General features: G+C 34.6%; 2 protein-coding genes across 2 annotated transcripts; both read right to left on the reverse strand.

The window, feature by feature from the left end:
* Nucleotides 1-4: 4 nt before the first annotated feature.
* LOC128554001 (alpha-galactosidase A-like) lies at nucleotides 5-4,277 on the reverse strand (the record flags this gene model as incomplete). The annotated part of the gene is made up of 6 exons (XM_053535202.1): nucleotides 4,117-4,277; nucleotides 3,615-3,781; nucleotides 2,984-3,158; nucleotides 1,328-1,502; nucleotides 331-425; nucleotides 5-61 (listed from the first exon to the last, which is right to left on the reverse strand). Coding segments are annotated over exons 2-6 (654 nt in total), but the record flags the coding sequence as incomplete, so codon positions are not given.
* Nucleotides 4,278-13,004: 8,727 nt separating this feature from the next.
* LOC128554002 (CUB and sushi domain-containing protein 3-like) lies at nucleotides 13,005-53,201 on the reverse strand. The gene is made up of 24 exons (XM_053535203.1): nucleotides 53,005-53,201; nucleotides 38,916-39,151; nucleotides 38,214-38,395; nucleotides 37,696-37,796; nucleotides 36,163-36,422; nucleotides 35,277-35,444; nucleotides 34,901-34,941; nucleotides 34,011-34,084; nucleotides 33,344-33,527; nucleotides 32,675-32,752; nucleotides 32,008-32,181; nucleotides 24,810-24,983; nucleotides 24,398-24,574; nucleotides 23,991-24,164; nucleotides 22,694-22,867; nucleotides 22,351-22,524; nucleotides 21,817-21,990; nucleotides 19,553-19,726; nucleotides 19,124-19,297; nucleotides 18,563-18,736; nucleotides 17,821-17,956; nucleotides 17,121-17,185; nucleotides 16,660-16,715; nucleotides 13,005-15,066 (listed from the first exon to the last, which is right to left on the reverse strand). The coding sequence occupies exons 1-23, from the start codon at nucleotides 53,116-53,118 to the stop codon at nucleotides 16,678-16,680; spliced, it is 3,420 nt and encodes a 1,139-aa protein (XP_053391178.1). The 5' UTR covers nucleotides 53,119-53,201; the 3' UTR covers nucleotides 13,005-15,066; nucleotides 16,660-16,677.
* Nucleotides 53,202-62,422: the final 9,221 nt, after the last annotated feature.

The raw sequence follows: 62,422 nt of genomic DNA on the forward strand, positions 1-62,422 counted from the left end.
CTTGTATATCAGCGTAGTTTCGCCATATGTTACAGTAACTGGCAATTTTCTTATAATCTGGCTGAAAATTAGATAAAAATGCTATCTGTAAGAAAAAATATCTCAACGAGTAAAATTTTTTAAACTTGCAAGCCAACTTCCCAAGACGTTTTAGACATTTTTAGAAGAAACAAACGAACGGCGTTTGAAAGCTGCCTCTCAAATATGAAATTGAAACACCCTTATTAACTTCAAGATCACTAATAATCTACTGTTGTAAAATATCAAATTTTAGACGACATGACTGAAATTCTTTAATAGAAACAGATAACGAAATAGAAAGTGAATTACAATTTTTCCATAGAAGACAACGTATGCAGGCCAGCTGCAGGAATACAACATTGGTCGTCCAGTCTGGTTCAAGAAAAATGACATGGCTGGATAACCTGTAGCAGACAAAGGAAGATAATTTAGTTTCTATTTTTTTAAGTATAAAGCCTATAAGCTGTATCAAGATAGTCATGCTTAATATTTTGAATCAAAATTTAACAGGCGGTTAGTTTAACAGCCGATTAAAATTCGAACAACTGGGCCCAGCTGATCTCACGAGGCACGCAAGCGCCGGGCACGGTGTGAGTGTTACCCGTCCTTGTAAAATCCACGAGTGCCAAAAACAAAATCCCAGATCTAGCTACGGTGTTGTAATGACCTTTTTATTATATACATCCACCTTTGTGTTTGTTGTTTTGTTACTGAACTAAATTTAAATGTTTATCGATGTTAGAGGTTTTAGAGTGCGATATTTATAGAACTGTGTGAGGTCATGCAAATTAACTGAAAGTAGTCCGGCAACATACAATACAAAAGGTAAAATACGGACATTTTTCTGCCTGTTCATATTTACTTGTGAAATACACGCTGTTTTTTTCTGACAGCATTTATGTAGGTATATAATACAGGTATATAATAAATACTAGTATTATACTAGCATAACCGTATTCCATATCTTCAATGTATGAGTAACATCCATCTATTTTGCCATATCTATTCCCCATGAGGCAAACTTATCCTTTACTTTAAACCGTAACCGTATCCATATCTTCAATGTATGAGTAACAGTCATCTATTTTACTATACCTATTTCCTATGAGGCCAACTTTTCTTTTACACTTACCGTATTCCATATCTACAATGTATGAGTAACAGCCATCTCTTTTACCATATCTATTTCCAATGTGGCAAACTTATCTTTCACACTTACCGTATTCCATATCGTTAATGTATGAGTAACAGCCATCTATTTTACCATATCTAATTCCAATGAGGCAAACTTATTTTTTACACTTACCGTATTCCATATCGTCAATGCCTGAGTAACATCCGTCCAGTTTTAACATATCTACTCCCCATGAGGCAAACGTTTCGGCGTCTTCTTGGAGGTAAAACTTGCTACCAGGGTAACCGCCGCAAGTGAATGTTCCAAAGTCTTCATAGATACCAAGTTTTAACCCTTTTGAATGTACCTAAAGGTAAAAAAGTATTTAAACATTATACAGAGTTCACTAACGGACATATGATTATATACTTGCAATGCAATATTTGAACGTTAATGCAAGCTATAAAATGAAAGTATGACGAACTAAATGAGCAAACATGGGGCTAATATAGAAGAAGAAGAAGAATGTTTTATTTGACTTAAACTGTACACAGTTTCTCGTCGTACATGAAATATACAAACAATAAGTAATAAATTAAACATTGAATTAAACATTGAAAGATCAAAGCATATGATATCTACATAATAATAATGTCTGACATATAAATGTTATGAGGGTGGTCTTGTATAAATACATAATGTTACATGATGTAGTCCAGCTATCTATTCTTCATGCAGAAATATATACGCAAGTTAAATATAGATTCTACTGATCTGTATAATATCTATTTTTACAATAAATATGCTTAGAAAGTTGGCCAGTCATCCACTAAATACCAGTACAATATTAACGTTTCACAAATATGAAACTTATCCATTCGTAACAAATGTGGCTAGTTGCAAAATTCGTAGTAAGTTTTCATTGTAGTAATCAATGCCAAATAAGGATAACCGCAATTGACACCCACTAGTATCAACCAATCACATTCCACGTGTACGGATTAGTACATTACATGGTAATTTTGGTTACCAAATAAAGAAACCTGAAATTGATTGTCACACGATGTGTATTGACGAATGTGTAAATGGACAACACGCGTTACGTTGCACTGATTGTTTCGGATAACCGACCCAATTTCAGGAAAAACTAATTATTACAGGTAAGTATACAACTTCTATAAATGTATAATATGTACAGTAGGTACCAACATGATGATATTTTCTGCTGTAGTGACAGTCTTACTGCGACGACAGTCTAAATAAAGAACTATTAAAATGGTTAGGTATATGTCATGTCATAACTTTTACTTATAAATGCGCTGTCGCTATGGTTATGTTTATGCATTATCACGAATCTGTCAAAAGTGAAACATTACATTTGCATTTTTGATAAATGAGTTATAGATATGTAGATATATGCTTCGTCAATTTAAATGTGGGAAAAAAATCAGGGGTGTATCTGCCCATATCAACAGTCGCATTTTTTTTTTTAATATAACTTGTACAGTTAGCATTAAACAAAAGCTATTTAACATGACATATTTGTACACACTGGTTTATTTAATGTATGTATAAAATACTAACATTATAGGTCAATATAGGAATTATATTATATAATTGTACTATGTATTCCATATACGAGACACGAGTGTAATAATAGTTGACAAAACGATTTCTGTTACTAATCATGAATAAAAACATCTTGTCCACTAAAATAATTGACTTCAAATTCACTGATATCATTAAAATTATTTATAGATTCAAAGCTAATAGGGACGTAATGCGTTGTTGGTCTGCTGGTAAAACTGATACGCAGAAAGCGAATGCCCTCCTTTAAATAACACTTACATAATCAGCAAGCCATTTTATTCCGTGAGGAAATCTTTGTCTATCAGCCACCAAAGAGCCATTAGCATCCCGTTGTTTTTCCATCCAACAATCATCTATATTCACGTATTCATAACCTTTGTCTTTGTATCCTTCAGACACCAGCAAGTCCGCCATTGTCATGTACAATTGTTCACTTATAGATGTAAAGAAAAATAAAAGAAACAGTTTAAGAAGAATCACTGGAATCTTTGAACAGAAGCAAAAACTATTCGAATATATCCAGTATTAAATTATCCATCAATATAAACGTAACAGAGATTAATTATTAACAAAACGCAGTATAAAAGAGGACAGCAAAACACAGAGACTGTCACTATTCAACGGGTTCTAAATGTTTTTGCATCAACACTATGAATTTTAGGACTTTCAATTTTTACTTCAAGATACTTTCAGGAGTACAAATGCTTTCACAAAGTATTCTCTAAATAGAGAATAAGGAATTATAGAATCAGTCTACTCGTCATAAGTTACAGACATTTAAATTAGTTCTTACCCGCTTATATGATAGAAGAGAGATAACTTCTGGAAGCACAGTGAAAATAAGTTAGCAGTTATTTCCCTTAAAATATTAATTTGAGACAATTCATACCTGATACAGTTGTCTGGATCATTTTCACAGTCAATGTTACATCTGTATCGTTCCCATGACACCCAACCCATGGGTGGTGTCAGAGCCAAACCATTGTCAAGCCCTCGACTCATTACACACAATGAGGCAAACAGTAAAACTCTCACAATCATTGTTAAAGATTTGAGCTATAAATAGAACATTGTATATATGTACATGTATACCTTTTGAGGAAGTATTACAAACACTTCACGCATCATGATACACGTGAAATTCAAATACTGAATGTATTATTGTGAATGCAAGTTATAGCTGAAACGATACATAACTGTGATCTTGTATTTCTTGAATTGTTTTTCTTTTTAAGATATTTTTTTTCACCAAGAGCTATAATAATTGCAACTGTAAATTAAAATAATATTATGCTTGAATAATTTGTAATATTGTAACAAAAGGGTTATTAAAACGTGCAAGCATACTTAATTTTTACAGTAAATAACTAATTAATAAATATACCACTTACCTGTCTGAACTCCGTTTTATCAGAACAGTTGTCTCCTCACATGACTGATAGATTTGTGTAATCTTTAATAAAGTCACTTATCAGTGTGTTTATTTTCTATCCCAGTAGCAAGTTTGGACGGGCTCATAAAGTATGCATTATTTTACAATGAAGTTGTAAAATGTAAATTAACCAAAATAATGTGATCAAGTAGATAATTAATATAACTCAAACGATTTTAGTCATTAGCTACCTTCCAGCTGCTTAATATGGAACGCCGCCAGAGCTGTCTGACGTATCTTCTTTATTTAGAGTAGTATCTTCTTTTATGTCTTGTTAATTACTTTGGTGTTAACATGTTGACTTGCAACGCAATCATGTCTAACGTATGTACTTTTTTTGTCAGAGTGACGTACTATTTTATTAAACGACCATCCTATTTTCTCAAAGGAATATGCTATCATGTCCTGTGTACATAATATCTTGTCAGATTGACAGACTATTTTGTTTAAAGACCATCCTATGCTCTCATGGCCAGTGTATATACTATCTTGTCAGAGTGACGTACTATTTTGTTAAACGACCATCCTATCATCTCAAAGTAACATACTTTCTTGTTAGAGTGTTAGAGTGATGTACTATTTTGTTAAACAACCCTCCTGTTTTCTCAAAGTAACATGCTATCATGTCCAGTGAACATACTATTCTGTCAGAGTGACATAATATTTTGTTAAACGATCATTCTATTTCCTTAAAGAAACATCCTATCTTCTTAGGCTGACGGACTATTTTACCGAATGACCATCCTACTTTCTCAAGTAACATGTTATCATGTCCAGTGTATATACTGTCTTGTCAAAGTGACTTACTACACCGTATTTTGTTAAACGACCATGTAACATACTATCTTGTCAGAGTGACGTACTATTATTTTCTCAAAGTAAAATGTTATCATGTCTAATGTATATACTATCTTGTAAGAGTGATGTACTATTTTTTTTTAAACAACTATCCTAATTTCTCAAATAACATGCTATTATATCCAGTAAACATACTATCATGTCAGAGTGACGTACTATTTTGTTAAACGACCATCTTATTTTCTCAAAGTAAGATACTGTCTTGTCAGAGTGACGTAATATCTTATTAAAAACTGTACATCACTCTGACAAGATAGTATGCACACTGGACATGATATCATGTTACTTTGAGAAAATAGAATGGTCGTTTGACAAAATAGTATGTAAGATCGATAGTATGATCACTGGATATGATAGCACGTTATTTTGAGAAAATATGATAGTTGTTTGACATAACAGCGATGCATGTTTGATCCCTGTAAGTGCCAAACATTTTATTCTAGTTTATGCTCACTGTGTGTGTGTTACATGCCCGTGTGTTAGGATTTCGGGTATTGGATATAACTTGTAAATGAGGAGATTTAAACTTGGCACAAATATTCAAGCATATGGAGGTGATGTGCTTCGCATGTCTAGGGTCAATGTCAAGATCACACAATGATGTTAAAAGGTATGCCAGTTATCACAGCACGGCTTTGCCGAGTGGACTTGCGGTCTGAGGGTCGAAGGTCTGAACCCCAACTCGGAACCCGTCCATGATAAAAACTTGAAATTGTCATCTAAGTTTATGTCAAATATGTATTACTATAAAAGGGACCAATGTCATTGTTGTATCACTATAATAGGGACCGAAGTCCCTGTTGTGAGTGCCAAGAATACGAGTTCCATTTCAGACTAATAGATTGTCACAGGCAAAACATGTTTTCTTCTTTAAAGATGGATATTTACTGAGAAAACGTGCAGACAGCATGTCCCTGTCGTATCGGCTCAAGGTTACGGTCACGGTTAAGGGTCAAATTCCTAAATATTTCATGTCCGCTCCTAAACACCTTGAAGAATTTTCTCAAAACTGAATTTGAATCTTCACCTCATGAAGGCAACGAGCAGAATTCATGTTGCAGGACAGTCAACTCAATGTAAGGCTCGCGGCTGCAGGTCAAAGATTTGGTCTCCAGTTCGTATCTCTATAACTATACATGTAGGATTTCTATGATACTTGGTTCAAATATTCTCCTCATCACCAGAACTGGCGGCGTGAGTTCAAGGACAATGTTTATAGTTGACAGGCAAATATTCGAGACAAGGCTTAGTGACCGTTCTGCAACTAGGGATTTTAAAATAACTTGGCACGTATGTCCACCATATTGAGTCGACGTGCTTCGAACTGCATTAAAGAAAATGGTTAAAACACAGCAGTCCAAGTATTGACCCTTTATTCATACAACATGCGGTTTATACGTAAATAAATCTCTAATGTCTAAAAAGATAAGGATATATATGCCTAAAAGTAGTCAAGCATTTGAGACCAGTATTCAGTAGATTGTGTAACATCATTTCGCTAATGTTTGACTCTGGCGTGATTGACAACATATATTTAATATTACATAGAAGAATTTTGTCGTTTCGTGATTCCATTTAGATCTGGCGAATAGAAATAACTTTCAGAACACGTCATTTATTACTTCCCTTACATATAGAACATTAAATATTGTAATAAGTATTTCAGTCCATGTTGTTTATAGTTTCTTACCTTCTCTTCTGATTTCGGTTGAACAATGTATCGTAGGTAAAAATTCATGTAAGGAAGAACATCTGTATATATTCTTATATATCCTTTTCGCAGCGATAACGTAATAAAACGTATTAGCGTCTGATGGCCCTATCATGCTTCCGTAGAATCAACATTTATTACACGAAATTTATTTTGAAAATATTTCGGAAATGTCTAGGTCTGCAGCTCTCAAATACGGTTATATCTTACATCCGAGGCATATACTGACACTTTCAGACAACATCAAAAACGACCTTTTGAGCGATTTGATGAAGTTCCAAAATTATCAATGTACCCTTGGTCCGTTACGGACCCCTGTAGGATTTGTGCTTATCCCGAGCTCAAATATCTTTCTGTAGATGAAAAAATGACATGCCGTACTAAAGCCCAGGTAATTTCAATTCGTTAGAAAATGCTGAAAATTGACTCTCCAATAGCAAAAAAAAAAAAAAAAAAAAAAAAAAAAAAAAAATAAAGTTTCCTTTTAAAAAGGAAAGGCTTGGCTGGTTTTGGCATAGTCTCTACATAACTGGACAAGTGGGGGTAGGGGTCATTTCATAAGATTCTATGCAAAACATGATTGCGATTTTCTACTGCTGTTCCCATGGGAACGCCAGTCTTAACTTTATAGGCAAAGGTATTGAACAATTCTTGGCGTTTTGGGTTTTGAACTACTGGTGCCCAACCTCCATATAAAATTTTAAGACTCTAGCGCAAAGCGTTCTAGTTATTGGGAGGAAACCATTTTTCCTTTACTAGGTCCCTGTAACTTCGACCCAGTGACCGCAAAAACAATAGGGGTTCTCTATTCAATGAGACCAATTATCCTATGAAGTTTGAAGACTATGGGATAATGGTTCTATAGTTACCAGGCTGAAAAGTTATGGTATATGAACCGTCCGACTGTCCTACTGACATGTGCAAAGCAATATACCCCCTCATCTTTGATAGGGGGCATAATAAGAATACACAAAACTCTAAGCCTTATGGTTTTAAAGGTTTTTAAATTTTTTACTTTTGTGGAAGGAAATGTGGTTACCAATGTGTGGACAGTGCTACACACAAGATTTTCATTACGTATGTACGGACGGAGGGCACTAATGCAATATTTATAAGTGTGGGGGCAGAAAAAGACGACTTAACTGTTAGCTAGTTTCAACTGTTTTATTTAAATTTTCTATTCTATGGTAAACAATCGTGTGTTGAAGATGGTAATCATATTTGTTTATTTATCTATTGTAAAAGATGGCAATAGTTAGTAGGTAACAAAAGGGTGCACGTACGAAAAACAACCCAGATATGCCGTGGCATTCACCAGTAATTACAATACGAACACAGAAATATAAACACTGATATACAAAATACGGTGGTATTGTGAAAAAAATGGCTTAATTAATATACCTTGCAGAGCTACTTCCTTAACTTGTTTTAATAACACCCCTACAACAATAATCGAACCAACCATAAAATAGTCCTGTCAAAAATTGGCGGCAAAATGTCCTTTGAGACACCTTTTGGCAGGTTACATCCTTTCAGTGGGGTGTTCTCTAACAAATTTCACAATTGCCCGTTAAATCTTTTTAACAATTACTACAATGGATAAATGTAAACTCAATCATGAATGATGTAAACGTCAAAATTGAGAAGTTGTCAGTTTATCATACAGACTTACGTTTTATAGTTATATTCATATTGCTGTACACCGCCATTTTAATAACAAACACACAAAAGAGCAACTGCAATCGGAAAACTTCCAATATTTCCGCATTGCGCAGCTTACGTCAAAGGTCACTTGTTCCTGCAACCAATCACTGAATTCGTAACATATTGATCTCGGTTTGCGGCAGCTTCCCGGCTTTTCGTATCATACTAACACACACTTGGGTACCAAAAAACCAAAAACAATACATACTCCAAGCCAAAAAGAAGAGTTCACGCGCATACATTTAGACGGAGTGACCCCCGCGTGTGACCCCTGAATATCTACGAATCAAAATACGGCTTTCGTTTTAAAGTTTAGCATTTCTACTTTCATTTTCTTTACTTCCGGATATAGCTGAAGGTCGAGTGACGTCATTTTCTGTGTTGTCAAAAACATATGCCTGGCGAGATTGCATAAATATGTGCTGACTGTCCTAAGGATATAAAATATTGTAACTTAAAAGCCATATACGTATCAAATAGAAAACAAGTAGACGACTTGGGAAAACGCACTATAGCCTCTGCAAGCATTTCATTGCATTTTTATTTGCACATCAAATAAATGCCATAAGCGACTGACGTAAAATATCAAACGGAGTTTTGCTTAAAAATATTGAGTCTATTTACCAGTACAATACTTCTAACTGCAAAAATGCACTTATTTATGATAGGTCTGTCTATTATTTACATTAATCTGGGTGGGGGGGGGGGGGGGGAGCAAAATATGACTGGAAACTAACAGAAGATAAGTTCATATTGCAAATCAGATAAGCATGCAGGTATTTTAAAGAAACTGATGTTCGCGATTTTTTACAGTTTAACTTTTCAGTGATGCATAAGCGATTTAACTGAAAAATATAGTTCAAATACATGTTAAGCCACGTATTAGAAGAGAAAATATTGCGTAACTCTGTATTAAATATAATTGTATGCAACATTAGTGACTTCACATAATTGTAGACGAGAATGATCGCTGGGAATATTATACTGTTGGTTTTCTTAGAGATTTACACATTTTGCTGTGGAAAAAAGATTTCCGAATCGGCTAGTGCTTCACAATTATATCAAAATACCTGAGGCAGATATGTCCTTAATATGGATGATGACGATATAACAATTCCGTCGGCATTGGATAATGAAATCGGTAGCATTGATTTATCAACATATGATTTTGTGTGGAATTGCACGATGAATCTGTACGCCTGTTTTAAATAGTCGTGCAGCATGTAAAATTCGACTAATATTAGGAAAAAGTGATTTACATGCAAGAAAAAAATACTCAATTCACGCATGTTTTCGTTTCGGCCTGCCTCGGTGTCATTTAGCTACATTCTATTTCTTTTTCTCCGGTTCAGTTTTTGGTGCGTATGCGAAACAGCCATTACTAAGATACTCATACGCGCAACGTGCCAGACAGAATACACGTGCGAATGAAGGGCGGGATTATGGACGCTGACTGCAAATTCAGCGGGAACGAGACAAAAAAAAAAATTAAATGAACATAAATAAAAGGAAAGCTCATATTTGTTAGATCGGTGATGTCAAAATTACGTTCCGTGTATCGCGGTCAGTTAAGTAGTGACTTGTAGTTAAAAAGGAAGGAAAATGTCCTTGCGTGAAACCCAGATAGCTCGTAGTGCGTCAATATTAGAAAGACTGAGGCATATTAATTTATCAAAGTTGTTGGCTCATGAATACAGTTGAAATGGACCAAAGATATAACGCGCAACGATGCAAACAATAAGCAACGTCGATAAAACGTTGCGTTTTACGTCCAAAAATCGGAAGGACAGTTTGTCTTCAACACAATATTGTGAAAAACTGAAAACGTAAAGTTCCCTTTTTTATTTGACATTTCATTTTCAAATTGATCGCTTGTGCTGAAAATCAGACTTTTAATGGGCTTGTAGTTTTTTAAAGATGTCATTTTTGCGTATATTTGCCGATTTTTTGGTCAAAATTTTATATCAGAAGGAAATGGGTTGCTCAATAAAATTATAAATGTCCGTCGTAATGTGGTGCAATACCACTTAAAAACACACTAGTCCATGTGTGAATTAGATAAAGTATCATATTGTGAAGTTTCGCTTATTTTAAATCTTGATTAGATATTTTATAAGATCTATTACGGCGGATTTTGGGCATTTTGGCGCCCTACGTTGCGACGTTCGTGACGTCATCACATATTATTTATTGTTGCCAAGACGACTGAAAAACAAAAAAAGGAACTATAGCGCTATAGTTGGACCAAGTTTCATCAAAATCGGAAGGAATGTCATATTTGATGAATAAGGTTTCGACCCACCTTAAACAAAATTCGGTGTCTTTATATCGTCAATCATTTTTAACTTTTTAAGAAACCTTTAAAGGTACATCTCAAAAGATCAAAAGACTATCTGTTTCTGAAAATTAAGAAAAAGACATCTTAGCCAGAATTGTCTCGCTATTAACTGTTACATAGAGGATATTTGTTTGTTTGCAGTGTGATATTGAAATATATCTTCACCGATAAGGGAGAAAATTGTATATTTTCACGAAGGGTCTGCCTTCGTAAAAATATCAGAATTGTCTCCCTTATCGGTGAAGATATATTTCGATATCACACTGCAAACAAACAAATTTTCTTTTTATTTTATGCTAATTGGTGAAGATCAACGAATTTTCTGTTTATTACATCATAAGACCAATACTTCATGATGATATTAGGATTTATTTAGGCTACCGTGTTATATGATGTATTCGCTAAATTACCATGGACACTCAGGCACATTAATATCGAATATTGGTGATTAGATCCGTGGAATCAACACGACGCCATTTTGTTTTTGAAAACAAAAACTATATTTAAAATATTTTGTTAAAAAATGCATAATCCGCGGTCAACAGACAATAGTTAAGTAAGCATATTTAAAACTTTTCGGTCAATGCCGTCTGTTCGTTGAATAACCGGAAGCTTGCTTTGTTTACAAACGCTGAAGGTCAGATTAAAAACAACTCGAAAAACGTTAACCACTGGGGAATATCCGAAAGTCCTTGGAAAATCAAGCTGCAGAATTAAATGTCATCATGGATTTAATGGAAATATTGGTCTGGGAGTTGTACATATAGCATAACGAATTTGATGATATTGTTGTAATAACTATTATTTTTATCCCCCGACGAAAGTCGGAGGGATATAGTTTTGGCGTTGTCCGTCCGTCCGTCCTTCCGTCCGTCTTTCCGTCCGTCCGTCCGTCCGGAGCCATGTCTAGGAAATGGTTGGGAATATTTATTTAAAACTTCATATACATGTTCACCACAATGAGTTCTTGCGGCCCGTCAAGTTTCAGTCAGATTGCCCAAGTAACACCAGAGTTATGGCCCTTAGAAGTTTCTAGTGTTAACTATATAGGGTACTATAAATATGGCAATTTCTGCATCATAACTTTTGATATATTTGACCTAGAACTATGAAACTTAAACAGAATTTAGATCACCATAATGTGGTTGTGTACACACAATTTCATTTGGATTTATTTGTAAATTAAGAGTTATTGCCCTTTAATTGTATAAAAATCCACATATTTGTACATAACAAACTTACCATTTTGTAGAATTTCATTAAATTTCTTTCATTCTTTTCCATGAACATTTATTGTAAACATGTGAAGTTGTGTACCCACACCTGGTCGCCCCCTTACCTTGATCACACACCTCCCCCCCCATCCCCTGACCCCCCCGCCCCCCACCCCCCCCCCAAAAAAAAAATTCATTCCTTATTTTAGATTTTTTTTCAAACAAACTTCATATATATGTTCACCACTATGAGGTTATGGGGCCCATCAAGTTTCAGACAGATTGCCCAAGTAACACCAGGGTTATGGCCCTTAGAAGTTTCTAGTGTTAACTATATAGGGTACTATAGATCTATAGATATGCCAATTTCTGCATCATAACTTTTGATATATTTGACCTAGAACTATGAAACTTTAACAGAATTTAGAGCACTATAATGTGGTTGTGCACAGACAATTTTGTACGGATTTCTTTTTGTAAATTCAGAGTTATTGCCCTTTAATTGTCTAAAAATCCACATATTTGTACATAACAAACTTACCATTTGGCAGAATTTCATTAAATTTCTTTCATTCTTTTCTGTGAACATTTATTATAAACATGTGAAGTTGCGCACCCACACCTGGTCACCCACTTGCCTTGGTCACACCCCCTCCCCCTCCCAACCCCCCTCCCCACCACGACCCTCCCCAATTTTTTTTTTTTTTTTTTATTTATTTTAGATTTTTTTTCAAACCTTCCAGGTTGTACTATTCCCCCACCTCACTTCTTCACCCAGTCATGCCCACCACTGATCATGCATCCTCTGCCCCCCCCCCCCCCCTCCAACTTCACCCTTTTACCTTTTTTTGTTTCATTTTTAATTTTCAATCAATATTTATAATCCGCATGTGAAATTTTGTTTCCTCTCCCGTTCCCCTGCACCCCAGCCCCTAAAAAAATAAATATATACATATATCTATATATAGATATATATATTTCCATCCTTTTTTTTTTTTAAATGTTCAAACCTTCAACATGTAAAACAGCAACACCTGGTGCCAAACCACTCAAAGACAATATTTCATTCCAGTTAAACTTCAAGCTCACATTTCAATTAACTGCATTTAATTTTAAAAGCTAAGCTTATTACAGTAAGCATATCCCATTCAAAATAAATTCTTTAGTCCGGATCAAAGTATCATACATTTATTGTGTACTCTTTAATTAAACATTTGTTTTCTGTTAAATTGATTTTGACTAATGAAATTATTTGCTTCTTATTAACATCCTTAACTTTTTGCCGGATATATCTTTTTGCCATTCCTCACCACAAACCCTTTCGGCGGGGGATACCAATTCATCGAATTTGCTTGTTATTATTATGTACAACGTCATTGAATATATCATTTATGAAAAAGGCGTTTAATCAAATTGTTCAGTTTCAGTTTTGTGATTGCATATGTCATGTTTTGTTATTTTCCTACATATCTGCGATATGTCACATGTTTAATTGTAAAGCGCCTTTGAACGTATATTCCAGATGAAAAGGGCGCTCAACAAATCTGGTCTAATAATATAACACAACTGGCTGGGTAGGGAAGAATTTCGACGAAAATGCTGGCATATTACGTAAGGTTGAGTTGATGTCTTATGATAATAAACTAAGACAACAACCAAATAAATGTGCTGTCGCCAGTAAAATCTACCATACGATAGTGAGGAACCGACGAAAAGTGGAGGAAAGGCGTACCTATATAGCTACATTAACGGAAAGGCCAAGCAAGCAAGGTAGCATAATTTTCTAGAGCATTAGATCTACTGTTCTTTCTTTTGCAAATTTTATTATAGCTAGCTTGTCCTATATAGGATTATCTAGCTGTACATGTCTCCTGTATGGCTTGAATGTTATGAATTGCAGACTCGGTTTGATTGGGTCTGTTCATGAGCAGTAATGGAAAATGCAACACTGACCACACCCCCTGGCACCGGCTTAAGCAGTATTCAATCTTCAAATCTAAATGAGTTGAAATCAATGATCCCGAAGACTAGAAAATACACCACCACTGAGATGAAGTCGGGGCGACTTTTTACGGCCGCCACACAGCACTTGACACCCGCTGTAAAGATATATCACTTTTGAGACAAGGCCACAATGTTAGATGTAACGCATACGAGATGAAGATGTGAAAAGTAACTTTTTTCATTATGTAATGCCAAATCTGCTCATTATGTACAATAGTGTATAGTTTTAATGAAAGTGAATGGCACAGTAACAGATTTTATCAAACATATAGGATGTATTTGAAAATTTAACAGTTTTGATTCGTCACGCCCCCACCCACTAGATGTTGAAAGTGACACCTTAAGTAATAACAATTTGGATAATTGAACATGTAAAAATAGTTTAAAAATCAATTTTAGATATTTTGAAAAGAAAGAATTACTCAAATTACCCACTAGTAATAAATGAAGAATGTGATATTCAATCAAATATATAAATCTCATCAAAAGTTCAAGGGAGGTAATAACATTTAAAAATATAACTGAAATGTAAAAAATGAGCTAAAAATGAAATTCAAAGCAATGGTTGTATCAAAATTACTCACTGTTGATAACATTAATATTTCTAACTACTTTTACTATTAGTATTCTCAGTTTTAAGGTAGGTGAATAAGTATAACATAAACCGAAATTACAAATAGCTGGTTAAAAACATTGCAGTTTTTAAATTCCGCTGGGCGTGCGGACCAATTGGAGAAGAAATATGATTGCTAGCACAGCCAAACGCTATTTAGCCCCGGTTTTAAGATGTTTATGAAATGCAGTTTTTTTTCTCACTGTTGGCCATTTGTTTATTTACTTTCAGCATACGTCTGCACAGTTCATTCTTTGTTTGACCAATGTGAAATAGTTTGAAGTTCGCACAGATATTTATATATATAGAATTAACACATTTATCTTTAAATTAATCCTATTTTTATAGAGCTGTTCCACACGTTTTCACTTGACGATTATAAAACATCTTAATAACATTCGTATAACGTTTCATATCAGGTTTCGTTGATATCTGATGTACTTGGCAAATATCCTGTCCAGAGTCGTCTGAAACATCAAATTTTATGCATATATCTTTATTACATGGTTGCCATACGTTTTCTGATGATTACATTATATATATATATATATATATATCCACCAATGTTCGAATACAATGCATTTGATTTAAAATATTTTCATACTATCGTCATAAGGCAAGACTAAATTAAAAAGATGTTAATCGGATTTGCCGCTCGAACATTTTCAGTTTTCAGAAACACAAAAAATAATTTTTTGTTTTTGATTTTTGCGTGCGCTCGGCCCATTGATAACATTCAAGGCAAAATATTTTGATGCGCTACTTTTACTTTAACTTACGGACGTTTTGTACAGTGTACAAATGCTTATAATTCCAGTCCCAGAATGTTTAAAAATGAACTTTAATCCCAAAAATATATTTCGTCTGTAATATATCAAGACGCTTGTATTTAGTTGCATAAAAGTTATTTCCCCTTATACAGTTACGCCATTTTCTTCCGATGTTTACCAAATTGAGTTGCTACAAAAACTGGACTTATTTCATTGAAATCAGATGAAAACATACACAAATTTATTTGATAACATCAATCTACATTATTTTTGTAAGGGTAAATACATATTCATGCATGTCATTTTTCTGAATTCTGTTTTGTCCCTTCAAAATGATCAGCATTTCATACGAAAGTGGGTGGGGTAAAGAACTAACATTATGAGTTGTGTTCAGACCAATTTAGATCTTCAAACTTTTCAATTCTTGACTAGAATAATATAGATTCACGTTAATCATCTCCATTTAAGACTTTAATTGAGACTTTGTTTCAACAAATTTAATCCGTAATGAAGGTTTAACGTTAGAACAGAAGCTGTCCGTAAGACAGCATGTTCGACTTTTCTCATGGCTTGATTCTGAGTTAGAGCTTTGTCAGGCATAATAGTCAATAACATTGAGAAAACCCCCCAGAGATATTGGACGTTATATAAAAATGTAAAACAAATCTAAGTCAAAAAGTGACGTAACTCTGTCAAATTCAAATCAGAGTTATGGAAACTGTTTCTCCTGGTGTAGACTTTGATAATAATTAACTATTTTAAGTTTCAAGTAAAAGGCTTTAATGGGTACAGAGATATTTGACTTTATCAAAAACTTCGGAAATCGGATTTGGAAATGCTACATTTTCATAGCAGTAAATATTCAAGTCAAATATCTTTTTCTTGATTATGGTTTAAGGTTTATATATCATATGCATTACATATTTTCTAACAGCATTTTCAAACGCATACATTATTTGATTACACTATACTGTATTCCAATATTTTTACTCTTTTTCCATGAGTTTGCTTTGTTGTGCTTCTGCAGGTAAAATTGTACCCAAACCAAAATGTACCCATCTTTTCTCAATCCCTGGTGAATTGTGTCTAATGTTAAAGGGTTGTACATTCTATTTTCAGGTTTTTATTACTTAACTGAGAACCAGAACAAGACGAATATATTTCTTCGCTCTTCGCTCGCTCCTGATTTTCTCAGAAACAAAGAAAAATGTTTAGATTATATTTTTTCGCTCGCCGCTGAACAACTTTTCAATTTAATGTGGCCTAAGCATTATGTAATGAAATTTTTACCCGCAAGGCATAACTCTGCTAATCACTTTGCCGTAAGCTAGATCCTTGGGACCCATCTGTAAAAGATATTGATTAGAATTACTATGCCGATCTAGCACTTAAATCAAACGCAACAGGCAATAAATTAGGATTCATGTTAAAAAAAAGCATTCCAAAACATAAGTAACTACATTAATTTCTTTAAATTTCAAAGAACCCCGGTTTGACATTTGAAACACTGAAAACGTAGGTAAAAAGATACATTTTGTATAATTGAACATAAAATCTAGAAAACATTTAAAATTACAAAGAGTAAAACATCTATAATGTTACAAAGACCCTAAAACGAAATCAAGAATGTATCAGTACGTTTTAGAACGTATGCAAACTCAAGACAATAAACAAAAAAGTTAAAACCCTTGAGCATATGTGTCATTACTAGTTAAAATTATTAGTTTTACCCAAACAGCACCAATACGTACTTTGATGTTGCCTGCTATCTGTAAGTTGAATGTCATCCATATTTACACTATTGTCAACATAGTTTCTGAAAAGATTTATGTGTTTTTAAAATCTGTCTTGGTAAAAATTAGATTAAAACTGAAAAAAATGAAGCGGTAGAGATAGACCTCCAGCTGAAAGTTCGGGCAAGTTGTGGTAGACTTAGGTAGAATTGCGTTCATTTTGCAAGTCAAATTGAATTAATCCATACATGAAGAGATGTATATGACTCGGATCAATAGAAGTGAGGTTCGACCTTTAATAAAGCCGGTGAAAATAAAAGTTAAATATTGGTAAAAATGCCAGAACAAAGGAATAGTCTGCATTATTTCAAATGCGTTGCAACGGTTTACTACCTTCTGCGTAATATTTCTGGTTATTTAAATGGTTATCTTGGAAAAATCTTATGTCAATAAGTTTGTACAGTTACCTCTTATCTTTTTCAGAGTACGGACTTCTAATGGATTTTTTAAAGAAATATTTTTCATCAAAAATGTGAGTGTAAGTCCCTTTAGGTAAAAGCACTGTTTTATCAAGCAAATAAATTTTAATAAACTTACATCAGGAAGTTACCACTGATGTTACACCGTAAAAAAGAGTTTTACTTTTACCACATAATCTATTTGCGAAAGCCTTCCAGAGTTTTCTGGTTGTCAACGGCGTCAACATTAACAACTGTACCTTGTCATTTGTTTTCTTTTTCCCATCCTTCTTGATACTACCACTGCTGTTATAGTTACAGCGACTACCAAAACAATAAAAACTGCACCTCCACCAATGAGCCAATATGCTGCTGCAGTAGATGCAGTAGATTTAGCTAAATAGAAGCAAGATGAATCCATTGATATAAGCTGGAGACATAGGACAAGAACTGTTGTTTTTAGATGCAGATGAAACAAATCATATTTCCCAGAATGACAATATCCTCAAACAATGGAAAAAATTAACGAAATGCAAGTGAACGGAATACGGAATTCTTGAGGCAGTAAAATACCACTGTGAACCAGCAGAATATGCGACACCCCTCCCCATTCTAGCACCTTCGATTATAGTACAATAGAATGCCCCCATTGTCCAAAAAAATCAGAAACTTTAACAACACTGGATGAAAGTTAGGGGTGACAATTTGCAAACACCACACTGTTCTTACTAACTTCCGTTTCGGAAGTTAGTAATATGTGTGAAGATCATTTGGAAGCATAGAACACAGCCAAATCTCGTTTTAATTGAGCCTGTTCATAAAAAGTAAAGAAATGTACATATTTCTCACGTCGTCTAGCATCGTCATCAGCAGAATTCTATGATAGTAAAGTTGAAAGCTCTCCATGATCCTAAAGGACCAGAAAATATAACAACACAGAGTCCTTGGACGTGGAGACTTTTTACAATTTTGTTATATGAAAATATGATTTTGCTGGTTTACTTTTTACATTGCACGTAGGAGGGTTGTCGCTCCAAGATCCATTCTCCAAACATTTGGACATGTTTGACCCCAACATTTCATATCCATTGTCACACGAAAAGGTTTTAACGGACCCATAAACTGTACTTCCATCAGACACCTCTCCATTTGTTAGATTTCCAGCAAGCCCACAATCTGAAGAAAAGACATATATAGACATACACAGAGATTACAACAGAGCTTTTTTGAATGAATTTATACATACATGTATATTGACAGTACTTCACTCTGCTTACCCTTAACCGTTCAATTCGTGTCATAACCATCCCAATTACCGTTCACAAATATAACACAAACAGCACGGTATATCTCACATAGTGACATATTTGTCAAAACAATTTTAGCCAAGACACCAGTCAAATGCAAGATTCAATTTCATCACAATGTTTTACAATAAATAACATGCTAGCATCGCAAGAATAGTCTGACATCAATACAGAATCGCTCTTTTTATATAGAAAGTCATACTTTACTGAAACTTTGATAGGTTAACTTCCATATATGTTAACAAAATTATTTTACCAATAATCGGGCAAGACGGTTTGGAGTCAGTCCAAAACCCTCCTTCGGAGCATTCGGTTTTATTGCTGCCTGTCAGATTAAAGCCAACATCACAGATGTAAACAGCGACAGAACCATATGTTGACGCATTGTAAATCACGAGACCATTCTCGGGGTCGGTCAGGTTACCACAGTCTTGAACACAAAGTTTTAATTTACTTTGTATAAAGTGATCAGCGTCGCGTTAGTTTTTAAATAAGCTTTGACTTTTTATTTTATTTCAAGAAAACTCTCCATCTAACCAGAGCAAAATCTGTATAATACAAGCTAAACAATTATTGTAAGTTGTATCCGAACAAACAGTGATAACCAATGCATTCATTTATTCTTCCAACACTTCTGCTGACACATCAGTATTTGAAATAAGATAAAAACATAAAACAGATTCACCTTTAATGATACAACTTGGACTGGTATTATTCCAAACTCCTTTCTTTGAGCAGTGCCTTTTTGAATTTCCATACAGACTGTAACCTTCTTCACAACTGAAAAACGCTATAGAGCCGAAGGTTGTCGACTTTGCATCAAGTCTGGTGTTAGGAGGAACGGAAAGATGTCCACAGTCTTAAAAAATGTGACAAAATAAAACAATTCCAATTGAACTTGTTCAACATTAAAGTTTACATATCTGCTACAAGTCAATTCTTGTTACCGAAGTGAAGTTATTAAACATGTCATGTCAAACCATGCCTGTAAAATTTTATTTTTCGTGTTTGGCGACCTGCTGAGTTTCCACGACTTGCATTTTGATACGATACTACTATACATTTACTGGGTTTTAAAAGACTGCATTTATTTCAAAAGAAACATCTTCTATGAATTTACTTCTTTAAACGAACTTAAAGAGTCCATATCGTTTTTTCGTAATCAAAGTACTTTCATCAACGTACCTTTGTTTAAAGGCCTTTGTGCAGTGCTTCGCAAGTTTGGACATGAATCTTATAAAGATATATATATTTCACGAAGTAGTTTGAAATGTGAGCCAACCTTTGATAGTGCATTTGATTTCTCCGTTATTCCAGTTTCCAAACTCAATACAGATAGAAGTATTACCACCAATACTATCATAGCCTGGGTGCAACTATAATAGCTAATTGATCCAATAAAATCACCGTTTATAGGAATCAGCGGATTAAAACAGTCAGTGAACCCATGATATCAAATAAAAATAAATAAACTATAAGTGGTCATTTTTCAGAAAGTATAATACATTTGACATTAATTTTGCAGGGCGGTCACGGTACTTTCGGAACGAGGTTTACAACTTACAAATAGAAAATCAGTAACAACTACTGTCGAAATTGCTTCATTTTGAAAAGAAAAAGCCCTTTATCAAGACCTTATGGCAATATACATCCCCGCACATTCAGTCAGATCTCTTCTATTTCGATCTCTTCAGGTCGTTCAACACGATATCTATACTTTAAAAGTGTACTGTTTAATTTTTCAGCTCAAACTTTTCGACTTCGGTGGTTCCAATACTCCCGCCTATAAAGTTTTCGATATTGTTTAATCACCCCTTGGTTATTGTGCCTACTTTTAATTTTGCCTTTTGGAGGTTTCTGTTATATGCAGGCTCCATAGCCTCAGATCACTTCTCTAAATTCCAGTTTTTTTTAGTTATGTCAATTGTTTAGGACAAGGCGAATATTTTAACCGGGAATAATAATCCTTTTTCATTGAATTGTACTCTGAGTATCATTGAAAGTTCTAAGTGCACCGCCGTATAGGAACATCTGCGAGTATCTCTTAATTACATTCTGCTACTTATTACATGTGAAAAGCAAAGCCATTATTCTAAATAGGGTCCGTACGCCGTTTTCAATGGAATTGCTGTCCCGCCATATGACTACATCTATGTGTGCCTCTTAATTATATTCTGGTACTTATTACAAGTTTGAATGTTGAGTTCTGCTCAATATGAGGCTAGAACACGTGGACGGTAGCTTGCATTTTCACTACCGTCCACAAACAGGTTCAATCACACCAATCGTTAATGCCGTGTTGGGTGACATGTAGTTTTCGACCTTTTCTATTTTATCTTTTACGTCATGCAGTGAAATCGTTAACTAGCGGACTACGGGTGATATCAATAGGTTCATCATGAACATCTCTTGTATAAGCTAGTGTGCTACACCTAAGCAGAAAAATGCAAGTTATTCCACTTATATCTACAATGCATTTCATCTGACATTTTGGAGCATTATTAGACCAGTTTCTGTCACCGAGGCATACACTGTTCCGAGATCCAGCTAATATATAACCTGCATCACAACTATATACTGCCCGAGACCTAAATTCCGTACCATCCGATGAAACATTCCCGCGATCAGGTGCCTGTAGACGCTTGCATTCTATCATTTTAAAACCAATAATTTTATGTAAATCTTTAAGTGAGTAGCTATCACAACAATATACAAGAAGCGTGTTATAATATTTGCCATTTAACACTCAATCGTGAAAGACAATGACTCTTTTTTAGTTTGAAAGAATAACAATAGGTGATTATTTATATGCCGAAACAACACTATAAGAAACCACATCAATACCACAAGCTAGTTTTACAAATTGAAATGTAATACCCTTATTTCTACCAAATGAGCTCACAAAAACAGTCTAATCTAGTTATATTCTCTATACATACACTTTCATACCTCTTATTTTACAGAACGGTGTAGTCCCATTCCAAAGTCCATCATCGCGGCAAAGGACCATGATGTCACCGTTCAAGTCATGTCCCTCATTACACTGAAATTCCGCTGTCGACAGATATGTTGTTGAGGATACGAGAATAGTTCCATTAGTAGGCGGTCGCAGTTGTCCACAGTCTGTAAAAGAAATACAGAGTTATGACTGGTGTTTCCATAATAGTCTCATAACTCTGTTATAACCGAAAGGAACAAGAGCACCACCTTGCGGGTGCAGACGCTCATATGATTGTTTGTTTCTGTATAATAGAAATATTTCCCACTCATGATTTTCTTAGTCCAAAAGGGCCATAATTCTTGCAAAAAGCAGTGCAGAGTTACGGTACTTGCAGTACAGAGACGACTTTAAATGGCAAAAAAATGCTCCAAGTTTTAAAGCAATAGCTTTGACCTTTAAGGAGAAAAATTTACCTAAAGGCAAAACGTAACAAAGAAATCTGATATCTAAGTCCAAAAGGGGTCATAATTCTTGGTAAGTACCTTTTATCGTACAGATTGCCGTAGATCCACTCCAGTTTCCAGAAGATTGGCATTGCCGTAAGCTACTTCCGTGAAGATCGTAACCAACATTGCATTCAGCTGTCAATACCTCTCCGTATGTTGTTCCATTAAATGAATATACACCACCATCAATTGGTGGCAGTTCTCCACAATCTTTGTGGAAATAAAGAACGACAAATAAACAATATGAATATTAACGACGGGTAAACAAAATAAATGAGCAACAAAAATCTAATTGCCTAAATGATGAAATCAGCGATACCAGATGTCGACATTTATACATTTGTAAAGATGTGACATGACGTTAAAAGTGTTTACTAACCAATAAGTGAACAAGAAGGCCCAGGATTCGACCAGGATCCATTTGCTTGACATTCAGTGAAATTGTTTCCTAGGAGTTCATACCCATTATTACAAGAGAAGACGCCAGTTTTACCATACGTCGATCCACTAGCAATAACACTTCCTTGGAAAGGGATATTCAGCTGTCCACAGTCTGTATTGGAAACGTGGAAAGTACATTCTAAAGATTAAACGTGAAGGTTCATACTAATATCAAATGTATACTAACTACCCTTACAGTAGGGACCAACGTGGTAGAGTTATTCAGGTAGGATTCAGATAGCTGACTTGGATATCACTTAATCATCGCCGCTGTAGGATCGAAACCTTGCTTTAGGCTGTCTTCTGTCATGTGAGAAGACCATACAGCTTGCTTACAGAAGGTCGGAGGTTCTATGTAGGCGGCGCTTGTGACTAAAATAGTGTCATAAGAAGCACTCCTGGTAGTGTTTTGAAATGATGAGAGGGCTTCTCAAGGAAAATTTGTGTGAAATTATTCTTAGACCGTACTACATGTTACTTGGGTTAGTATTGTAAAGCTTTCCAAACAATTTTAAAGAACACTTGAAGGAATTCGATAGCAAGTCACGTAAAACTATTTTTGATCGTTGTCAGGGAAGAAGAATTTTAAAGTTTCCCGTATAGCCATATTGGGTGAACCTGGCCACAAATCATCATGTCTTGAAGGAATTTTAAAGATGTTCACCAAACAATATTTTTGAAGTTGTATTAAAATCTGACCAGTGGTTTCAGAGATTTTCTTTTTTCATATAGTCGTAAAGAGAAAAAGTAACCTTACACACAGACTGTCATATATTTTTTTACAAATAAGCATGAATTGATGAGAGTTGGTAGATGGTCATCCAAGGGATGTTTTGGTAATTTTCAAATCAGGAAGTAGTTTCAGAGGAAAATATTTTCAAAATGTTCCATATAGCAATATAACTCTCCCCGGGCGGTCATGCTTTATAAAAATAAACATGGCTATTATGTTGCATTGTTACGTTCTATGTTCAGATGACTCTTTCTCAGCATTGTCGTAGATCACCCAAGGACTATATGAGTGAAATTATTTCAACAGGCCAGAGGAGATTTTCAGAGCCTTTAAAATAGAAAACTAGCCAAAACTGATATCGACAAGACTGCATGCTGTTTAATGTACACTCAAAAGAACTTGTTGCATCTCTAAAGAGAAAAGGAGCTATAACACGATGTACACACGTGTACAAATAGTCTCTTTTTATTGTGGTTATGATTTATATGCATTGTAATCTCACCGGCTATTTCACATGTCGGATTGATTCCGTTCCAGAACCCACTTTGCAGACACTCTCTCTTGTTATCACCATGTAAAATGAATCCATTACCACAGCTATATGTGACTGTATTTCCTACAGTGGTGTTTGTAATGTCAATTGTACCATTTATTGGTGGAGCGAGCAAACCACAATCTGCAGTAAAGTTAATTTTTAAAACATCTCCGTTATAAAAACACATAGGTTATATAATTATACATTAATTTTAAAATCATGTTAATGCAGTGTAAAACACGTACAAATAAACACAATTTTAATATTGCTATATAACAGTAAAGTTGTTATAATGTGATGTAGCTTTTCATTTTTTGAACGCCGCATACATGGTTTTTCAAAATTTTAGGGGTAATAACAACTAACATATAAACCTTTCGGCAAACAGAATGGTTGAGAACCGCTCCACGTTTTATCTAATTGGCACTGTCTTGAACCGCTACCCGTTAGGTTGTAACCTGAATTACATGAATAGGTCGCCCACTTCTGATATATTGTGCCTTCTAACGTAGAAACATTTCCATTTTCAAGATCGGTAGGTGCACCACAGTCTGATTAAAAATAAATATTTGATTATTACTTGAAATCAAATTATATCGACTGTTCTACTTTTGTCTGACCGAGTACTGGCCCAAGATTATCAGCCAAACTTTAAAAAGAAATGTAACTTATGACCAAGAATTATCTAAGTCAGTACATAATTTATTTTCAGTTAATTTCGATTTATTCAACTACCAGTGCCAAAAAGACGAACACAAAGAATTAATAAGTTAAATAGACATGTACCTATTATAACACAAACTGGAGGCGGCGAGCTCCAAGCCGGAGTATGATCACAAAACATGCTTGCATTTCCAGAGACTTCGTAACCGGCAATACAAAAAAAGTTTACTGTCGTGTTGTATATAGTTGAATTTGTTGAAACATATCCATTAACCAGTTTTCGGAAGTTCCCGCAATCTAAAAAGTAAACACTTTGCATGTTATGTGAGGTGATTAAAGTCAATATATTTCTAACTATCCCACATAATAGACGTAAAATAGTATGTTAGGAATATACGTTCGTATGCGAGACTGTATTTGAAATTTGAGATGTAAGTAATAGTTATTGTTTGAGGAATAGGTCTGCATTGTGTTTATAGACCTGTGAGGGATTTGTGAACCGAGCGAGCGTAGAAAGCGAGGTTTTCAAATCTCCTTACAGGTCTATAAACACAATGCAGACCTATTCCGAGAACGATAACTGACTTACCTACATGCTTCTTTGTTGAATAACGTTTGTAACGTGTATGTATGATAAAAACAAATAGTTAGAAGACAGAACAAGGCAATATGTGTCACAATTTATTTGATACTACAATTTAATATAACAAAATGCCCAACTTGCCACGAACCTGTAAGTATATTTGTCAGCAATTAGGACATGACATTTTGTATTGCATGAAAAATCCGTGCACATTTAGGAAATAGTCTCTCTCTGAGATCATCAATGTTTATTATACCTCACTTTTGTCTACAATGATAAAATCCCATTACCCATAAAAAAGATATTATGACTATCAAACACATTTTCAAACTTTTTGCCACGTGACCGAGCGAAAGTGACTGTCAGGTCATGTGACCGCGCTGATATTTGAATGTCACATAAGGGCAAATAACTGCTTCAATGTTTTCAGCCAAATCATGAAATGATTGCCTCCCTTGTACACATATAGTAGTGACGTCACTGTTTAATGTGTAAACAGACGATTCAGACAAAAGTTAAAACAGTTGAATTAAATGAATTAAAAACTTTTTTTTTTACTTTTTTATGTACTTAATTTTGTTCGGTATAATAAAATAAATATCATATGGCAGCGTGTGTGACATTGATATTGTCAACCCTCGGAACAGAATGTCACCACTCGGCTTTCGCCTCGGGTGACATTCTGCCCTCGGGTTGACAATATCAATGTCACACACGTTGCCATATGATATTTATATAATGTCTAGTCAATTAGTCAGAAATTGACGCAAATGGTATTTTATGTTGTTGTTTTTTTCATAATTATTAAAGAGAAATTAAGTTTATTTAGCTCTTTAATTTGAAACTAAAATATACATTGCTGTATAAAAAAGCATTGATATAGATTTATCATTTTACATTATCACAAGAAATAATATCATATCATAATATACCCTGATTTGGCTCACGTCAAGAAGACATAGCGAAAGGTGCTAAAAACTTCGCGGACACCATAGAGAAAATATAAAAATCTTCATTTTTCTTGACAATGAAAGTAATGAGTTCAACTAATTTAGAGGTTTGTAGTTAGAGGCCACTGTTTTGATTGACATGGCAATGATTTGAATAAATATTATACAGTTTAATGTCGTTTTGGTTCTCCACACCTTATGATTAAGTTGTCAGATACTTTGTAGATGTCGATACAAGTGTCCTGCTGTAAACTTTTAAGTTGCTAGGTTCTGTAATATTTGTAGACAATTATGCTGATTATTTGTTATGCAATGCAAGAATGCGAAGTGTAGATAATTTCTAACAAGGTCTTTGTTCCATTGTTTGCCACTTCCTTCCATCACTATCATAAATGTGATAAGATCTAAAGAAGACTGTATAAGAATAATTTACATTATTCGAATATACTGGTTGTCAAGATATTAATCTGTGATTTCATTGGTTGAAGATCCTAAATTGAAAAGATAAGAAATAATGCAGCATCCAGGTAAAAAGACAGTTCTTATTTAATTATATAGACTGGATAACCAGTGCTCAAAAGATGACTACTTGTTTTGTTATAAATGTGTACCTTTTGTAAATTTGAATTAAATTGTGGATAAAATAAAAATAGGAACATTGCACAGAAACATTCGTTCTACATACACCCGACATCCCAGAATTGACGGCATCACACAAGTATAGAATCAATGAACTCTTGTACAGTCCAAAATATCTAATAATATTTAACGTCATAAAAGTGTCAACTGTTAGTTCGATATGAATTAACGACATTCAGCAGAATTAGAACACTTCAGGAAACAAGAAATGTACTTTAACCAGTTTCCCACCAATAACCACTACCTAAAACCTGCATGCCTTTAAATATGTTAAAACTGTCAGTCTTATTTCAGACACGCTCGGAATGTGTCACGATAAATTAACTGGGTTACTCTACAAAAATACAACTTCGTTACTTATGTTCCATGTTAAGGTAGTTCAGCACCTTTGGATCTAAATTTTTTCTACAATGTAGAATTTGATAAAACTCTGATTTTTCAAAACTTCGGAATATATTAAGAATTTCAGCAAATAAAAAAAACAGGGTCGTTTGCTTGATTTGTTGCTAGACCGATTTGAAATATTTGGACATCACGCAATTTTTCATAATGGGAGTCTATGGGAAAATAGCAATTTTTGTAACATTTTCGCAAATAGAATTTTTTCTAAAATGTAGATTTTAATGAAACTTCTCAGAGTGATAAATAAACATATGGCTTATGATATGGTGAAATAAAATGTATAGGTTCGTCTGCTTACTTTTGAGATATTTGGCCATGATTAAAATGAACTGCCCATTTCAAGCTATATTTAAGACATAATTTTGAATTAATTAACGTGTCACATGTTTTAATATGATATTTTAACTTTTGAAAGACAATAACAGTGCCATTTTAATAAATTAACTCACATATTAACATTAATTCATAAAGTGATTTTCATTTCCGTACTTTCCAGCTTTTATTTTAAATTTGTGTAGTTTGTATTTTTTGCAATTATATCATTGTCAATATTTTTCTTTGTAAAATAATATGTCCTGTTTCATGAAGCATTCTCCAATCTTACGGAACAGTATGCCCGTATTAACTTTCAGACAAATATCCTTTACAATAAAGTCGTGTTTAGATAAATTTTCAAGATATGTAAAACTGGTCGGAAATTTTTTCACTTAAGGATGTACGAGCGTTTTTTTCCCCCAGGATATCCGCCATTTTGAAAAATGTTTCTTCGAATATTGCTTTCTAACAAAAGTTTTGCCAAAAATTAATGCTAAATAATTAAAATATGGCTAATAATGTACCATTTAACCAAATATATAATGCTTTTTGCGAAAAAAAATTTTTCACCCTTATTTTTGGCTGGCATTTGCCTAAAATTGACATAAGATTTACAATGGGGTAGGGGTAGGTAATTTCAAATATCTATTAAAGTAGATTAGGTTTGGCTTTGATATTTTCCTGACTTACACATATAATGTTAAGCTATAAACAAAAAAAACTTTCAAGATAGCACTTTATATTATCTAGAAAATATAAATTATAACAAAAAGAACAAAAAATATCAAAATTCGTCACTTTTTAACAGTTTTTTCTTAATAAATCTCTTAGATGCACGGTGACCCCTACTTTTTTTCTTTCCAGTTTGAAGCATTTTTGTGCGTCATTAATGCTGCAAAATATTTTGAAAATCTTAACGTCAGATTTCTTTTTTTTAGATCTAAATACGTTTCTTCCATTGAAAATAAAGTGGGTGGGGTAATTATGTCAACATGTAAAAATTAAGGGGACGCATATTGCTACATTCACAGTTCATACAGAAATGCGGAAGGGGTGCATATTCAATAAATCGATGGCTGGAAAATAAAAAACATATTCCTAAACTGATATAATACTGATGGACACCTGTAATATTCAGTATTTTGTGGATAAGGATGTGGTACTATGAATGTAATAGGAAAACAGAGGTCTTTGTGAAAGTACATTCAACACAAAATATTAAGCTTTTGTATAAGGAAAAAACAGGTTTTTTACAATAACAGTGTTCCAAATAATGTTGAAGGGATGAAATTTTCTTTCTAACACACCAGGTTTGCTTAAACATGTAAAAATTTAACGCCACGTCATTTCAGCTCGGGATGGACGCCATATTTCTCATTGATAAAAAATGTAAACAAAAACATCAGAGTGGGATTAGCATTGCAAGGGCATAACATGACATTCTACACAATGAATACCTTAGAACAGATATCTAAGATGCTACACAGGTCAGGGGGGTTAAATGCATAATGTCGATCACTTGAAATTCATCTTGAAAAGGTGGTTAATTTTAGTTTATTTACATGGTTTTTAATTTTCCCACGACTTCTCGGCGATTCACTGCAAAAGTATTACTGCGCCGCACGAAAGGTAACTCTTATAAACAACGGGAGACAACTTAGGTGTCAGCACGTGTACGATTTTTAAAAAAAAACATGTCGATGATTATAATTTCTTATCAAATAATAAATCCTATGCAGATATTCGTCTTTAATATTAGAAAATTATTAATTTCTGTGGACATTTATCAAAAAATATTACTTACAGTGGACTACTTTGCGCATCAAACTGGTTTCCGCTTCAGTTGTGAGGCACTTCCGTTATACTTTTTGACAACAATAACAAAACACACAAGAGCGCCGCCAAGCGGGGCAATATACGCCCGAAGGCTTACATCATAGGATGGGAGCAAAATTTTAAGAACTTGACTGTTGTAGCCCCAAAGGACTGGAACAACAAAAGGAAAACTTCAAAAAACAAATCTAAGTCCACAAAAAAATATTCAAAGTCTACAAAAAAATTCTTATCAGGTACATGTATGTAAAAATACACCTTAAAATTGGAGGTACCATCTATGTTGTACCACAGAAAAGTGGTCTCGGTTTTTCCCTACGGCCAATAATAAAAAAGTTTCAAAAAAAGCTATTTATAGTAACATAAAAGGGAAGTAATTAAAAAAAAAATTATTGTAAGTACAAAAAAGAGATCTGCCAAATAAAAACAAGAGCACTGCAATGCAGAGCAATATACACAAAGCAAAGTCATATATGACCTTTGACCTTAAGTGTGACCTTGACCTTGAAGCGAGTCATCCGGAACATGCGCTCTGCACATCATTACAATGTGGTGAACATTTCTGCCAAGTTTCTTTGAAATCCTTCCAGCAGTTCAAGAGTTACAGAGCGGACACCAAACAAACTGATATGACATTTGACCCATAAGTGTGACCTTGACCTTGAAGCAAGTCATCCGGAACATGCGCTCTGCACGTCGTCTTGGTGTGGTGAACATTTGTGTCAAGTTTCTTTGAAATCCTTCAAGGGGTTCAAGAGTTACAGAGCGGACACGAAACAAACTGATATGACCTTTGACTCCTAAGTGTGACCTTGACCTTGAAGCGAGACATCCAAAACATGTGGTCTGCACATCGTCTTGGTGTGGTGAACATTTGTGTAAAGTTTAGCGTCATAACATGATACGTCCCTTCGGGCGTATAAAAATGAATCAATAAAGTCACTTATAAACCGACTGCTACTTAAATCAGAGTAAGTATAGTTGTTGTTACAACATTATACATGTTCGTAACGTTATGAGATGAAGTTTATCTTGAACTGCATAATCCATTAATTACGTTTAGATGATATTGCATTTACAACTTATTTGACCCCGTTTTTTTACGTGAATGACAGCATTCTCGTGCAACTCGTGCAAATAGAGTTATGAAAAGTATGGTGGAGAATTCAAGGACAAATTATAAATGACATTAAAGTGAGGATAACTGTATATTCGTCCAGTTTTGATCATTGACATTCCTGCTGTGTATTAGTAAGTTTTGTGAACAATATTAGAATGTTACTTTTGCACATATACTCATTGATTGGACCTCTCAACCAAATTTCATACCTTATTTTAGGGATTTTTAAGACAATACATTTTCAAAAGTTTGTTGAATGTGTTTTGATATTTAAGTGCATTGTAGTTCATGAATACCAAGTTAAAAATTAATAATGGCAACATTTCTAGGCCCTTATTGTAAGCCACTAGACTTCTGTAACGATAAATGTTTAATGTATTAAGGGGAATATACTCTTTTAGTTTTGGAATGTGGCATTCCTTGACCACCGTATCTTTTCTTATGCACTACTTTGTAAACAAACTAAATAATGTATTTTAGCTTACATATGCAAATTGAAAAGCAAGACAGTGAACTTATTTCACATTCTTTCTTTAAATTAGAATCTGTAGGAGATTGATAAATGTTTGGACAAGGTGAAGCACTATTATTTTCGCACAAAAAAGTATTAATTGTTGACTTTGAATGTACACAATAAGTCTTATGTAATTCAACAAATACTTTCTTGTTTCAGTTTTTCTCATTTTTATTTTAGTGAGCAATCCTTTGTGTACTTATAACAGTTGAAACAGTATCCATTTCATGTACCAAAACCTTGTACTTTTTTTCATACCCCACCCACTTTTTTCTAATTTCAAAGTATGCGTCCCCTTAAAGAGATTTGTTAGTGACATTTATGCTTTTATAATACTGACATTACCATATATTCAAATTAAGCTGTAAGACCTGAAATCCCTATAACATTAAGTAGGATATTAATTGTTTTATAAAGTACCAACATTTTTTCAATTTTACAAAATTTCAGAAATGCGTAAACAGTGGGTGAAGAAAATACCCTATAAAATTAATAAAACGAGTTCGGTGACCTATGTTTTTTCTGCTCTTGTTTGTCTTAGAAACTAATGTTCTTCAAGCTCACAGGGTATGAAAAAATTCTTAATGTTAGAAAAAATTCGCTCGTACATCCTTAAAACGAACTTTTTTGAAACACTTGATACTATATTTACAGAGTCAATCACCTAAAATGTCATGCACGGACTTCTCATGATTTTACTGCATTGTTTCGGTCGCTTACGCATAACTTTAAATTTAATCTCTGACAAGTACGTAAGTGCGTCGACAGTTTAGCTATGTGGTTAGAGCATTGGACTAGCATCGGAGCGACTCGGGTCCGATTCCCGCTACAGGCACTTGAGATTTTTGTGTAGACAGTAGAAATTGGACAGGTCTGGAAATTCTTATAGACCTCATAGGCGGTCTATAAAGTATTTATAGACCTCATCGAAACAAAGAAGCCGGTAGGTACATGTATATATGTACCTCTTGGCTTGCAATATGGTTCGCTATCTGTCCAGGTTCCATTAGCCGTACATGTTCTGTTTTCCGTGCCAACTAGGTCATGTCCTATGTGACACATATACGTCACACTGTGAGGATAATCCGTTCCATTCGGGGCTGATACGACTCCATTCGGAATAGTCAGTTTTCCACAATCTGAAAAGAAAACAGAAAGTTCCCATATTTTTAACATCTTCAGTTATAGTACGGATACCAAATAAAATCTATAAGAAGATGCAATGCAACCAAGCAGGATAATAGCAGACTCGGTTTGACTGAGTCTGTTCATAAGAGGTAATGGGAAGTGCAACGGCACTCACGCCAACTAGCTCTAGCTTAAGCGAAATTTAGAAATATTGAATGGACTCCACGTTCGGAAAGGACCAGAAAATATAACAACACTAAATCCAAGTATGGGGAGAATTTCTACGGCCCACACATAACACTTAAAGATTGCTGTTGTGATAATCAATAAAATATACAAGAAGATCCTTTGGAACGTGATAAAATGGTTAATTATTGACGTTTTGGTGAAACTAAACGACTCTGACAGTGATTGAATCCCGTGAAATGATAAATATTACATACTAGTACTAGTATGACTATAAATAGTTATCAATCTTTACGCAAACGAAAAGGCTACACATACCAACTTCTATTTTCCAGAAACTCGAGTCGTTGACTGGGACAGAGAGTGCACCACAGCTGACATATCCTTCCACAAGACCTATTTATAATTGAATGAGATGTTTATTATAAACTGGACTGTACCTTCTCTATACCAGAACGTTACGTGGCGTGCCCATAATCACTTCCTGCTGTTTCATAGATTACAGTTCTCTGTCCTGTACAAGTTTATTTTGTTACTTTTCGCAGTAAGGTATATAATAACAACTTGTATCGTCACTATATATATATATTGTATGGTTCCGTAGTTTTTCTTGCTACATAATTTCATACGAGCATCTAAATGAGATAGTGGTTATACAATATAATTTAAATGTATTTGAATTATATAACCACTATCTCATTTAGATGCTCGTATGAAATTATGTAGCAAGAAAAACTACGGAACCATACAATCAGTGCCTTTCTAGAATAGACATTAAATAAGCCAAAATTAAGAACTGCCTATCCTGTGATACAAGATCAAATAGGAAACACTAGCATTCAGTTGTAAAAGTTTGAAATAAAACATTAAAATCTTCATTGAACAATCTTAGCAAATTTATAAACGTAACTTTAATAAAGATAAAACACTAAAACTCAAGATATTTGACTGCAATATCAACAAAAATCTGGCAGTTTTATACAATACCTGACGGTATAGATACGTGATAATCTTCCTCAATATCAAAAACATATTGGAAAGTTACATTGATTTGTCGGCGTATGGGATCAAAAACAACATCAGATGATGTTGAAGCATCTACTGATAGTATTTTTCTGTTTGTAGAAGTTTCGAAAACTTCGATAAAGGCAGGATCTGTTGGTCTTTCGAACTAAAACGAGATATGTATGATCTTTAAAACATAAAAATAAGTAATTATATAGGCATCTACTGGCATCTCATGTCAGCAACAGCGGAAACAAAAGCTGTGAAATGGCAATACAAATGTATTTTGAGAACTTCACATGGCAAACTTATTGCTGATTTTTGTTGAAAATGACAATTATTTATTGTACAAAATAGGAGCATTTTAGACTGATAATGTCTCAATAATGACCACTTAACCATTTCGTTGATAAATTTAAGTCTTGTTATACATAAATACGTAAAAGATATTTACTTTAAATATTAAGTCAGTCAGAATGCTTTAACTTGTAATGAACGTGCAGTTAATTAGTTGACTTTGACAGCTACAAGGTAATTAATATTAAAATGCGTATCCTCGACGCACATTATTGTTTAGAATCAAATAGTCTATTCTTGAGTGAGATCGCAACATGCAAGACACATTATTTTATCATATAAATTACATTACCGTTTGATCTATTATTATTATCCATGTGTTGGTCAGTCCCACACGCTCAACCCTTAACGGTGTCGGTCCAGAAACTGAAAATTTAATGTAGAACGTGTTTAAGTCTTTACTACTGTTAAAACAACAAATTATTTTCACCAGTTCTTTGTTTTTGGTAGATTCTATGCTTTCAGTGATCTATGAATTACCATTTATTTGAATTTTGTTTAATTACGTGAAATTCATGTCTTGGAGTTTAACTAGGTTTTGTTAAAATGTTCTCTTATAGAATGCATTTTACGTGGCAAGTAAACAATAATTAATAACCAAAGCTTTGAAATTTCTGAACATAAAATCTACAATGACCAAGCGATGACTATCTGCTCAGAACTACCCAGAACACGACAGTACACATACTAAAGTACAAAACTTGTTACTAATATAAAAGCGACGGGAAGATGTACATATATAATTTTATCATTATTGTTATAATACCAAATTTATATAGCGCTCTTTTCATGATAAACACGTTCAAAGGCGCTTTACATATAACAAACGCAGCCACACAGGGCGCGATATTCATTTTCTACTAGTACAGACTCAGAGCGATCAGACCGAAGGGACAGCTAACTTAGTGTAGCTCTTTGCAAATAGACTGGTTCTTTAACGTGCCCGGTGTATAGCACCGATACACGCGGAACCGCCTTTCCTGGGAAGAACCAGTAGAGGCCTCTTAGTTAAGTGGGAGATACTCAAGAGCACCTCAGAAATTTCCAGCGTCTGGACCGGGATTTGAACCCCGGACCTCTGGATTGACAGTCAAGCGTGTTACTACTAGACCATCGGCGCACTATATGCATTAGTCTAAAAGCCCATAGTTTAGTGATAAAAGGAGAATAGTGACTTTTTACCAGACACGGGCAGTTTTATACATCTCATCGTACTTGTTATGCTGAAATGGAAAACAACATACTAGTACATGAGAACTGACGCTATGGCTACGTGAAAGATAATTTGCAATATTCACATATACACTGCGTATTCGATGTTCTAACAATGTATATTTCATCAAATTCTTTTGAAAATCGTTGTTTTCCTAATATATTTTAGATGAAAACATTCGTCTACAATTTCTAATAAGGGTTTCTAAGTTTATAAAAACACGAAATTCCTGTCAGTCAGCACCTTGCAAGCATTACGTGACAGTGAGAGAAACTTAATGTACATATGTGTTACAGTTAACGCTATAATAAGGTATGAATTATTTGCGACTGAACTTTAATTTACCCTGAACTGTCTGTCGCATAGAAACATAGAGAATGATCTTTCCCAGAGTCGCTTTTTGTTGGAGTCCAGGTGACGTTCAGTTCAACATAATAAATAGAGGAATCACTCGATTTTATCTCTGATGATCGCACCATTCCAACTGCAGATATGGTTGTTATTCTATGAAAACTGAAATGAATATCTTTTATGAATTTTATGAAATACAGTTTGCAGACATGGCGATTTTACCATAAAATTAAATCTATAATAATATCCAATGGAAGCACAAAGCGACACAAAGTAAAATAATAGCAGACTCGGTTTTACTCAGTCTGTTCATGACAGATAATGATATGTGTCAACCCCAAACAGCAGCTATACCGCCTCGATAGCCTAGTGGTAGAGCTTCCGCTTCGAATGAGGGAGTTCGTGGGTTCGATCCCATGCAGCGTCATACCAAAGACGTCAAAAATGGTACCAGCAGCTCCCTTGCTAGGCGCTCAGCATTAAAAGGGAAACTGGCCTCTTTACTGATACCCTCGTGGCAATGGATTCCATCAGGAATGAGGTGTCTAGAGTGATAAATATAAGTTGCTGAACTTCCTTCACAATCGACCTAAACAAAATATGTATAAACTGAGCAGCGGCTTAAGCGCTATTCTGTTAAACAAATAATTTGTGGATTTATGGATTATGGATTTCATGATCTCAAAGGTACAGAAAATATAACAATACTGAGTCCGAATACGCAGAGACTTTTTAAACGACACTGACAGTTTGAACCTCTATTATTTTTTCATAAAATATGTGTTGCTAATCAGATCTGTCAGGAATAAAATTAATGGTACGCAAAACATATGAATATGTAATATCGCTGTTTATATTATCATATACATGTATAACATACTTTCGTTGACCTCTTGCTTTTATGGTTACATTATAAGTGTCACCAACGTCCAGTGCAAAGCAAGCATTGCCTTCAGGGGTCGGTTGTATAAATTCTGGAACGTCGTCACAGTTACTTCCATTGTAAATCCTTACGATAAATTGTAGCGGAATACTACTCAATGCTGTCGTAGAAAGTATGCTGGTAAAATCCTCGATCTGTAATGCAGCTGGGTACAGACCCGACTTTTTGTCCGCGGTGTATGTAATTGTGCAGTTGTCCTATAAAATGTAAGAAATCTAAACTCAAGAAATTGCTTTTTATGTATCGATTGTTGCCACTTTATTTTTATTTGGCGCAAACCGGCAAAAGCTTTTTATGTTGTAACTGAAGTGCTATCATTGCGCACCTTTACAGTGAAGTTAACCTTATGAGGGCCAGTCTTAAAGTAAGGACAAGTTTGACAAGAAGAAACTCGTGTTTATTGCACTGATGATTCATGAATGACTCCTTTTTAATTCGGGAAAGTATTATTTAAAACTGTCGTACTGTTTCGGAGAAATATTTTTAATGGGTGTAGTCATATACACTAAGCAAAATACACATAGCTATGAAAAGCCGTGAAAAAGCTGAAATTAGAGCGTACATTAAAGTACGTTGTTCATTAGAAATACCTGCAGTGCAGATACACTTCATAATGATATGGAAAGTCTGCAATATCAGAGAAACAATTTATAGGTAGGTACGTAAATTTAAAGATGTTCAGGCAGTCCTTAAACACAAGTCTCGTCTTGGTAGGCCAAAACAGCAGTGAAAGAACATGAAAAGAAAGTTGCTGCTATAAAAGTAAAAAGGTGGAAACTCCTCAGGTCGCTTAACACAAAAAAAAATGAAAATGTTGCAGGCTGGGTTTGATTGAGCCTATGATCGCATAATGCCACACTTCCTAGTAGGAGATGAGCCACAGCGTCGCGTTGACAACAGACAGTGTCTGCTAAAAAAGACCGTAGACCTATAATTGCAAGAAGAACTAGAAGTGTCAAAACGGTTTAGTATTTTATGATTTAACCAAATGTTTAAATTCAAGTGACCTCGACTTTTAAGAAGTATAATTAAATCGTTAGATACTCCTCTATTTATTGCTTGTTCACTCGCTATCTTCATATAGGTCTACTGCGTGTACATCTTTAATAGCCAGTGTTAAAATCTTGCCTCGTATATCTACTAAGTGGATACACGCGCAATAATTAGAAAGGAAATATATCTTGTGTCATAACACGATCGTGAATAAACTACACAAGGTCTTACAGATCTGTATTTTTCCTTCATTTTCTTGGATTATGCATGAAAATCGTTCGATTCGATTTCAAATTTATCTACCTTTTGCCGCTAAGCTGCATTGAACAATGGCAATAAATGTGCTATTTAACCTCCATCATTGGTTGATCAAAGGTGTTTTGTTAAGTAAAGAACTTAAAGGATAATATGGCAGATGCATCAGTTCACAATTTAACGATATATGTAATATTAAGATAGGAACTAATAATATCAAACCTCGTCTAATACGGCACCAATGAATCCATTACAAACAACTGCGCATTCCGTTGATCCTTTTGCCCATCGACATCTTACTATATCCCCATCAACGTCTCCGACTAGAAAAAATCGACGTAATAGTCGTTAAAGTATACAAACCCGTACACAGAATTCAATGTTAAGGAAAGTTTAAAGGCACGAGGAACCTTCCGCTTTAAAAGAAGCAAATTCTAAGTTGACCATCCCTCCCCGCCACCACACACAATCTAACGCAATTACCAACACAAAGCCAACAAGTAATAAATAAAATAGGTAAACAATGCACTTCAAATGAACATTTCACTGTTTACCATACGTTCACTCTTCATACCACAGAATATTCTACCTATAGACAATTGTTACAGGTTGATTAATTCATACACTCAGATTAAAACATGCAATGACTAACCAAAATAACATTAAATATGTATAATGATAAAATCTGAATTATTAAAAGGTGAAAAAAATAGTAAATATTTTGTAACATAAGGCATTACCCGGAAGTTCAATTTTATAGAAGCATCCATGTTGAAGATTTAACATAGGGGTCATATCTACTGTAGGAGATGAATTTATCCGCTCAGTGTCAGATCGAACTGAAAGGTCGACTGTAGCCTGCACATTCCAATTACCCCCCGCTCCTACAACCAGAGTGCTGATCCAACAACAGTCGGAAAAACTGTTAAAAGTGTAAACATTTGATACATCATTTCATTACTAAGGCACAAAAAACTTGTGAAATATTTATCTCTTATAATTTCTGCTTATAAAACACAGGGTTTTACTTTAAAACCAGATGCTACGATTGAAGGATAAAATCCACTCGTCATCAGACAAAAACAGTTTTTAAAAATACCTTAAGCGTTTCATTGACTGTACTAGTGAATTTCCTTTATTAAACCATACGTAAAGGACAAAACATACTCTTATATAATGCAAAACAAGGTTTTACCTCCTAGGCCCAATGATTAAGATAGAATCAATTGCTCTTCAACCATGTGGGTTCGGACTTCTTTTCAGCTGAAGAAATCGTATATTAAGACGTCCAGTCGGCTTTCGGAAGGTCGGTTGTTTTGACCATATGTCTGATAAAATGATCGGGTCTTTCTCTTCCATTAAAAATTGGTAAAACACCATATGCCCTAATAATGTGTCAGTGTGCTGTTAAACGCAACAAAGCCCAAAGCAAAAAAAGCTACCTGAAAGAAAACTGTGTAGAATCGACTGCGTAAGTAATGTCATGCCTCCCTGTTGACCAGTCATCATTATCATTATAATCTGTACACTGGAAAGCTAATGACCCAACGTGGCCAATACAACCGCTCGAACAAACTAGGTTTCCGGCTCCTATAAGGGTACCATCAGTAATGGTTGACTCATCACACCAATTTCCTTCATATGTTTTTCTCCACGATATTCGAAAGCTGATTGTTATCTGTAATAAAATAACATTCGATTTTTGAAATAAACTGAATAATATACTAGTAACATTGCTTTTTCATTCGGTAATTGTTGTAATACATAACTTGCAACTTTCAAGGAGACCGATCTGACATTTGCAGACATTATATTCTAAGAAATATTCTTAAAGTTTGATTACAGAAAGGGAAAACAAAAATGAAAAATGAAATGATGTTTAATACAGGCAATATAAAGAACTTACGCTGGATCCGTCGTCAGATGGAGTCCAGGTAAAGATTGCGCCTCTAAAATGACTGGCATTCACACAAGCACAGTCATGCCACAAATACAACAACAAAGACGTCTTTTAATTGATCTATCTTTGAAGTCGTCAGTTTTTATTAAATTTCACAATTAGGAAACATACCCATCAGTGTAAACTTTCACCCACAATTCTTTAGTGTTTTCAAAATCAGCCGATTAAATGTTGTTCTTTTGAACTGTAAGGACACCAAGCCTCATTGTGTTGGCAGCGGCATGAAGCACTTCAAATCAGTTTATAATTATAGAAATAGACGGTTATTTCATCATGAATATTTCGCTTATGGGGATTTTGTACTGCGTACTTACACCAAGAAGAAGGACTGTATAAACTCTTTTGATCAGTCTTTGGTAAACACATTGTTAGTACATTGAATATGATTCAAAGAAGAATTACGACTATGCTGTTGCTACGTTCGGGGCAGCGAGTAACACAGGGGAGCTCCTTTACACACCAGAGAAAGTAAATTCTACTAATTATTCCAATTAAAATGAAATTCTGTAGATTTAGCAGTCAATATGTTTTAATGGTCGCTGTGCTCTTGTCCCACAGAGTTGGATACTTGAAATATTCTAAATGAGTTGTCCCCCATTAAATAAGAATGCCATATGTAAAGAAATAAATGTAAAAAAAATACCTAGTTATGTAAAGTTTAAGGTACTTCCGCCATCTTGAATTTAGGGTGACCTTCATTTGAGGTGTGAAAATATAGTGAACAAAAGCTTTCAAATGCAGCTGTTCCAGAGTACAAAAACAGCTCAGCAAGACCTGAACTAAAAGTAGCTGTATAAAAAGTAAAACTAAAATTTGGAAATAAACAAAGAAGATATTTTACCTGTATTTTTCCAAATTTTTGGTTAGATTTATAAATCCTTTCAAAATATTTTATTAAAAATTCATGAATGGCAAAAGTTAGTTCAAAGTTTCAATTAGTGCATAAGAGAATTGTCTTACTCAATAGAACTTAACTTCGTACAAAATCTGTTTTCAAATCTGACCACCTCATGTATTAAAACGAAAATAAATCTATACATATTGCTATTTTCAGCATACATAAAAGTAGTGCAATGTGCGGACAATATTAATCTACGTATGGTGTACCAAACTGCCTAAAATTGTAAGAGAAATCTCAGACTTAATGTGAACAAGATTTGGCAACGATCCAAAATTCTTTTCAAGGATTGTGCAAGTATAAGAAAGGTTAAATTTATTATAGCGGAATTTATGTACTTATACGCGCTGCTTATCTCACGGAAAATTTGGTGGAAAATGGAATTTTCGGCACTTCTTGCGGTAACTATCGAAATAACTTAACGTAACTTTCTCACACATACGTGATTGTATATTTATAAATTATAAAAACAATCGAAATATTTACTTTATCACGATATATGCAGATATTTTTAGACAATCTTGAAACATTTGGCCACAGTATTTCCGCATACTGGTCCGGGACAAGTTCGATGTGTATAGTACTTCCTTATTAGATGTTTCATGCGTCGTAAACTAACAAATTTTGATCTATCGACTTTTTATACAATACGAGAAATTTATGCAGCATGTTTTTAAAAACACCGTGAGAATAAATCGCATAAAAATGTACAGCCAAATATGTTAGGAGGTAATACAATTTGTATACAATTGTAGATAACTACGAAACAAACCCGCCCGCTTAGCTCAGTAGGTAGAGCGTCGGTCTACGGATCGCGGGGTCGTGAGTTCGATCCTCGGGCGGGCAGTATGTTCTCCGTGACTATTTGATTAACGACATTGTGTCTGCAATCATTAGTCCTCCACCTCTGATAATTCATGTGGGGCAGTTGGCAGTTACTTGCGGAGCACAGGTTTGTACTGGTACAGAATCCAAGAACACTGGTTAGGTTAACTGCCCGCCGTTACATGACTGAAATACTGTTGAAAAACGGCGTTAAACCCAACACAAACAAACGAACAAACTACGAAACGCAATCAGTTGAACTTCTCACGCGAAAACGTGATGATTAAAATAAGCAATATCTCAAAAGTAACTTTTCTGTATCTTGGTTCTTCGTTAAACAATGATATTTTTTCAAACAAGTGTGTGAAGTTGGCGAGAAGTTCGACATTCGACATTGAACATTTGATAAGAGAACGACGTTGGACATTTAAAGCGAGAAGTTGGCGAGAAGTTAAACATTCGACATTGGACATTCGATTTCTGAATGACACTGGACATTCGAACCCAGAACGACATTGGACATTCGATCCCAGAACGACATTGGACATTTTAATCTAAAACGACATTGGACATTCGATTTCAGAACGACATTGGACATTCGAACCTAGAATGACATTGGACATTCGAACCCAGAACGACATTGGACATTCGAATCTAAAACGACATTGGACATTCGATACCAGTACGACATTGGACATTCGAACCCAGAACGACATTGTACATTCGATACCAGAACGACATTGGACATTCGAATCTTAAGCGACATTGGAATATTCGATTTCAGAACGACATTGGACATTCGAACTATGAACGACATTGGACATTCGAATCCAAAACGACATTGGACATTTGAATCTAAAACGACATTGAACATTCGATTTCAGAACGACATTGGACATTCGAACTCTGAACGACATTAGACATACGAACCTAGATCGACGTTGGTCATTCGATCCCAGAACGATATTGGACATTTGAATCTAAAACGACATTGGACATTCGATTTCAGAACGACATTGGACATTCGAACCTAGAACGACATCGGATATTCGAACCCAGAACGACATTGGACATTCGAATCCAAAACAACATTGGACATTTGAATCCAAAACGACATTGGACGTTGGATTTCAGAACGACACTGGACATCTGAATCTTAAACGACATTGGACATCTGAATCTTAAACGACATCGAACATTCGATTTCAGAACGACATTTCAGAACGACATTGGACATTCGAACTATGGATGACATTGGACATTTGAATCTAAAACGTTGGACATTTGAATCTAAAACGACATTGGACATTTGATTTCAGAACGACATTGGACATTCGAACTATGGACGACATTGGACATTCGAACCTAGAATGACATTGGACATTCGAACCCAAAACGACATTGGACATTTGAATCTGAAACGACATTGAACATTCGATATTAGAACGACATTGGACATTCGATTTCAGAACAACATTGGACATTCGGACCTAGATCGACGTTGGACATTCGATCCCAGAAGGACATTGGACATTTGAATCTAAAACGACATTGGACATTCGATTTCAGAACGACATTGGACATTCGAACCTAGAACGACATTGGACATTCGAACCCAGAACGACACTGGACATTCGAATCCAAAACAACATTGGACATTCGATTTCAGAACGACACTGGACATTCGAACCTAGACCGACTTTGGACATTCGAACCCAGAACGACATTGGACATTCGAACCTAGATCGACGTTGGACATTCGATCCCAAAACGACTTTGGACATTTGAATCTGAAACGACATTGGACATTCGATCTCAGAACGACATTGGACATTCGAACCTAGAACAACATTGGACTTTCAAACCCAAAACGACATTGGACGTTCGAACCCAGAACGACATTGGACACACGAACCCAGAACGACATTGGACATTCGAATCCAAAACGACATTATTAGTCTCCGTTGGCACCGATTCCTGAAAGTCTGTGAGTGCTCCTGAACGTATCGCAGACCATTTAAAATGATTTAAAAAGAAACAGGAACTACTTGGTTAGTGTTGTCTCTCCTGGCACCAGTTCTTGAAAGTCTGCGAGTCCTCCTGAATGTGTCGAAGACCGTTCTGAATGGTTTGAAAGGACACATGGATTGCTGGGCCGGTGTTTTCTACCTTGGCACCGAATCCTGAAAGTTTGCGAGTGCTCCTGAAAGTGTCACAGACCATTCTAAATGATTGAAAAAGAAACATGGACTATTGTGACGATGTTTTCTCCCTTGGCACCGTTTCCTGAAAGTCTGCGAGTCCTCCTGAAAGTGTCGCAGACCGTTTTTAATAATAAAAAAGAAACAAGAACTATCATTTCAACCCATTAAGAACGGTCTGTGACATTTTCAGAAGGACTCGCATACTTTCAAGAACCGGTACCAAGAGAGATAACACTAACCAAGTAGTCCTTGTTTCTTTTTTCATTATTAATAACGGTCTGAGACACTTTCAGGAACACCCGCAGACTTTCAGGAATAGATGCCAAGGGAGAAAACACCGTCCCATTAGCCTCTGTATTAATTCAACCCAATAAAAACTGTCTGTGACACTTTCAGGAGGACTCTCAGACTTTCAGGAAACGGTGCCAAGGGAGAAAAGAGAAAACATCGTCACAATAGTCCATGTTTCTTTTTCAATCATTTAGAATGGTCTACGACACTTTCAGGAGGACTTGCAGACTTTCAGGAAATGGTGCCATGGGAGAAAACATCGTTACAACAGTCCATGTTTCTTTTTCAATCATTTAGAATGGTCTGCGACACTTTCAGGAGCACTCGCAAACTTTCAGGAATCGGTGCCAAGGTAGAAAACACCGACCCAGTAATCCATGTGTCCTTTCAAACCATTCAGGACGGTCTTCGAAACATTCAGGAGGACTCGCAGACTTTCAAGAACTGGTGCCAGGAGAGACAACACTAACCAAGTAGTTCCAGTTTCTTTTTAAATCATTTAAAACGGTCTGCGACACTTTCAAGAGCACTCACAGACTTTCAGGAATCGGTGCCATAGGAGACTACTAATTTCGTTTTGGATTTGAATGTCCAATGTCGTTCTGGGTTCGTGTGTCCAATGTCGTTCCGGATTCGAATGTCCAATGTCGTTTTGGGTTTGAAAGTCCAATGTCGTTCTAGGTTCGAATGTCCAATGTTGTTCTGGAATCGAATGTCCAGTGTCGTTCTGGTATCAAATGTCCAATGTCTTTCTATGTTCGAATATCCAATGTCGTATTGGGTTTGAATGTCCAATGTCGTTCTATTATCGAATGTCCAATGTCCATTTGGATTCGAATGTTTAATGTCGTTCTGGGATCGAATGTCCAATGTCGTACATAGTTCGAATGTCCAATGTCGTTTTGGATTCGAATGTCCAATGTCGTTCTGGTATCGCATGTACAATGTCGTTCTGGGTTTGAACGTCCAATGTTGTTCTGGTATCGAATGTCCAATGTCGTTTTAGATTCGAATGTCCAATGTCGTTCTGGGTTCGAATGTCCAATGTCGTTCTGGTATCGCATGTACAATGTCGTTCTGGGTTTGAACGTCCAATGTTGTTCTGGTATCGAATGTCCAATGTCGTTTTGGATTCGAATGTCCAATGTCGTTCTGGGTTCGAATGTCCAATGTCGTTCTAGGTTTGAATGTCCAATGTCGTTCTGAAATCGAATGTCCAATGTCGTTTTAGATTCAAATGTCCAACTCGTTCTGGGATCGAATGTCCAATGTCGTTCTAGGTTCGAATGTCCAATGTCGTTCTGAAATCGAATGTCCAATGTCGTTTTAGATTCAAATGTCCAATGTCGTTTTGGGTTCGAATGTCGAATGTCGTTCTGGGTTCGAATGTCCAAATTCGTTCTATGTTCGAATGTCCAATGTCGTTCTGAAATCGAATGTCCAATGTCGTTCTAGGTTCGAATGTCCAATGTCATTCTGAAATCGAATGTTAAATGTCGTTTTAGATTCAAATGTCCAATGATGTTTTGGGTTGGAATGTCCAATGTCGTTCTGGGTTCGAATGTCCAATGTCGTTCTAGGTTCGAATGTCCAATGTCGTTCTGAAATTGAATGTCCAATGTCGTTTTGGATTCGAATGTCCAATGTCGTTCTGGGTTCGAATGTCCAATGTCGTTCTGGGTTCAAATGTGCAATGTCGTTCTGGGACCGAATGTCCAATGTCGTTTTGATTTAGAATGTCCAATGTCGTTCTGGATTCGAATGTCCAATGTCGTTCTAGGTTGTCGTTCTAGGTTCGAATGTCCAATGTCGTTTTGAAATCGAATATCCAATGTCGTTTTAGATTCAAATGTCCAATGTCGTTCTGGGATCGAATGTCCAATGTCGATCTAGGTTCGAATGTCAAATGTCTTTATGAAATCGAATGTTCAATGTCGTTTTAGATTCAAATGTCCAATGACGTTTTGGGTTCGAATGTCCAATGTCGTTCTAGGTTCGAATGTCCAATGTCATTCTAGGTTCGAATGTCAAATGTCGTTCTGAAATCGAATGTCCAATGTCGTTTTAGATTCAAATGTCCAATGTCGTTCCTGGATCGAATGACCAACGTCGATCTAGGTTCGAATATCTAATGTCGTTCATAGTTCGAATGTCCAATGTCGTTCTGAAATCGAATGTCCAATGTCGTTTTAGATTCAAATGTCCAATGTCGTTCTGAAATCGAATGTCCAATGTCGTTCTGAAATCGAATGTCCAATGTCGTTTTAGATTCAGATGTCCAATGTCGTTCTGGTATCGAATGTCCAATGTCGTTCTGGTATCGAATGTCCAATGTCGTTTTGGATTCTAATGTCCAATGTCGTTCAGGGTTCTAATGTGCAATGTCGTTCTGAAATCGAATGGCCAATATCGTTTTAGATTCAAATGTCCAATGTCGTTCTGGTATCTAATGTCCAATGTCGTTCTGGGTTGGAATGTCCAGTGTCATTCTGAAATCGGATGTCCAATGTCGAACGTTTAACTTCTCGCCAACTCCACGCTTTAAATGTCCAACGTCGTTCTCTTATCCAATGTTCAATGTCGAATGTCGAACTTCTCGCCAACTTCACACACTTGATTTAAACTGATAATAAATGTGTATTGAAATTCCGGCATAGAAATTGACACTGACTTTACATTAGTGATTACGGCGGTGTTGACAGCGGAAGCAGCAGTCCAGTACTAAGACTGTCTACGAAACCAAGGATAACGAGTTCTTTATCTGAAAATTACGAACATTGGGATCAGTGTTCAGTATACACCTGAAAATAATAGACTAGCTATTTGCCGAGTGCACACTTGTTTTCTATCGTCGTTAATATAAAGTAGACTAGTAAATATTCGTACATATGCATAATCTCATAAACACTTCTTTAATGTATGTTCTCTGAAATTAACAAATAACTGGCTCATCTGAGACACCATACTTTAAAGTAAATTCAGTTTATTCACACGAGGTTCAAAATGCACGGGAGTCTCGTGATAGTACTACATGCCTTTAATTTCACATGGTTGAAATGTAAACAAATAGTTAAATTTGCTTCGTTTTATTTCTTACGGAAAAGATCGGACGGTTTTTTATATTGGAATAATTATAGAACATACGAGGGATGATCAATATATAACGGGAAAATGCTTATAAATTTGTTTGTACTTATCATTTTCCAGAGATATTTTATACTGGGGTAAATACATATATTAGAAAAAATCACACGAAATAGTGTGAAAATATATTGAAAAATAACAATTTTGCCAACCTATGAAACCCATAGGCGGGGCAATGTCATTTACGCGCTAATTGACGTACAACTGAGTTCAACGTTTTTAACTTAACTTTACTGTAGTAAATGTCACTCATTTCTAAAAACTTCTCGAAATACTCTCCTTTTACATTTAATACATTTTGCCAACGGGTTACCCAGGGTAGAAGTGAATTACGATAATCATCTTTGGGAATTGCGTTCAGCACATTCAACACTTTCTTACGAAGTTCTGAAAATGAATAATTCATCTTTACACCCCGCAATTCACGTTTCAGTGTCGGAAACAGGTAAAAGTCATTTGGCGACAAATCCGGTGAATAAGGAGGATAATCTTGCAGATTAATTACTAGATATTCTATGTGACTTGTGGTCGCTTTCGAAGTGTGGGGTGGCGCATTGTCATGATGCAGGATGAAATGGTCCAACTTTTCCGGGCGTTTCCGAATCCAACGTGTTGCAATTTTCTCATATTTAACTTTTTCTCCAAGATTGTATGGACAATGTCATATGACAAGTTCAGTTTATTACACAGTTCTCTGACAGTTAACCTTCTATCACTGTTTATGAGATCTTTCACCCTTGTAACGTTCTTACCGTGTGTCGACGTCACTTTCCAGCCACTCCGTGGTAAATCATACGCATTTTCCCAACCGTTGTTAAATCAGTCATACCATACATAAATTCTTGTTTTCGACATTGAACGATCACTAAAGGTACCCTTATTTCTTGCACAACTTCAGTTTTACTTTTTCTCTTCAAAACTAAAAAATAATTAGAGCAAACCTTTGATCTTCCGCCATTTTACTACCACGGAACAGTAACACGTGCAGGACGCAACATATGACGTCACAACTCGTGCATGACGTCATCATCTGACGGGTTAGTCTTAAGTGACCATAATTAAAACTGTAACGGTTTGGACTTACGTGAAATGGTGAAAAGTATTCAAAATGCCCCGCCTATGCATATTGAGCGTTACCTTAGCAACTGTAAATTTTAGCATTATATTATTATACACCTGAAAATTTAGCGATACATTGCTTATATATGTACCTACTTCTGGCCTAAGTGTGAGAAAGATTGATAGGATTATAAAAAAGTTATGAGCATTTTCCCGTTACATATTGATCATTCCTCGTATATACATTTAAAGTTGAAAGTTGATTGTTTTCTACAGGACGTAAAACTGAAACAAGTAAGCACTTTTACTTTTTCAGCAATGTTCCTCAGGTGAACTTTGATATTGTTTACGAAGAGAAATCAGTTTTGTGTCATCTTGAAATGCGTTGTTCGGCTGAAACTTATAGTTCCCGGAAAAGTTCTAAAATGGTTTATTTGGGGGATTTTGTTTTATTTATAACTTCAACACAATGTGCAGTATTTCCAGTTTTTGAAAATGCTTGAAATTCAACTTTATTTTAGAAAAAGTTCCGATCTTTCATTAATATTTTGCAAGCGGATGCATACAAATTTTAAGTGAAACGGCTTTCTTGTCCAAGAAAGGTGTGTAAAGCGAAAAAACTATCATTACACATTGCGTTTATTCTTTAAATGTGAAGGATCGGTAACAGATTAAGGAGATCGGACAGTGAAAAACTATACTAAATGGATATCTCTAACCATGAATAAGGAGACATACATATTTCAGTAAGGAAATCTGAGGTAAAAGAACAATCATATATTGTATTCCTTGAAATAAACATGGCGGCGAAATATTTTAGAAAAACTGTGCACGTGTTTTGTGCATTAGAATGTTTAACGACATTTTCTTGAAAAAGTAACGCTCGTGTGCACTATTTCGGCATTTTTTTTATTTGAAAATAAATATTTTATAGCAATTTAGGTTGCATACGATACCAAAATTTTGCACCAAAAATGTTCACTCAGTTTCTTCCAAAGCACTGTGGAGATAGGGTTCAGCGTAGCTTTCATGCTCGCAAGTTTACTTACAGATATATCTTTTCAACTTTTGTCATATATATTTTATGTCTCTGCATTTCGAAAGCTGTTTCGAGGATTCTGATTTTTCACATAAATTTCTAATTTCAATTTGCGGAAGTACCTTAAACACTCGCACGATGTTGCAAATGCATCAAAACGAAGACATGTAACAGCTTTTAAAAAATGATGAGTTTTTAAAGGCGCTGAACTGTCCAGAAGTGTGGCCCCTTCATGCAGTCCCTTTCCGGAATTCAATACATATATGAGTAAATTGACAATGGTTTTGTAGAATAATATAAATGTTTTATACGCTGTTAAATTTTCATGTAAAACAATGCTTTCTCTCTATGATTTGATGACGTTCGAGCTTTTTTCTCCGAAACATGGACCTATACCTTAACTTGATATAAATTAGAATTGAATTAGACTATGTTCGTGGTTATGCACATTATCTCTCAGATATACGTTATTTACCCATCTTTTAAATTGTAATTTCTTTTCATGAAGCGGAAGTGGCAGTACGATATATCTGTCTAAGCACGGTGTGATATTATTGGACACTGTGATATAAGTCAGAAATGTCCGGGTTTTTTTTAGCATCTTTGTGAATACAGGTGCGTCGCGAGGCAGTTGGTATTTGGGCGGCGTAAAATATTGTTGGTGAGACGGGGTGGGTATGGGAGGGATGTACCCTCCCAGGCTGTGGGAAAATGTTTGCAAATTGCACCATAAATGACACGATTTCTTTGCATTTAAATACCGTATAACCTATTTTGTCAAGACGTTATTTGTGCCAATTTTACCACGAAGCTCTATTTAAGCAATGCATGAAATGTTTCTAAAAGTCACTGAAATTCCAAAATAATTCATTGTTTTGCAAACTGTAGACATTCTTATCATTTATAAAACGATGCAACTGTACGAATGTATGGATGTAATAGACCTTTTTACTCCGTAGTAATTCCTTAGCAACGGGAAACAATTTTCGCGCATGCGCACTCTACTTAGGGCAAAAAGACATGACTGCACAATATAAATTACGTTAGAGTTATACTTTACCTCAATATATTCGATCAATAATGAGTTTGTTTTATAGTAAATATCCACTGAAAGACAAAGGAAAATATATGTAGATCTTTGCAAACCCACAGCTAATATAGTTTAACTAATGCGCATTACCTTTGATGATTTTTTATTAATAAACATTTTTTTCAGCAAGGTTGTTCTCGACAATTTCAGGTTAAGAAGAATGAAGAAAGAAGGTATTTTCCATGAATTAATAAAGTTTTTTGTTCTATTTCCTAACATGATCTCACATAGCTTACAACCTGCCGCAATTAGCTTACATGATACCTAAAATATAATTAAATGTCGCAGTTGAAAATAACAAAGTTCAGCTTTTGATTTTTTGATGTTCCATGGGTTGACTTACCAAAACAAACAACATAGCAAACTAATAAGTTACATTTTAGCAATATTACATTAATAATTACATGTTAGAGAAGCACTATTTCTGTTGTACATTATAATAACTTTGGAACAGCCCAGTATTCTATTATTAGCTCTTATGCATAATTGGTTGATTAATGTTTAGTGCACATACCTTTTTGACAAGTCACGTAAGCCCGTTAAATAGGCATTATCTCATGTTATAGAATTAAGCAATTGATTGTTTATTCAATAGATAAGTTTATACTTAGATTTATGACACGATGTTAATTATAGAATAAAATTATTTCAATTTATTTATAAGTATGAACAAAAAAGAAAATTAAATAAGAATTCCTACTGTCATCTGTCTATATGAGCTCGAAGTAGTTGTCTTGGATTAGTGACTATAAAGTGATTTTTATCAAGAAATAGACTCATGATTTATTCTTTCTACTTTATAAAATGAATTAGATAGAAAGAATTAATGTTGCTGTTGTAGTCGGAAACACACGACAACTAAATCAGTCCAGAATCTCGCCATCAAACTCTACCCTTATCTTTTTTTGTGCTGAAAATAAGTAACATCTAAATTTATAGCAAAGTGGTATGTTACACTTCATAGCGATTTTAAGGTGTTATCCTAACCTAGGATACGTCGGTCAGAGTAGCACATGAATAAAATTGCGCAGTAAGAAACGTATATCTACTTCAATTAAGTATGCCCGTTAGATGTGAGAAATGTGTATTTTAAAATGATTTTAGGATTTTAATATTTCGTCCACAGTTTAACTGAGTAAAGTCTTCTGTCAATTCGTCAATGCATGGAATATCACATTCTCTGTACAGGTACTCGAACCATCGAAATCTCCGAATCTTTAGATCTGAAACTAGCTTACATATTTACAGTAAATGTACAAGCAAATAATTTTAAACGAGCATTACTACTTGAACCACTAGGTTTGTCTTTTTCAAATTTTATAAAATTAATTGATGGATAAGATTTGACTGGGCTTTTTGTATATCAGAAGAGACTGGATTATATTATATTATATTATAAAAAGAACTGATCTTTTTGCTCATGGAAGTATATTTCATTTCATTAAAAATATTTCATTTACTTTAGCTTAGCTAACTTAAAGAAATTGATTTGCAAATGCTAGTCTCGCATATTGGCGATGCTACTTAAGAATTGAATGCTATTTTTGTGGGTTTGGGGCTTCTTGAAAATCATCAGAAAATCGCGATTCATGGATGATTTGCAAAGTCTAAATGTGGTTTATACCACAATAAAAGCATAAAAAAGCATTTTTTGCTATATTTACATTTTTACGATAGTAAGCTGGCCATTTCAAGTGACTTTTGGATACTGTACACACGGAATAAACGTCCTTGTTGAGGTGACATTTTGTCTATATCTTCGTTTTTACTTAACGAATATTCAAAAGATAAAGTGAGTAAATGTCATCAATATGAGTGCTTTCTTCCGCACATCCCGTCTGCCATCAGTTCTAAATATTTTTTATAATACTCGCCAGCTGCGAAAGTGTGTACTTTATCTTAATAGTTGTAATGCGAAATAAAGTTGGGCGTAGAGTTTGAAAAAAAAAAACAAAGCCGTTTTATTTGAAGGAAAGCACCCGTTTTGTTGTCTTCGACGCACTTTACCTTATGAAAATCTGTCTAGTAAAAAGGAAAACAAAAGGAAAATGTTACCCGAATAGGGGCGTTTTCCCCGTGTGTTCGGTATTCAAAGTCACCTTTCCATGATTATGCAGTTCCTTCTTTTTTCAATTTAAAATATATACGAGCAGCATCATGAGAAAGCCAACATACTGGCGTAGCGACCAGTTTGGATCTAGACCACCCTGCGCAGGATCCATGCTGTTCGCTTTCAAAGCCTTTTGCAATTAGAGAAACAGTTAGCGATATTTGTATAAAACTATTGGGAACAATACATTGTTTGTAATGTAGCATAAGGAATGTAAGCTTGTAACAAAAATACATTATTGGGTGCAACATTTTGACCGAAAATGTTTTGCTATTGTTTGTTTAAATTTTAGATTTTTGTAGTTTAATCGAAGAATAAAACTGTCTAAAAGTATTCAGCAGTGTTTAGATTACGATGGCCATGTAACATAAAACAGCAAAAATCTTGATTCAGTATTAAAGCTGGTGAATCGTTTTAAAGATTACTTTAATTTCTTTACTGGCGTGACTAAAGCGCTTTTTATAGGAGAGAGAGGGACAGTGGAGTGGAATATCGTTTTCAGTGCAAGAAAGCCAAGATATACTCCTGATTTTTATTCTTAAACTTACAAAATTACAGAAAAAAGAAAGAAAACAATTCTTAGCATACCGAGATTCGATTCTACCGAAAATACTGGCAATTCATATTGTTTGGCAAACCGTAAGATGGAGACCAAAAGTAATGGACTTGGTAAATAAAATGATAGCCACTACGGCCGTCACACCTTTCACGAAAGAAATTCCGATTCGCTATCTTACATACATGTATATTTGTGTCCCATTAAATATTGGCTTCATAATAATATGATACGTGTTAATTTATATTACGGATTCTACGTAAAAGTCATAATTTGTTTAGTTTACGCATAGAAAAGGAAAGCAAAGAGAAAACTAAAATGATGTCTTATAAGTAAATATATGTATAAAACTTACTGAGGATCCGTCGTCAGATGGAGTCCAGGAGAAGATTGCGCCTCTAAAGTGACTGGCATTCACAAAGACACATGTCACAAATAAAGTTACAAAAAAGAGATTTACTCGATCCATCTTTGATGTCGTTAGTTCAAATTTCTCTCACGTTTCATTATTAGGAAACGTACTTATAAAACATCGCGCAAAATGCAGGCCGATCCTTTTATCAAATTTATATATTCTCGAGTTTTTTTTCAAAGCCAACCGTTTAAATGGTATTCTTGTATATCACCTCATCGTTGGCAACCTCTAAAAGACATTACAAAACAGTTTTAAATTGTATTATTAAGGATTATTTTATCATGTAAATCATATTTGTAAAGATTATTGGGATTTCCTACTGCGTAATTTTGCCTCAGAAGGAGGACTGTTACAAAAAAATTATTAGTCTTTAGTAAATACCTTGTTAGTACTTTGAATATGATTCAAAGATGAAGTTCCTCTTTGTTTTTTTTTACTACAGACTGGGCAGTGAATATCTCATACGAACTCCTTTAGATCTGGGAGAGGGTAATGACACTTACCATTCCAGTGTAATGTGTTTTTAATGATTACCATTCAAAACCTGTTACTGAAGGAGCTCTTATCCTGTTGTAAGGGCCCGCTTTAGCTTATGTCTTGTTGGTATATTAATATACTTGCTGCGATTTAATCTCCTTTTAGATCCTTTCAGTTTTGCACATGGAAGAAGAAGGTCGTTTGCAAATAGATGCGAGGGTTGATTTTGCTTCTTATCGAAAGAATCCTCGATTGTTTGTACTTGCTGATGTTTAATATATGGACTTTATTATTCTATGCGCATTTAGATATTGTGAGAGAATACTTAAATGGTATTTTGAGATTTTTTGTTGAGTGATTTAAATCTGTAAGTTATGCAGTTTATATAGCAGGGAGGTAGGCTGGTATTATTTGCTTATTTTTAATATAGTTGTATTTATTGTACGGATATATCTGTGTAATTACCGAAGGATTTAAACATTAAATTGATTAATAGCTTTTCTATTATACTTTGCAGTTATCATAATGACTATTTGTTTTGTGACCTGCTACAATTTAATCCTGGAGTATTGAGGTGTTTATTTGTGTTACTGGAAGGTGTACACTTAAACGAGAGGTAAAAGAGCAGGTCGATATCCGAAGGTAATATGAATTATTAAATTGGTAATATGTCTTGCAAATTTATGTAGGTATTAATATAAATTATGTGGTTTCCCACGCGAATTTTGATAACAATGCATTCCTTTGCAATGCAGGCTAAAAATAGACATGTGTAAACATCACTGCTAGCAGTGTAGCAGACGATTTCTGTATACAAGTGGCGAGTTATTCATGAATCTGTTAAACTATATGTAGTACAATAAACACGTGGAAGAGTCTATTATTTATGATACCTGCTTACAAACAGAGTAGGGTTTAAGCAACTTTATCAGATTTAATCTCACTGAAAAGTATTTTCTTCTAAAGTGAAGTAATTAAACTTCCATTTCACATATATATTAAGCAAAGTTAAATTTTCATGAGCACGGATCAAGTAATTTATTGGCAAACTGCCTCTTAATGGTGCGTTCTTCATGATTCCCCAAAAATTCAGTAAGAACCCGGTTCTTATTTCATAATTCTTAACTGACAGGTTTAATTGGGAATGTCATGATAAGACCACAATCAGGTGATAAAGGCAATTTATTTATCAGACTCATTTATTTGTGGTGTACTTTACAGGAATGCAGTGACATACTGATATTATGAAGTGTGAAAATATTTAATTAAACATTTAATTCTTCGCTCAACATAATCCTTTGAAACAAACTGAAAACGGTCCATCATTTTGCTAGACATTCACATCTGTTTTGGCTCCAAAAATTACAGACAAAATAAATGATGTAATTCGCACTCAGCATACCTCTGAAGACAAAAATTTGTTTGACAACAGCAATTTCATGGTTAATTAAGAAGGTCAGATTTCTTCACCCCCACATATTTGCCAATAAGTAGGTAAGAAGTTCTGATAACCGGGCTTCGCCCGGTTATCAGAACCTCTTACTTATACTAAGTGTGCATGTGTGAGGAAAATAAGTAGGTTCACTTTTCAATATACCACCGTTTCTTGCAGTATGTTTGTTTTTAGTCCTGATGGCTAATGTATATGGTTTGTATAGAAGAATATTGTTAATAAAACAATCAAATGAATAAATATAAAACAAGTTGGCTTCCTACAAAAAAAAAAAAAGTAGTTATAAGTTATTGTCATTTGTAGAAGGATGACTGTTTTTCAGATCTTAATCTATAGTTAGCCTTTCAGATCATAATCTATAGTTAGCCCAATTGCTAATGTCTGATTGTATCAGCCGGTACTGGCTTAGGAAAAAGAGTGCCATCCTTATCCTTTGTATTGGTTTGTAACTGGATTTTGAATTTATGATTACTGCTTAGGGGTGAAGAGAAAGTTGCTATTATCTCCATTGTGTTGGATGGTATTTGATTTTGAATTTATGATTAATGTATATTGACTGTGTTTCGCCCATTTGGCTATATGTTCGATCGTTTCTAATAAAAAAAGAGAAAGTTAAGAAAGATGCTGTTATCTCGGTTGTGTTGGATGGTACTTGATTTTGAATTTATGATTAATGTGTATTGACTGTGTTTCGCCCATTTGACTATGTTCGATCATTTCTAATAAAAAAAAAGAGAAAGTTAAGAAAATTGCTATTATCTCTATTGTGTTGGATGGTACTTGATTTTGAATTCATGATTAATGTATAATGACTGTGTTTCGCCCATTTGGCTATGTCTGATCATTTAAAAAAAAAGTGGTTGCCAAGTATATCCATTGTGTTGGATGGTAAACGGATTTTGAATCTATGATTAATGTATATTGATGAACTCTGTTTAGCCCATTTGGTTGTGTTCGATCATTTCAAAAAAAAAAAAAAAAAAAATAGGTTGCCCATTATATCCATTGTGTTGGATGGTAACCAAAGTTTTGAATTTTTGATTATTATACATTAAGTGTTTAGCCCATTTGGCTATGTTCGATCATTAAAAAAAAAAAAAAAAAAAAAGGCCCATCATATCCATTGTGTTGGATGGTAACCGGATTTTGATTCTATGGTTAATGTACATTGATGAACTGTGTTTAGCCCATTTGGCTATGTTCAATCATTTTTTAAAAAAAGGTTTCGGATTATATGCATTGTGCTGGATTGTAACCAGATATTGAATTTATGATTATTTTACATCGATGAACTGTGTTTAGCCCATTTGGCTATATTCGATAATTTCAAAAAAAAAAAAAAAAAGTTTGCCGATTATATCCATTGTGTCGGATGGTAACCAGATATTGAATTTATGATTATTTTACATCGATGAACTGTGTTTAGCCCATTTGGCTATGTTCGATCATTTAATAATAATAAATTTAAAAAAACAAAAATAGGTTGCCGATTATATCCCTTTTGTTGGATGGTAGCCGGATTTTGATTCTATGGTTAATGTACATTGATGAACTGTGTTTAGCCCATTTGGCTATGTTCAATCATTTTTTATATATTTAATATATTTGCATATTTAACTTTTTCTCCAAGATTGTATGTACAATGTGATATGACAAGTTCAGTTTATTACACAGTTCTCTGACAGTTAACCTTCTATCACTGTTTATGAGATCTTTCACCCTTGTAACGTTCTTACCGTGTGTCGACGTCACTTTCCAGCTACTCCGTGGTAAATCATACGCATTTTCCTAACCGTTGTTAAATCAGTCATACCAGACATAAATTCTTGTTTTCGACATTGAACGATCACTAAAGGTACCCTTATTTCTTGCACAACTTCAGTTTTACTTTTTCTCTTCAAAACTAAAAAATAATTAGAGCAAACCTTTGATCTTCCGCCATTTTACTACCACGGAACAGTAACACGTGCAGGACGCAACATATGACGTCACAACTCGTGCATGACGTCATCATCTGACGGGTTAGTCTTAAGTGACCATAATTAAAACTGTAACGGTTTGGACTTACGTGAAATGGTGAAAAGTATTCAAAATGCCCCGCCTATGCATATTGAGCGTTACCTTAGCAACTGTAGATTTTAGCATTATATTAGTATACACCTGAAAATTTAGCGATACATTGCTTATATATGTACCTACTTCTGGCCTAAGTGTGAGAAAGATTGATAGGATTATAAAAAAGTTATGAGCATTTTCCCGTTACATATTGATCATTCCTCGTATATACATTTAAAGTTGAAAGTTGATTGTTTTCTACAGGACGTAAAACTGAAACAAGTAAGCACTTTTACTTTTTCAGCAATGTTCCTCAGGTGAACTTTGATATTGTTTACGAAGAGAAATCAGTTTTGTGTCATCTTGAAATGCGTTGTTCGGCTGAAACTTATAGTTCCCGGAAAAGTTCTAAAATGGTTTATTTGGGGGATTTTTGTTTTATTTATAACTTCAACACAATGTGCAGTATTTCCAGTTTTTGAAAATGCTTGAAATTCAACTTTATTTTAGAAAAAGTTCCGATCTTTCATTAATATTTTGCAAGCGGATGCATACAAATTTTAAGTGAAACGGCTTTCTTGTCCAAGAAAGGTGTGTAAAGCGAAAAACTATCATTACACATTGCGTTTATTCTTTAAATGTGAAGGATCGGTAACAGATTAAGGAGATCGGACAGTGAAAAACTATACTAAATGGATATCTCTAACCATGAATAAGGAGACATACATATTTCAGTAAGGAAATCTGAGGTAAAAGAACAATCATATATTGTATTCCTTGAAATAAACATGGCGGCGAAATATTTTAGAAAAACTGTGCACGTGTTTTGTGCATTAGAATGTTTAACGACATTTTCTTGAAAAAGTAACGCTCGTGTGCACTATTTCGGCATTTTTTTTATTTGAAAATAAATATTTTATAGCAATTTAGGTTGCATACGATACCAAAATTTTGCACCAAAAATGTTCACTCATTTTCTTCCAAAGCACTGTGGAGATAGGGTTCAGCGTAGCTTTCATGCTCGCAAGTTTACTTACAGATATATCTTTTCAACTTTTGTCATATATATTTTATGTCTCTGCATTTCGAAAGCTGTTTCGAGGATTCTGATTTTTCACATAAATTTCTAATTTCAATTTGCGGAAGTACCTTAAACACTCGCACGATGTTGCAAATGCATCAAAACGAAGACATGTAACAGCTTTTAAAAAATGGTGAGTTTTTAAAGGCGCTGAACTGTCCAGAAGTGTGGCCCCTTCATGCAGTCCCTTTCCGGAATTCAATACATATATGAGTAAATTGACAATGGTTTTGTAGAATAATATAAATGTTTTATACGCTGTTAAATTTTCATGTAAAACAATGCTTTCTCTCTATGATTTGATGACGTTCGAGCTTTTTTCTCCGAAACATGGATCTATACCTTAACTTGATATAAATTAGAATTGAATTAGAATTAGAATTGAATTAGACTATGTTCGTGGTTATGCACATTATCTCTCAGATATACGTTATTTACCCATCTTTTAAATTGTAATTTCTTTTCATGAAGCGGAAGTGGCAGTACGATATATCTGTCTAAGCACGGTGTGATATTATTGGACACTGTGATATAAGTCAGAAATGTCCGGGTTTTTTTAACATCTTTGTGAATACAGGTGCGTCGCGAGGCAGTTGGTATTTGGGCGGCGTAAAATATTGTTGGTGAGACGGGTGGGTATGGGAGGGATGTACCCTCCCAGGCTGTGGGAAAATGTTTGCAAATTGCACCATAAATGACACGATTTCTTTGCATTTAAATACCGTATAACCTATTTTGTCAAGACGTTATTTGTGCCAATTTTACCACGAAGCTCTATTTAAGCAATGCATGAAATGTTTCTAAAAGTCACTGAAATTCCAAAAAAATTCATTGTTTTGCAAACTGTAGACATTCTTATCATTTATAAAACGATGCAACTGTACGAATGTATGGATGTAATAGACCTTTTTACTCCGTAGTAATTCCTTAGCAACGGGAAACAATTTTCGCGCATGCGCACTCTACTTAGGGCAAAAAGACATGACTGCACAATATAAATTACGTTAGAGTTATACTTTACCTCAATATATTCGATCAATAATGAGTTTGTTTTTAGTAAATATCCACTGAAAGACAAAGGAAAATATATGTAGATCTTTGCAAACCACAGCTAATATAGTTTAACTAATGCGCATTACCTTTGATGATTTTTATTAATAAACATTTTTTTCAGCAAGGTTGTTCTCGACAATTTCAGGTTAAGAAGAATGAAGAAAGAAGGTATTTTCCATGAATTAATAAAGTTTTTTGTTCTATTTCCTAACATGATCTCACATAGCTTACAACCTGCCGCAATTAGCTTACATGATACCTAAAATATAACTAAATGTCGCAGTTGAAAATAACAAAGTTCAGCTTTTGATTTTTTGATGTTCCATGGGTTGACTTACCAAAACAAACAACATAGCAAACTAATAAGTTACATTTTAGCAATTATATTACATTAATAATTACATGTTAGAGAAGCACTATTTCTGTTGTACATTATAATAACTTTGGAACAGCCCAGTATTCTATTATTAGCTCTTATGCATAATTGGTTGATTAATGTTTAGTGCACATACCTTTTTGACAAGTCACGTAAGCCCGTTAAATAGGCATTATCTCATGTTATAGAATTAAGCATTTGATTGTTTATTCAATAGATAAGTTTATACTTAGATTTATGACACGATGTTAATTATAGAATAAAGTTATTTCAATTTATTTATAAGTATGAACAAAAAAGAAAATTAAATAAGAATTCCTACTGTCATCTGTCTATATGAGCTCGAAGTAGTTGTCTTGGATTAGTGACTATAAAGTGATTTTTATCAAGAAATAGACTCATGATTTATTCTTTCTACTTTATAAAATGAATTAGATAGAAAGAATTAATGTTGCTGTTGTAGTCGGAAACACACGACAACTAAATCAGTCCAGAATCTCGCCATCAAACTCTACCCTTATCTTTTTTTGTGCTGAAAATAAGTAACATCTAAATTTATAGCAAAGTGGTATGTTACACTTCATAGCGATTTTAAGGTGTTATCCTAACCTAGGATACGTCGGTCAGAGTAGCACATGAATAAAATTGCGCAGTAAGAAACGTATATCTACTTTAATTAAGTATGCCCGTTAGATGTGAGAAATGTGTATTTAAAATGATTTTAGGATTTTAATATTTCGTCCACAGTTTAACTGAGTAAAGTCTTCTGTCAATTCGTCAATGCATGGAATATCACATTCTCTGTACAGGTACTCGAACCATCGAAATCTCCGAATCTTTAGATCTGAAACTAGCTTACATATTTACAGTAAATGTACAAGCAAATAATTTTAAAACGAGCATTATACTTGAACCACTAGGTTTGTCTTTTTCAAATTTTATAAAATTAATTGATGGATAAGATTTGACTGGGCTTTTTGTATATCAGAAGAGACTGGATTATATTATATTATATTATAAAAAGAACTGATCTTTTTGCTCATGGAAGTATATTTCATTTCATTAAAAAATATTTCATTTACTTTAGCTTAGCTAACTTAAAGAAATTGATTTGCAAATGCTAGTCTCGCATATTGGCGATGCTACTTAAGAATTGAATGCTATTTTTGTGGGTTTGGGGCTTCTTGAAAATCATCAGAAAATCGCGATTCATGGATGATTTGCAAAGTCTAAATGTGGTTTATACCACAATAAAAGCATAAAAAAGCATTTTTTGCTATATTTACATTTTTACGATAGTAAGCTGGCCATTTCAAGTGACTTTTGGATACTGTACACACGGAATAAACGTCCTTGTTGAGGTGACATTTTGTCTATATCTTCGTTTTTACTTAACGAATGTTCAAAAGATAAAGTGAGTAAATGTCATCAATATGAGTGCTTTCTTCCGCACATACCGTCTGCCATCAGTTCTAAATATTTTTTATAATACTTCGCCCAGCTGCGAAAGTGTGTACTTTATCTTAATAGTTGTAATGCGAAATAAAGTTGGGCGTAGAGTTTGAAAAAAAAAAACAAAGCCGTTTTATTTGAAGGAAAGCACCCGTTTTGTTGTCTTCGACGCACTTTACCTTATGAAAATCTGTCTAGTAAAAAGGAAAACAAAAGGAAAATGTTACCCGAATAGGGGCGTTTTCCCCGTGTGTTCGGTATTCAAAGTCACCTTTCCATGATTATGCAGTTCCTTCTTTTTTCAATTTAAAATATATACGAGCAGCATCATGAGAAAGCCAACATACTGGCGTAGCGACCAGTTTGGATCTAGACCACCCTGCGCAGGATCCATGCTGTTCGCTTTCAAAGCCTTTTGCAATTAGAGAAACAGTTAGCGATATTTGTATAAAACTATTGGGAACAATACATTGTTTGTAATGTAGCATAAGGAATGTAAGCTTGTAACAAAAATACATTATTGGGTGCAACATTTTGACCGAAAATGTTTTGCTATTGTTTGTTTAAATTTTAGATTTTTGTAGTTTAATCGAAGAATAAAACTGTCTAAAAGTATTCAGCAGTGTTTAGATTACGATGGCCATGTAACATAAAACAGCAAAAATCTTGATTCAGTATTAAAGCTGGTGAATCGTTTTAAAGATTACTTTAATTTCTTTACTGGCGTGACTAAAGCGCTTTTTATAGGAGAGAGAGGGACAGTGGAGTGGAATATCGTTTTCAGTGCAAGAAAGCCAAGATATACTCCTGATTTTTATTCTTAAACTTACAAAATTACAGAAAAAAGAAAGAAAACAATTCTTAGCATACCGAGATTCGATTCTACCGAAAATACTGGCAATTCATATTGTTTGGCAAACCGTAAGATGGAGACCAAAGTAATGGACTTGGTAAATAAAATGATAGCCACTACGGCCGTCACACCTTTCACGAAAGAAATTCCGATACGCTATCTTACATACATGTATATTTGTGTCCCATTAAATATTGGCTTCATAATAATATGATACGTGTTAATTTATATTACGGATTCTACGTAAAAGTCATAATTTGTTTAGTTTACGCATAGAAAAGGAAAGCAAAGAGAAAACTAAAATGATGTCTTATAAGTAAATATATGTATAAAACTTACTGAGGATCCGTCGTCAGATGGAGTCCAGGAGAAGATTGCGCCTCTAAAGTGACTGGCATTCACAAAGACACATGTCACAAATAAAGTTACAAAAAAGAGATTTACTCGATCCATCTTTGATGTCGTTAGTTCAAATTTCTCTCACGTTTCATTATTAGGAAACGTACTTATAAAACATCGCGCAAAATGCAGGCCATCCTTTTACTTTTTTAAAATTTT

Source organism: Mercenaria mercenaria, unplaced genomic scaffold (genome assembly GCF_021730395.1).
Source record: "Mercenaria mercenaria strain notata unplaced genomic scaffold, MADL_Memer_1 contig_4619, whole genome shotgun sequence".
NCBI lineage: Eukaryota > Metazoa > Mollusca > Bivalvia > Venerida > Veneridae > Mercenaria > Mercenaria mercenaria.

What these genes read in the sequence shown, in the direction of transcription:
- LOC128554002 (XM_053535203.1), bottom strand. Translation starts at nt 53,118, where the DNA reads ATGGATCGAGTAAATCTCTTTTTTGTAACTTTATTTGTGACATGTGTC. An exon ending in ACCATATTGCAAGCCAAGAG is followed by an intron (nt 24,984 to 32,007) that starts GTACATATATAC and finishes TTTACTTTTTAG; the next exon opens with ATTGCGGGAACTTCCGAAAA. An exon ending in GCCTTCTTGTTCACTTATTG is followed by an intron (nt 22,525 to 22,693) that starts GTTAGTAAACAC and finishes ATTTCCACAAAG; the next exon opens with ATTGTGGAGAACTGCCACCA.